Source organism: Phoenix dactylifera, chromosome 15, assembly GCF_051530095.1.
Source record: "Phoenix dactylifera cultivar Ajwa chromosome 15, Ajwa_hap1_PhDact_Kaust_v1.1, whole genome shotgun sequence".
Taxonomy (NCBI): domain Eukaryota; kingdom Viridiplantae; phylum Streptophyta; class Magnoliopsida; order Arecales; family Arecaceae; genus Phoenix; species Phoenix dactylifera.
Genome location: NC_143204.1, coordinates 9268425 through 9340513, shown reverse-complemented (window position 1 = coordinate 9340513; position 72089 = coordinate 9268425). Strand labels below are relative to the sequence as shown.

The window sequence follows — 72089 nt, the reverse complement described above, 5'->3', positions numbered from 1 at the left end:
AGAAGGCAAGAAGTAGAACAGAATATTGCGATTGCAATCCTCTGCTCCGACTCCTTCGGGCATGAGGGGATCTAATTGCTTGCCAAGAGCGTGGAGACATATCCAGTAAGGACTCCATAGGCTGTTTGAATAGCCAACCATTGGATCAGGCTCATCCACTTGGGATAGTGCGTGATGTGCCATATAAAACCCCTCATTCCTCTAAGAGCCCTGTCTCGAGACCCCTCCCCTCCCTCTTCTTGGTCTCCTCCCTCTCTTCCTACTTCTCTGGTGGCCGACATGCCACCCTAGCCAAGTTCCACCACCCCGGATCCCTAGATTTCTTTGGTTTTCTCTATTTTTTCTGTTTTGAGATCAACTTTTTATCGTCGAAAGATGCCACCAGTCACTGCGAAAGAGATCTGCCACCTCGATCGACTGCCGATAAGTTCTTTCCCTCTGCTTTCTGACTTTAGCCGAATCAAGTTGCTATTTCTTCCTCTATTTTGGCCCCAACCAAAACTATTCTTGGTTTCTCCTTCTCGCCGTCCATCGTAGAGGCCGCCGGCTGCCACTGGGGTTGGTTGGCTGTCGACCAGACGACGGCCTTCAGCCAAGCCCGACCGCCACTGAGGCTCTTTGCTTTTTCTTCTTCTTTTTCTTCTTGTTCCCCTATTTCTGAGCTTAACGAGATGAAGAATGTTTGGGCTGTGAATATCCATTATGGACCCGATTTGAGCCCAATTCAACCATTTTGGGCCCTGTTGGGTTGTACCCATTGTGGGCCTAGCCATGTTGAGTTGTATTGTGGCCGTATTGTAGGCCTAACTTGGGCCCAATTCAGCCATGTTGGGCATTATTAGGGCCACACCTATTGTGGGCCCAACTTGGGCCCAATTCAGCCATGTTGGGCCCTATTGGGGCCATACCTGTTGTGGGCCCAACTTGGGCTCAATTCAGCCATGTTGGGCCCTATTGGGGTCGTACCAATTGTGGGCCCAAATTGGGCCCAGTTCAACCATGTTGGGCCCTATTTGAGCCGTACCCATTGTGGACCAAATTTCGGCCAGTTCAACCATTTTGGGCCCTATTGGGTCGTACCCATTGTGGGACCAATTTAGCCATTTTAGGCTATTGGGCCATACCCATTATAGGCCAAGTTCGGGCCATGTCCACCTTGTTGGGCACTATTCGTCCATGTGCGCTAAGTCTGTTCATTGTGGGCCAGGTTCGGACCTATTAGACCATGCCTATTGGGGGCTGAGTTCGGGCTGATTGATCCGTGCCCATTGTGTGCCGAGTTCTGATCTTGTTGGGTCGTGCCCATTATGGGACGAGTTCGGGCCCTATTGGGCCGTGTGTATTGTGGGCCGATCTCGGGCCCTATTGAGCCGTACCCATTATGGGCCAAGTTTGAGCTATATTGGGCCGTGCCCATTATGGGCCAAGTTTGGGCCGTATTCACCTTGGGCCTGTTCATCCATTGTAAGGCTGTGTCCAATAGTATTTTTGGCTTTGTTTGGCTTCGAAATTAACAAAAAAATTAATTAAGATATTTAAACTAGTGAACCTAATCCGCTTACCTGAATTAGAATTTAAAGCGAGAAGAGGTAAGTAACCTAATACTTCAAAGTGTGTTTCAAAATTATTTGCTAAAATAATTATTAGTTGATTAAATTTTGATATATATTTTGTACTTAGTTAATCAGATCAGACATGTAAATAATCATTTTGTATTTATATTATATATTATGGAATCTGAAAAATGTGACTGGATAAATTATAAAAAATCTATTTTGTGTACATGTATGTATTCTCAGCATGGTAATGATCTATTCTGGCCTTGCCAATAGAGATTATTCGTTGGCCCTGTCGACTTATATATGTGGAAAACTGATTTTGACACCACGCCACCGATGATAAGAATAGTGGATTTGGACGTCTTTGCCACTGATGGTTAATAATAATGGATTTGAACACTATTGCCACTGGTGGTTAATAATAGTGGATTTGGGAGAAGGAAGGCGTAGGGCTCACACAAGTAAGTGCAGGACCCCCTACGGGCCTTTCTGAAGTGTGGCACAGCCAGGGAGGTAGGGGGGAGTGTGAAGCCTAGAGAGGCGGAAGCGGCAAATCACTTCTAACGAGTTCTCCAACACTTAGCTTAGTAGCTTAACTCTTTATACTGGCGTGGCGCTGCTGGATGCTTCTGATCGATCTCAGCGGACGTTTGCTATTTGAGGAGACTAGTAGAGGACAGAACGGATGGGACGAATTCTAAACTGCATTTCGGTAAATCAAATAAGGCTCTCAGGGACTTCGGGATCGGGCATCTATTTCAAATGCATATCCCATTTTTGCGCAGTAGGGTTATGAAAACCCACGAGAAGCAACTGGACGAATTGTATGTGCCAATTGCCATTTAGCTAAGAAGGCGGAGTGGACAGCCCGTGAGGGCCTCCCCTTTGTGCAACCTATGCCACTGGGTTATGTGGCCATAGCCTATTGATTTTGAAATTCTGATACCATAGTTTTTATAAAAATAATAATAACTTTTGAAAAGAAAAATATTTTATTTGTGATTTATTTCTTAGTCATTATTTTGCATTTTGATTAAATATCTGGCTTGTTTACTGGGCTAGTATAGCTCATTATCATATTTTTCTAATTTTAGATCCAGATGCAGAGACGCCTGATCGCTTGGGACTTGGAGAGTTGCTAGATTTTGAAGATGCTTCAGTTATTGGCATTTTAGATAGACTAGTTAGAGTATTTGATTTATGTTAATATATGGTATTTTGAAACTTTGGAAGATTGCTTTGAATAAATTATTGATTAAAAAAATTCAAGAATTTGTTATTTCTTTGATATGATCCACAGCCTTGCAAGCCTGTACGGTCCGCAGTGCAGGCATGCTGCGTCTGTCGCTCCGGGCTCGGGGCATGATAGCTACTATCATCACTATTGTCACCTTCACTACATTGGAGTGATAATCGGGTTAGGTCGAATCATATACAAGTTAAATCAGATGCAGATGGAGTTAGAAAATGTTAAATTTGAAACTAACTCGCATATTAAATAGGCCAAATTTTCAAAATTAAATATGATATGTTTAATAAAAAAGTAACCCAACGTGGTCTCTTAATTTGTTTAATAAACATGTAATCTGCTCAACTTTTTAACCCATTAACCTATATAAAATATTGTTAACATGTTTAGTAAATAGGTAACCTGCTTAAAAACCTGCTTAAACTACTTAACTCGATCCGACCCGACTATGAAATAGGTTAAATGGGTCAAGGGGTTGAACCTAAATCTATGATTTGATTATTAAATAGTTTAAATAGGTCAACCTATTTACAATCCAAACATGTTTAGCCTAAATCCAAATCTGCTTATTGTAAGCCGAACATAGATTAGATTAATTAATTAGGTAATATTTTGTCCGTTCTAAAACTATATTATCTTCACTACCCTTGCCACCTACACAATATTACTAATAGCCTGGTTATCAACACTACGTCGCCTCCACTATCTCTATTACTTGTGATATTGCTTCTGCCCACTATTACCGTATTTGTTTTAAAAGTAACTGTCTTTACAAAATATATTTATTTTTAAAAATAAAAATTAAAAAAAAGAGTAGAGAAAGAATTTTATTTTTGAAAACAAGGCCTAACATATTGCCTAATTTGCATCAAATTTTTACGGCATGCTGATAAAAATAATTGCGCATTTTGTATTTCATGTACTATCTTAATTTATAAACTAGGCAATCGGGTCAAGAAAAAAGGACAGGGCATCTGACTGTGAGAGGAGAACAAAAACATGGCAGCTTCCTTCGTCTTTTGTTTGATATCCGGCATGCTTCCGTCGTCTTACATGTCGCTTCAGGACTCCTCATCTTCCCCTTTGGAGCAAGTAACCGTTGGACTTTAATATCTGCCGTGACGCAGCGGTAAAGCTGTTCGACGAGGTAGGTTAGAGAGGGAAATATATCAAGGGAGAGAGAGAAAGTAAAGAAAAAAAAAAGTGTAATAGAGAAACGGGAATTCGGACCAATTCATCTACTCCCTCCGTTCTATATAGGCCAGGCTCCCAATATCTCATCTCGTGCAAACTGAGGTATCTCAGTTGATAATGTCAATATATGCGAGAGAGAGTAGAAGATTCCGCGTCGGACAAGCCAACAACCGCCGACACGCCCGCCTTTCTCTTTCCCATATAACTCCACCACCCCCTCCACTGCTGTATCCCCGCCCCATAGAGATTGCCACCTCCATCTTCTATTCTCTTGGGCTCCTCCGCTCCTCAGCTTCTTAATTGGATTCCCCTGCTTCCAAGCCCAACAAGAAGAAGAAGAAAGAAGGGCATCTTTGGTCTCAGTTTCTACCAAGGCCTATGCTTGTCTTTGGCTTATAATCCCAATCCAAATGGTTCTTCCCATGAGGCCAGCCATGCTTCTTCTCTCTTTCCTCCCTTCACTTATTCTACCTTGTTTGGCCCAGAACTGCCTCAGCGACACCTTCTCCAATAACAGGCTCTACACCCGCTGCAGCTCCCTCGGCCGCCTCAACGCCACCCTCTACTGGACCTACCACCCTTCCAACGGCACCGCCGATATCGCCTACAGGGCGCAGCAGGAATCCCCGGGGTTCGTCGCCTGGGTCATCAACCCCTCCAGCTCTGGCATGATCGGCGCCAACGCCCTCCTCGCCTTCCACGACTCCGCCGGGACAGTCACCGCGATCACCTATCTGTTCTCCAACTTCACTCCTTCGGTGCGAGACAGCAACCTCACCTTCAGGGTTTACAGCCGGGAGGCCGAGTACTCCAGCGGCAAGTACACCATCTACTCGACGGTGGCACTGCCCGGCAACCGCACGACGTTGAACACCGTGTGGCAGGCCGGGCAGGTCAGTGGAGGGGTGCCCGTCAGTCACGCATTAAGCGGCGATAACATCCGCTCGATGGCGAGCACCAATTTTCTGTCTGGGGTGTTAGAATAATTTTTAAGAATCACGTAACAATCTATGTTACTCATAATAGTTTTTTATTGGCGTGATTCTATGTTAATCTATATTAATTTTCTTTGTAAGCATAATCTTGTTAGAGTAATTTTAGAGATCACATGACAATCTGTATCACCTATAATATTTTCTATTATTAGTGAGATTCTATATCAGCCTATATTATTTTTCTATTTATTCCCGTGATATAATTTCTTTGTGCAAATCAACTTTTGGTCCGACATGTAGTATTTGTTGCAAAAAGCAAAGTAGAGCACCATATATGAGTTATGGTCATAGATAGGAATGCTAGATGAATAAAGATTCATAAAGCTACCCTCAAACAGTTGGGACAGGTTTTCATGGTTATGATGGCTGTGATAATGATAATCAAAAGTAGCAAACAATATTATGAAAATTAACGATTTAAGAATGATTAAGAATGATGTATTGTGCACTTGCCTCGAGATGCATGAAGAGGATAAAGATAACAAATGTATACCCATTTAACCCTATATATGAACAGGCCTTGTAAAATTTATATTCAGTTAGTTGTTCATCTAAAAGATCAACAAAAGTGAGGTGTAAACCTTCTAGGATGATGATGAATCTATAGCTCAGGCAAACTTGGAAAGAGAGGATACCTTGAGAAGCCTTGGACTTTCTGGTAGGGATGGACATCTTGTTCTAGAAGCAGGACTTTAACAATGGGGAAAGATTGCATGCTTGTACATTGTGCTAGCTCATGGGCACATAATGACTTGCACAATGCAACAAAGCTGAAACCAATATTCCAAACTCGAAATTTTAAGAAAAAGTGTTTTATTTTTTCAATTGAGATGTATTGCATGTTCCAAATAATAATTTAAGAAAAAATGCCATGTGTTGCTGCCTTGCTGGTTGCTAGAAAGTTTCTCTTGATGATGTAACATGAACTTGGCATTCGTGATTCAAACAATCCCAAAACTCACACTAGTCCTCTAGTAACAGGTGAGAATGATAAACTTTTTGTATGACTAAGCCAATGCCCCAAAACATCATTCTATCGAAATAATGATCCACCTTTATATAATTTGCATATTTGAAAAAAACCAATTATGCATGCATAGAACAATATATTTTGAGTCAAAGTAAACAATGAATAGACTTAAGAGCAACATGACTCTTTTCTCTTGAAAGCCGAAAGGAACTAATAGGAAACTTTTGGAAGTCTGGGTATAAAAGATGATCGATAGGACTGCAATGAAATATCTATAATTTAAATTTAATGGAAAACCATGGCTTAGGAATTCTGTAATGTGATTATTTTTTAACTCTCACTTATAGAATAATGTGGTGGAAGATAAATCCATGTTTAATAAATTTGAGCTGCATGGGTGAAATGAGGAGGTGAATTTACGATGTTATGTTATAGATGCATGCCTTTGAATGTTAGGGGAGCATTTTATAAGAGCAAGATTACCTACAACATTTTGTGATTCAAGATATTGCGCAATACAAGTAGATATGTAGTAGATTTCAGAATGCTGAAGTGGATACATGGATTGGGTGCGAAGTGGCATCATTAGGGGAAGCATGGGAGTTGCACCAATTATGGACAAAGTGATAGAAACTGGGAAACAATCTAAGATAATATAGGAATGAACATAATGATGATTTGAACGAGTCTTGAAGGGAGAGTAGTTCGAAATTGTCCTCAAGGGTTATGTAGGAGATATAATACACTATAACAAAAAAAGGTTTCCCTAACTCTCACCCGCTGATGCAAGAAAGAAGCATCGGCAAATTGGGCACCGTGCAAAAATTTGAGCAGTGTAGAGAGAGAAAGTCCAGTAGAGAGAGAAAGTTAGGTAGAGAGAAAGTTCAGTAAAGAGAGAATCTCGGTCTGAGTCAATTAGGAGTTTGGGCTTGGTTATCAATGGCATGGTCAACCTAAATTAATTAATATGTCTAGCCATGAATCAAGAGAGAGAAACAAGAGAGAATGAGAAAGAGAGAGAGGAGAGAAGAGAGAGAAGAGAGAAAGAAGAGAGAGACAATCTCTTCTTCTTCTCCAAAATAGGGAATCCATCCTATTGTTCCCCCTCGATGAGCGTGGTGGCCAGCCCCGACAGCGGCAGGAGGTAGCGAGATAGGCTTGGCCAACAATGGCGAACAAGGGCCGGCGGTGAGGGAAAATAGACTGAAATAGGGCTGCCCTATTTCAATGATTTGCCATCCCAAAATGAGGCAATCATGCTTACACATCAGGAGAGAGAGAAGGAGAAGAAAAGAGTATCATACCTTAGTCCTGTGAGGGGTTCCGACGACTCTCTCTCTCTCTCTCTCTCTCTCTCTCTCTCTCTCTCTCTCTCTCTCTCTCTCTCTCTCTCTCCGGCAACAAGTCGAGGAAGAAGAAAAACTAAAAGAGGAGTTGGGATTTGGTGGTTCGATCTTAGATGAACTCGAAGGATGAGTTATATAAATAGATGATCCCAGCCTTATCCGACTGGTCTCCAGATCGTGATGAACTTTCTATCTCATCGTGATCAGGGAGGAAGAAGACTTCCGCCGAAATCTTCTTTTTGGTGCCCTTACATGCGACGCATGTGAGGCCCAAAGCCATGTGGCTGGGCCAGTCAAGTGGACTGGGCCTAGTCTAAGAGTCTCACAATATGGTTGAAAAATTATGCTGCTTGGAGCATATTATTCCTTATAGTATGTCATGCATGTAGAAAGATGGAGAATAGAGCTTTATGAACATATATTGTACTTTGGGGCTATATAGTTAAATAGATGAAATTGGGTTAGTAACTAATGAAACTCTATCCATGCCATTTCTAATGAGATTAATGCTAATTCGCATCTCCATTATTGACTGCTGAGCATTAGCATTTTATTTAAATATTTTAACTGGTAGTCCTTCGCACATTTGATGTGTGTAGAAGGAAGATGGAGGCCTTTGATCTCACAAATATTTTATTATTAAACATTTGATGCCATTTCTTTTTCTTCTTTCGTTTATTACACAAAAAAAGGATAAAAGACTAATTTTTTACCTAAAAATTAAAAGACTAAGATTTGATGTAAGACAGGAGTGTTTAGAGAAGCACCAAGGTGAATGTGAAATAGAAATATTGATTGTTCAATCAACTATGGCATCTTTCAACTATATGACTAATTAGATGCACTATTACTTTTCTTTCTTCCCTTTTCTACGTTTTTTCTTTTCTTTTTTGATAAATGTATGTATTATCTAATGGATAGACTTGTTAGGTGAGGCCTTTTGTGGTTGAACTCTCTTTTATAGATAGAATTCTATTTTAAAAGGCAGAATTTCTACCAAAAAATAAAAAGGGCAGAATCATGTTTCTTTAGCCCATAAAAGAGAGAGGTTTCAGACATCCCGCATATTTGCGACTTTTCACACAAGCTGCATGGGATTAGAATTTTCCGTCAAGCACTCCCTCCTTTTAAATAACCAAAGGGCATGACACTTGGCTAACTTTGGTCATAAATTTTTTTTAAAATTATCATTGCCATGAATCACCTGTTGGTTTTTATGTTTGTGAGATTTCTTGGCTTGGAAGAAGAGAAGGAAAACCTCTCACCACTTTTATCTCTTGTTGCTTGGTCCAATCACCGAGGCTTTTCTAATATGTGGCAAATGTCTGCCCTGACATCAGAGATAGCGTACGGAAAAAAGAAGAAAGAGGAGAGGGGGGGGGGGGGGGGGGGACCAAGTCCTCCTTAATTTTGTTCCACTTACCATTCTTTTCTGGCATCCTGTTGCCTACTGTTTTCTATACGATGATGTTAAACAAAAACAGTTTCATATACTTGTCCTAAACAAAAAGACAAAAGGTGTTGAGAGAAATTTGAAGGTTGTGGAGAAAATTTGGTGCATGGTTGTGGAACAAAGCTACCTTGAGACTTGTATGCTATGAACTTCCTAAAGATTGACGTTAGATTGGGCTGATGACTGATGGAAGAAGAAAACGAGGTTCCCTTTGGCCTGCAGCAAAATGACCGCCATTAATATTTCGTATGGAGTTGTGCAATTCAAGTTTGAATTGAAGGATTCTTGTTTTTTGAGATAATTGAATAAAAGGATGTGACTCCATGGGGCTCAGCAAATTTCCACGCGGCCGCTTTTCTTTTCGAAACAATGACGAGAGAGCTCCAACAGTCTAAACTCCCCATTAGCCGTCCAAACTCCGTACGTGTTTGTTTGCTTTCCTATTGGTTTACTTTTTCTTGTACGATTTTGTTTTTTTAGTAAGCCAGATTATTATGGAATCGTTATATAAATGCATCCACTGGACTCCAGTGACTGGAGGCCGTATGCAAAATATTGAGAGCCATATGGAAATAAAGTTCCATAAAGTAGTCCCTGTACGGGTAGCCATCAATGGGAAAAAAAGAATCCTGGACGTCATGCACGATCACCGTTGGATTGGTATGAAATGTGTCATCGGACGACCTTAGTGGGGCTGGAGGACGCTTTAAATGGCGAGGATTTTGTCGATAAGGGGCATGCGTTTAGATGCAAAATGGAAAGTCCATACGTGCAAGCAATGCTTTCTGGGAATCGGTCGGGAAACGCTTGTGTCCACCACGTAATTTGAAAGGGCTAGGTCGCCGATACGATATGTCTTGAGAAAGATTTCTCCTCGGTGGTTAACTGGATCTATAGTATGGACACATATGGAGATGACCCCCCATTGATTGGAGAGATACGTCGACTGATCAGAGAGTTTACCTTCTTCCAGGTAGCTCATGTGTTTCGGAAGGCGAACAAAGCAGTAGACTGGGTCGTCTCATTCATAGCTCGCCACTCCAGAGAGTTCATCTGCACATCATTGGCAGTTTTACCTCCTTTTCTGTATCTTCTATTTTCGTTTGATGTGGCAGGCTATACTCACATTAGAGCAATATAAAATACCGTTTTTAACCCAAAAAAAAGAGAAGGGCTAAGTCAAATACCAATACTATTCTATTATTGTAGTTATTTATATTTGACAGACTTTTTTTCATAAATAATACAAAATATATCATCTTTAGTAATATCTCTATTTGTTTAAAATACATATATACACAAGTAAGCTATCAATTTTTTACAATAAAATGAAGCCCCGTTGAGATCACCAATAGAGGTGTACCATGAGAAGTAAAATAAGTTGTTCAAAATGTAAGCCTTTATTTTTGAATATGCAATCAAGGTAAAAGGAGCCATCGTTATGACGATCTAAAGTATGTGTTTTTATTTGCATCCTCATATTCAGATATTGTACTATAGCCATATAATATGCCAATATCTAATTTGATATTCAAATAGGAAAAGAAACCTTAAAAGCCTAATAAATATAGCTACATTATAGATGATTCAAAGTCTCATTAATTTCAAAAAGGTTGTGGGTCCGAGTGCCGTAGTTCACATGTAAAATAAGTCATTTGCATGGCATAATAGAGCGAAAAACTAAGAGCTTGTTTAACATGACCTTTATTATTACTTTATATTTTAAATATAAGTAATAAAAATTGATATAAAAAATATGTTTTTTTTTATTTTTCATGATTTCTAGAAAATAAATGTAATAAATTTTTATTTTCAATATTTGAAAAACAAAAACTCGTGTTTTTAATTACGACTACCAACAACATCTCCACTATCATTGTTTGCCATACCACCATTCTATTGCGGTCACTCCCGCTCCACCATCACCACCATTGATACCATCTACTATCATTTTTTTATTTTACAAACTACTATTCTTATTGACATCGCCTTAGTTATTACCATGTTCATCACCACTACGATCATCACTATTGTCACCTTTACTGCATTGGAGTGATAATCGGGTCGAGTCGAATCATATACAAGTCAAATTAGATGCAAATGGAGTTAGAAAATGTTAAATCTAAATCTGGTTAATTTGATATGTTTGATAAAAAAAGTAACCCAACCAAATCTGCTTAATTTGTTTTATAAAATGTAATCTGCTTAACTTTTTAACCCATTAACCTATATAACATATTGTTAACATGTTTAATAAAAATATAACCTGCTTAACTACTTAACTCAATTCGACCCAATTATTAAATAGGTTAAATGGGTCAAGGGGTTGAACTTGAACTTGATTAGATTATTAAATAGTTTAAATAGATCAACCTATTTATAATCCAAACATGTTTAGTCTAAACTCAAATCTATTTATTACAGGTCAAACATAAATTAGGTTAACGAATGAGGTTATATTTTGTCCACCCTACAAATATATTATCTTCACTACCATTGCCACCTATACAATATAACCAATAGCCTTGTTATCAACATTACGTCGTCTTCACTATCTCTATTACTTGTGGTATTGCTCCCACCCATCATTACCATTTTTGTTGTAAAAATAATAGACTTTACTAAATATATTTATTTTTAAATAAATTAAAAAAAGGGAAAGAATTTTATTTTTGAAAACGAAACCTAACATATTGCCTAATGCATCAAATTTTTACGGCATGTTGATGAAAATCATTGCGCATGCTGTATCCCATGTACCGTCTTATTTTATAAACTAAGCAATCAGGTCAAGAAAACGGAAGAAAAAAGGACAGAGCATCTGACAATGTGAAAGGAGAACAGAAACATGGCAGCTTCCTTCGTCTTTTGTTGGATGTCCGGCACGCTTCCGTCATCTTAGATGTCACTTTTTTTTTTTGGTGAAAAATCTTACATGTCGCTTCAGGACTCCTCATGTCCCACTTTATAGCACGTAATCGTTGGACTATGGCATCTGCCGTGACGCGGCGGTAAAGCTGTTCAACGAGGTAGTTTAGAGAGAGAAATAAATCGAGAGAGAGAGAGAGAGAGAGAGAGAGAGAGTAAAGAAAAAAAAAAGTATAATAGAAAAACAGGAATTCGGACCGATTCATCTACTCCCTCCGTTCTATCTAGGCCAGGCTCCCAGTATCTCTTCTCGTGGAAACTGAGGTATCTCAGTTGATAATCACAATATATGCGAGAGAGAGTAGAAGCCTCCACGTCGGACAAGCCAACAACCGCCAACACCCCACCTTTCTCTTTCCCATATAACTCCACCAACGCCTCCACTGCTGCATTCCCGCCCCACAGAGATCGCCACCTCCATCTTCTATTCTCTTGGGCTCCTCCGCTCCTCTGCTTCTTAATTGGATTCCCCTGCTTCCAAGCTCTGGTTTTTATCATCCCATCTAAGAGAAAACCTACTTTCCAATCCTCAGCTTCCCTTTCCTGGTTCTCGGATCCTAGATTCATACATCAGGACCCTTAGCTTTAGAAGAAGAAGAAAGAAGGGCATCTTTGGTCTCAGTTTCTATCAAGGCCTTAGCTTGTCTTTGGCTTATAATCGCAATGGTTCTTCCCATGAGGCCAGCCATACTTCTTCTCTCTCTCCTCCCTTCTTTTATTCTACCTTGTTTCGCCCAGAACTGCCTCAGCGACACCTTCTCCAACAACAGGCTCTACACCCACTGCAGCTCCCTCGGCCGCCTGAGCGCCACCCTCTACTGGACCTACCACCCTTCCAACGGCACCGCCGATATCGCCTACAGGGCGCAGGAGGAATCCTCGGGGTTCGTCTCCTGGGCCATCAACCCCTCCAGCTCCGGCATGATCGGCGCCAACGCCCTCCTCGCCTTCCACGACTCCGCCGGGACAGTCACCGCGATCACCTATCCGTTCTCCAACTTCACTCCTTCAGTGCGGGACAGCAACCTCAGCTTCAGGGTTTACAGCCGGGAGGCCGAGTACTCCGGCGGCCAGTACACCATCTACGCGACGGTGGAGCTGCCCGGCAACCGCACGTCGTTGGACACCGTGTGGCAGGCCGGGCAGGTCAGTGGAGGGGTGCCCGTCAGCCACGCATTAAGCGGCGATAACGTCGACTCGATAGCAACGACCAATTTCCTGTCCGGGGAGTCGTCCAGCAGTGGAGGGAGCTCAAAAGAACACCGCAAGAATGTAAGTAGCGTTACCTGTAAATACCTCTCTTACATCCGGAAGGAAACTTCAATATTTGTAATGAATTGTGCTACCTGCATGATTCATCGTCCCAGTATCGGATCCATATTGGTAGTATTTTATTATAGTATTAACATATAGTATAATATAATAAAATTTAGCCTACAAAATATCGATACGGTATGGTATGGCCAGATATATATAGTACAATATGGTACCAAATGGTACAATAAATTTTGGCTATGAGGTCTATGCTCCGAACTTATTTACCAATATTTTATTGCCTGCATAATTGATTTTGTGTTTTTGTTTATCTATGTATTACTGTAATAGCACACTTACTTCTTTTGGGGAAGCATTAAATCTTTGCTACCAAAAATTCTAAAATTTTCACAAACAATTTAGGAAACAAAAGTTCCATCATACATATTATTCAATCCCCTTTATTTTTCTTCTTCGATTTTTCAAAACAAAAACCATACCAAAAGTACCTAATCTCTAACGACTATCATGACTTAGAGGAGATTAAATCATAAATTTTGGTTGTGGTATGGATGCTGTGATGTAGGGAACTTTTATTGGATTGACTTTTCATCGTCTTACCATTCCTGGTTCATTGGCTATTTTATATTATATTTTCAATCTTTTGGTTCTTAATTATTAGTCTTGGCTCAAGTATATAGATGGATGGTGCTATTTCTATCCCTACTTGGCATGATTACCTATTTCAACTAGGCCAATTGCAATCAGTTCATTTCTAATTGATTATTATAATTATTAATGTTTTGCTCAAGCTTATACATATCATTGTGTTAGGTGTTTTGTCTAATTATTTGTTCCTTTCTTTTACACTATTGGATCCATGATTTTCATTTTAGATTTTGATTTCATCTGTATAATTTTCAATCAACAAATCAATCAACTATCTTTTCGAATTGGATTGCAGATCCATGGGGTGTTGAATGCTGTGAGCTGGGGTGTTTTGATGCCTCTTGGAGTTATCATAGCAAGGTATTTGAGGGTGTTTAAGTCAGCCGATCCTGCCTGGTTCTACCTCCATGTGGCTTGCCAGTGCTCAGCATATATAATTGGGGTCGCCGGATGGGGTCTTGGCCTTAAACTTGGCAGTGAATCTGCTGGAATTACATACGAGAGTCACCGGGATATCGGAATTGCTCTCTTCTGCTTAGCCACACTTCAGGTATTTCATTTGGATCTAAGAATGCATAAATGCTTGTCGATGTGCTCTGTTTTCTATCCTTAATGCATTTATCTTTGCGGAGCACCCATACTTTTATCTCAATGTTTGAGGCTCATTAACAGAAGCTGTTGCCGATTAGCATATAAGATCCGTAATATGAATCCACCATTTCCCTTACAAAAATCTGAAAAAAAAAACAGAAGAAAAGATCATTCAAACTCTTTTACTTTTTTTTTCTGTGTGTGTGTGAAGTATCTGACATTAGTTCTTCTTTAGTAATCCTCCCTCTCACTCAAATTATGTGGTTGAGAGGCTTATTGGTCATTGCTACGTTTATGTAACCAAACTCTTTAGAACATATCTATCCATCCAAATTCAGTTTTGCTGCTAGAAATCATATATGTATATATAACAGACAAGCTATCCACTGCCTACCAGATGTCCTCCTCTAAAATCTTTTATATATTCAATTTTGTGACACATCCACAGACACTTACCTTGTACACATGGCCGACCTCAAATAGTTGGGACAAGGATTGATGTTCGTAGTTATGTGCAGACATGTATGATGTATGCATGACCAACCTCCAATAGTTGGGATAAAGGTTGATGTTCGTAGTTATGTATACAGACATGTATATGTATACATGGTCTCACGTTACATAAGCACATTCTCTAATTGATTTATGTTATGCGATGTAGGTATTTGCATTGCTTCTGAGACCCAACAAGGACAACAAATACCGCATCTACTGGAATATCTACCACCACTCGGTCGGTTACTGTGTCATAATCTTGAGTGTTGTCGAAATCTTCAAGGGTTTCGATATCTTGGACCCTGCCAAGAAGTGGAAACGTGCTTACATTGCGGTCATCGCATCGCTGGGGGCCATTGCGCTGGTTCTTGAAGCTGTTACATGGGCTATAGTTTTGAAGAGGAGGTCGAGGAGCTCCGAGAAGTCCCACCATGGTGCAGATGGGGCAAATGGGTACGGTGGCAGGCAACATCAGGTGGCGTAGACGTAGTGTGGCTTGCGTTATGGGGCATGTTTGGAGACATCTCTTTCTATGAGGACTATGTGCCATGGACCCATTTATTGAGGAAGAGATGGTTGCTTATACAGTTATTATTCTTTCTTACTATACTAGATGGGTAGGCAAGCATTATCTTGCCACTTAGAGATACACTTTATTTGTTTTTTTTCTCTTTGGTGTGTGTATTCAGTTATAGACTGGGGATCTCCATCCCATTTTATTGGGCTTGCTTCTTGCATACACCGCTTGCTTTACACTGAGGACTTCTTGCTTTCTTGCATTCCTTTTGTTCTACACGATGGACTTCTTGTTTCCTTGCATTGCTTTTTATAGGTTGGATAACTTTAAGTAGGTAGAGCAAGAAAAAGGTGTGTTTGGTCTGCGATTGGAATTGGAATCGAAATTGAAATTATAATCAAAATGGATTGGAATGGCTGTATTTCCTGAAGTTTGGTTTGTGACGAAAGCCAGAATAGGAATTAGAATGAGATTTGAATAATAAAAGAGAGTTGAGTTTAAGTTTTGGGGATTGGAGCTGTCACGCTCTGAACCTAGAGCACAACAGATGCCATATGCATGTACGGCGAACTGTACAGGCATGCAAGATAACAGATCATATCAAAGTAATAACAAATCCTTCAAATTTATTTTAGCATTAATTTCTTCAAACAGTTCTTACAATAGTTTTAAAGTAACATGTGCTAAGTAATAACATAAATCAAATTGAATACTCTAACTAATCTAACTAAAATGCCAATAATTGAAAAAATCTTCAGGAATCTAGCATAGTCTCTAAACCCCGAGCGATCATGTATCTATGCATATAGATCTAGAAAACAAAAAAAATTATAATAATGAACTATACTAGCTCAGTAAGCAATACAATACTCTAAAGTGGGATCAAAGCATGTCAAATATTTAATTAAAGCACAAAATAATGACTAAAAAATAAATCAATAATACATATTTTTTTGAAATTTATAATTATTGAGTCCAAATGAATGAACTGGGCCCAAATGAATGCTTACAGTCCAACACGGCCCACGATGGATGTTCTTCATCTTGTTGAGCAAGGAGGAAGAAGGAAAAGAAGGAAGAGAGGGAAAAGGGAAGAGGGGAAGAAAAGCCGGCAGGGTGGTCGAGCATGGGTGGTCGTTGGCCAGCCGTTGGCAGCAGGCGGCGGCCGGCGGGAAGGAAGACTGAGAAAGCTCTCGGTTTGGGTCCGGAATAGGGGGAATAATTGCTTCAGTTTAACTAGAAATGGAAGAACACAAAAAAGGGTGGCTCACCGGCATGCCAACGGAGGGGAAAGATCTTGACCAACAGTGGCTCGGTCCGACAGTCAAGCGGCGGCAACGGCGGCACTTTCTGTGACAAAATGGATCTCGGAATAGGAGAAAACAGGAGAGAGAGATCTCGGGTGGTGGTGCTTGGCCGGCGTGCCACCCCGGCCACCGGAAAAGGAGGAGTAAGGAGTTGGAGAAAAGGAAGGAGAAGTCTCGGAGGAGGATCAAGTAATAGAGGAGGGTTTTTATAGAAAAATTTCGAATGGCTCAACACAGCGATTTCCGTGACAGTTGAGTGTGATCGGCGGCCACTCAAGCGGCTGTGGGGCTTCCATGAAATGGCCGCGGGGCTACTGCAAAACAGCTGCAGCACCTCCGCTCCCATCTTGCCTGAGGAAACCGGAGTAGAGGATCGCGATTGCGATCCTATGTTCAGGCTCTCAAAGGGACCTTAGGCTGCCAGCTTCCGCCCATTATTTTCATAGGAGAATTCCAATTCCCTCTAAAATTAGAATCGGAATGGAACTCACCTAACCAAATAATTGGAAAGAGAGTCACTCATTTCTATTTGAACTCCCCCCCATATGCCGGTAATATCTTATCTTTTTCGGGGTTTAACCTATTTTAATCCACTTGATTATATCAAGGTGCTTTAGAACAAACTCATGTGCTTCAATGTTGGCTTATTCACCACTGAATATATATTGATAATGCTTGGCTCAATTCACTGACCCCACACAAGATACAACAGGCTCATTGTCTTAATAATTTAGTTGTGAAAATTATTATCATTGATGTGATCTACTGCTAGTTTGGTGGCAAAATGATGTATTAAGAGCAATACGACCTATTTCAGATGGACACGTATGAACTAAATTGAAACAAAGAAAAACTACTAGCCACCAAAGTGGGTCCAAAATTATAAATTGAGCCATGGATGGTCGAACTCAAACGTTAAACAAATCCTCAGCCCAACCACTTCTTAACGACTTTGTGTGGGTCAACTGAACGCAATTCTTATTGAGAGGGAAGTTGGGGGTCTGCAATTAATTATATAAGGAAATGAAGAAAGCATGAGCACACTCCTGCAATAGAGAGCGGGGAAGCCCTCCTTCCGCTTGATGTTTGTGTTCTGCTTGAGACCCGACTGTCGGGATCCAGCTTGGAGCGGGCTAGGCGTGTTATCCAGAGATCATGGTGGACATATGCGGTGGAGTCTCGGGGCCTATCGGGGGGCATCATTGTATTATGGAGGTTAGAGAGAGTTGGCATCGATGTTTTCCATAAGTGCAGCCAGCAGGTGATTTTAGTGATTACTGAGGGGCCAGGGCCCCTTGGGTCCTTCTAGCTACATATGCTAGTACGGACTATCGGAAGAAGAGAGCCTTATGGGAGGAGGCCACCAATCTCATTCAGTCAAGGCACCTAGTGTTGATGGCAGGGGATTTTAATTATATCGACGGCTCGGAGGAAAAGAGGGGGGGCAAGGACTTCACCAACAAAATCGAGGTCAGAGAGTTTCAGGACTTCATACAGTCCAATGGGCTGGCTGACCTTGGTTTCACCGGCCCGCGGTTCACTTGGTGCAACAACAGGCTGGGGAGGGCCCGTGTTTGGGAGCGGATTGACCGAGCATTTACGACGACCGGATGGATCCAGAGATTTCCGGACTTCTGGGTGCGCCACTTGCCCAGGATTGCTTCTGACCATTGCCCGATTCTGGTGAGTACCTCTTATACTTTTCCAGTTCATTATCCTTTTCGTTTTAAGAAGGTGTGGTTGTCCTATCCGCGGTCGTGGGAGGTGGTGAGAGAGGCGTGGCAGATGCCGGTTAGGGGGGATGTGATGTACAGGGTTCCCTGGAAACTTGAGCTAACTAGACGCCGGCTGCAGAGGTGGAATAAGGAGGAGGTGGGGAATATCTTTAGGAGGGTGTTGGAGACGGAGGCATCCATTACCAGATTACAGGTTTTGGAGGATCGTGGGGGCAGCCTTTCAGAGGAGGATCAGGGGGAGCTTAGGGGACTATTGAACAGACATCACTCCCTTCTCTGGCAGCAGAAGGTGTTTTGGAAGCAGAATTCCAGGTTTTAGTGGATCAGGGAGGAGGATCGGAATACCAGATTTTTTCACCAATCGACTATCATCTGGAGACAGCGGAACCGGATTGGCCGGATCAGGGATAGCAGTGGGTAGGTGTCAGAGGACCAGGAGATAGTCAGGAGGACCTTGGTGTAGTTTTTTTGTGACAGATGGACCAAGTCAGGGGGTTTGGTTGGAGGAGCTTGCGGACCGGTGCCAGGGAGGCAGGTGTTAGTGGAGGAGAATGTAGTTTTGGTTAGTTAGGTGTCCGGGGAGGAGGTACGGGCGGCCCTCTGGTCATTGGGCGAGGATAGAGCCCCGAGTCCGAATGGATTCCCCCCTTTTTTCTCTAGGAGGTACTGGCACATAGTCAGATAGGAGGTGGTTGCAGCAGTCCAGCAGTTTTTTGTGTCCGCGGAGATGCCCGAGGAGTGGAGGAGGACCTTCATCACATTGATTCCGAAGAGATAGGATCCGGTTGAGCCGAGCCACTATTGACCGATTAGTTTGTGCACCACCTTGTATAAGGTGGTGGTGAGGGTCCTGGTCCAGAGGATGAGGGATATTCTACCCAGACTCATTTGCCCTGAGCAGAGGACTTTCGTTGGGGGGCAATCCATCTCCGACAACGTCCTCATTGCTCATGAGTTCATGGCTGACCTCCAGAAAGCGCCTAAGTGTCGGTGCTTGATGGGTGTCAAGCTCAATATGGAGCGGGCATATGACAAGATGAGATGGGAGTTTGTGCGGCGATGCTTGGAGGGGTTTGGTTTTCATCCACAGTGGATCAGTTGGGTGCTCGGGTGTATACTGTCCCCGTCCTTTGCCTTACTGGTCAACGGCTCACCATCGAGCTTCTTCGAGTCGTCAGTGGGGCTGAGATAGGGCTGCCCTTTGTCACCACTATTGTTCATCTTATGCGCAGATTTTCTGTCTCGAGCGCTCAGACAGGCAGCTGAGGGGCAGGAGATGGAGGTTTACGGCCCGGCAGCCGGGACACCAGGATTTCACATTTGCTATTCGTTGATGACTGTATACTTTTGGCTCGCACGACGAGTGGATCAGCTCGGGTTATTAGCAGGATCTTGGGGGCATACTGTGGTGCGTCAGGTCAGCAGGTCAACCTGACCAAATCTGCCATTTTTTTCAGCCCGAAGACTGACCAGAGGGCGAAGCATCCTATCATGAGCATTATGGGGATCGGCGAGCAGGAGGGGACCCTTACATATCTCGGGGTCCCTATTACAGGACGTCGCCTACACAGGGGGGAGTGCACATCTATGGAGCTGGGCATCAGATGCAGATTGGAGAGCTGGCAGGTGGGTGCATTGTCGATGATGGGGCGAGTCACTCTAGTACTGTTAGTATTGAGCTCCATCCCCATTTACTTGCTTTCCAATACCCTGGTTCCTCTTGCAGCGATTCACGGGTTGGAGAGGATGTTTCGCAGCTTTATTTGGGGACGGCGGGGAGGTAGAGAGGGTATTCACCTTGTGGCATGGGAGTCTATTTGCCTGCTGACTAGCAGGGGAGGGCTTGGTATCCATTCTCTGATTGAGCGGAGGGAGTTATTGGCGATCAGGATGGCAGCCAGGTTTCTACTAGAGCCTGAGAGCCTTTGGGGCTTGCTGTTGAGGGCGAAGTACGGGGATCTAGGCCTCCAGTTCACCCTATGTGCTGGCCGAGGAGCTTCTTTTATTTGGAGAGAGATCTGCGCCCGCGCCCCAGGAGTGATACCGGAGATCAAATGGAAGATTGGGGATGGTCGGACGATCAGCATGTTGGAGGACAAGTGGCTATCTGAGGTAGCATTGCAGGGCTGGCCCACCGTGATTGACCATGGCTGGTTGGAGGGGTGCAGAGTGTGTGCCCTGTTTGCCTAGGGGGAGCAGAGGTGGGACGAGGGCCTCGTCCGGCAGGTATTCGGGGAGCACCTTGCTAAGCGTGTTCTAGCTCTGCCGATCCCAAAGGGGGGGTAGCAGATAGGAGGGTGTGGAGTCGGACTGGGAGGATGACTGTGGGTGCCCGGGACCTCTCGTGGGTAGGCAGAGGGCCCTCAATGCGACAGATGGATTGCAGCTGGATATGGAGGATGCACATTCACCCCTGAGTGGCCTTGTTCCTGTGGAAGGTGGCCTGAGGGTGTTTACCTACCAGTAGAGTGTTGGTGAGGCAGGGAGTGAGGATTTCTGCCAGATGTGGAGCTTGTCAGGCGATGGAGGAGTCCATTTACCATGTTCTTTTTGGGTGCCCGAGAACCAGTCAAATATGGAGATGTGCCTCAGCTCAGCCTGACTAGGGGCAGATGTGGGTGTCCACCGAGGAGTTCCTACGGCATTTGGAGGCCTCAGCTCGGGGGTTCGAATGAAAGGAGAGGAGGACTCGTGATGCCTATCTGGCCTATTATTGCTGGCTGAATAGGAATACACAAGTTTTCGACGGCGATAGCTCCCACCCGAGGGTGGTGGCGGACCGAGCTCTACGGCATGCGGCGGAGATCACCGGCACCATTGAGACTTTACCTACTAGGTTAGTCAGGGACATCTGGGGCTCCCATTCTGCTCTTACAGCATCCAGGACGATATTGGTATCCTGGGTGCCCCCACCCCCTGGCTATCTCAAGGTGAACATTCGATGGGAGCGTCGCAGAGGACGGAAGTTGCGGAGGTGTGGAATTTGTCATCAGGGATCACGATGCGAGGTTTGTGGCGGCAGGTGGGCGGAGGATTTTTGACTCGTCAGTAGTGACCGCTGAGCTTCGGGCGGCCTAGGAGGGTGTCTCCTATGCGGGGCGGGTACTAGGTGCGGGTCGCATCCTCCTTGAGGAGGATTCGACTACGGTGATTGAGTGGATTCGGGGATGGAGGTGCTCAGTCGAGGACCGGCCGCTGGTCCATGATATTCGCAGAGCACTGGAGGAGACTGATTCTCATCAGAACACGCACGTATATCGAAAGACAAACGGTGCTGCAAACTGGGTTGCTTCCTTCGCAGCTCATCACTCGGGAGGTTTTTTCTGGCTAGACCACGGGGCTGTGCCCATGCCTTTGCACAGTATTTTGCTTTTTGATTTTGTTGGCTCTTTTCACACTCGCCAAGTGTGAGCCGCCGATTTACCAAAAAAAAAAAAACCCAGCATCATCTCATTGGAAACTATGGTTAGATAATAGCATGATGACTAAAGAGTAACTGAATTTTGATGTACACCACCTTTGCTATATATACACATACGCATACATAAACATATATATACATACATATATATAAATATATATACATATATATATACACACATATATATATACATGCATATACATATACATGCATATACATATACATAAGGCTGCAAATGGGTCGGGTCGACCCGGGACCCGACCCGACCCGACCCGCTTTAGACCCGACCCGACCCGAATTTTAGGACCCGCGGGGCCGGGTCGGGTCCTAAATTTAGACCCGATCTATTTTTCGGGTCGGGTCGGGTTCATCCAATCTTGATCCGGGACCCGACCCGACCCGTTACTATATAAAGCTAAATGCCTAAATCCTGCCTTCTCGCCTTCGGCCGCCCACGTGGTCCTACTCAGGCGCCGTACTGCATTCTCCAGTCCACTGTCCATTCTCCATCAGTCCGTCGTTGTCCGTCTCCATTCTCTCGATCTCTTCTCTAGAGACTTCTTCCCTGGACGCTGGTTCTCTTCCCCTGTTCCACTTACCATCCGATCTTTCATCCTTGAGGGTTTTGAGGTTCTTCGGTTCTTCCATCCACCGATCACTATAGGTACTCCATGAGTCTGTCCATCTCTATTCTCTTCTCTAGCAACTTCTTCTCTGGTTCTCCGCCACATTCCATCTAGTCTTTGAGGGTTTTGAGGTTCTTCAGTTCTTCCATCCACCGACCCCCGTTCCTTAGGGTTTCCAGGTTTTCTTCTATTGACTAAACTACTAGCCTACCCATTCACACCTTTGCCGCTTCCATCAACTGATCAACCAACTCCGAGCGGTGAGAGCCTGAAATCTTGCTGCATGGGAAAGATTGACCTCTAAGGCTCTAAATCCCTCTAGATCGACAGACTCCGAGCTTCTTTCCTCAACGATCTAGTCTTCCTCAAACCCTAACTCCCTCAAAAGTTAAAACCTCCATCAGCTTCTTCAAGATACCTCATCTCAAAGACTAAAACCCTTTCTATTCCGATTTCTCTCCTCTGTCTCTTGATTTTCCATCCTTTCAGCAAGAACTAGAGAATCTCCAAGGAAGAGAAGAAGAAGATGCACGGTAAGATCAACTTCTTTTTTATTTTTCATCTTTTTATATTTTTTCTCTCTCTTTTTTTTTTCTCAATATAGTTTTGATTTGCTCGATCTACTGCAGTGTGGTGTGGATCCCTCTGCGAAGAAAGACTGGTAAGACCGTAAGAGTGGTGCTGCAGCAGCCACTGTGGCTCCTTCCATTTCCACTGCCCTGCAGCCCAAAAAACCAAAAGAAAAAGCTAAGCCACTATCTCTTTTTTTTTTTAGTTCGTTTTCTCTTAAAAAAATAATCTTACTATTTATGAAAATGTTAATTAATTAATTTGAGTTTTTTACCCGATTTCGGATGGGAAAGGGGAGGGGGGCCGCCCATATCTTTAGCCGTCCCATCATCATTAAGGGCGACATGATATTCACCACGTGTCATAGATGCCATTTACCCGGACCCGACCAGATCCGGACCCGACCCGACCCGAATGACCCATCGGGGTAGGTATGGACCCGACCCGACCCGATCCGTTTTTCAACCGGGTCGGGTCTGGGTCCAAAATTAGGACCCGAACATGCAACCGGGTCGGATCGGGGTCACCTAGGACCCGACCCAACCCGACCCATTTGCAGCCCTACATATACATATATCAAATCCACTTTTGCATAGCTTTGGATCTTTCATTTATTTTTAACCCGGCCTTGAGCCGACCCCTACTTGGTTAATATATGAAAGAAAACGGATTAAGTAATTCCGGGACCCAACCCATATATATAATTGCCATATAATAAAGTTAAATATATATTCATGATTAGCTGGCAATTTTTTCTCAATTTGTGGTTGAGCTTGGACTGAAGGAAACGATTAAAAAAAAAGAGAGAAAAAACATGGAGTTGGACTTGGATCAGAGTTGCGCAGTCCAAATTTTTCCTTACTGGACCCCAACCGGACCTGACGAAACCCAACATTTATGCGGATTAGTTTTGGTCTAGAAATTGGTCCCAAATTTGAATGGCATTGGATCTAGATCAAGAAAATACCTGACCTACCAACCAACTCGCAGCTCTACTTATTAGGGGGATAGCCATGACTGTATAACCTCAAAGTTGCAAGCATTTCTGAGCCCAGTGGTGCTTTGACAAATATTTTTTTCATCAAGCATCTATTTGTACTTCAATTTATACTAATTAGTATAATTAAACCATTTATAATTTCAGTTTAAGTGCTTGGAAGACATGTAAACCATTTATTTAGTATTGAATAGCAAGAATTCCATCCTTGACTTCCATTGTACATGGCACCATTCAACCTATCCCCAATACTGAGTGTGGCCACTGAGACTTTCTACAGCAAACCTTTTTGTTCACACATGATACATTGCTTCTCTTCTTGGCAGTCTGTTTCTTACGTCAATCTTCTTTCAACTTTCTATGACTAGATCCACAATGGAAACTTCTAAACTTCAAATGAAAAACTTCTAAAATAGAAATACTTCGTCATCAGATTCACCACAGAACCTTCTTATCAGAATCTAGCATGAAAAGGGAGAAGAAGAGGCTAAGCTACTCTTACCCTCGGGACGAACTGGGCTCAGACCAAGATTCACTAAAGCCTCTTCGCTGAGCAGGTCAAGGAGCCGAGGAGTTCCTTTCAGTCTGAGCAAACTATCTAAGACCTCCTGCTCGGACTGCGATAACTATGGGAGCCTGTTATTCGCCGAAGCCAGCGGAATGCTCCAGGTCGGATTAAATCCCCACGACCGCTTGGAGAAAACAAAGAAAAAGTTATCCTTCCATCCATGGATGGAAGTAGGCATGCCCCTAAAAAGCTTGCGGCCTCCTCGGGGGGAGAAATACCATCACCCTTTGTCCACGGAGTTGCCTTTTAAAATGAAGCAACTCCTAAAGACGTTTACTGAGGGGGATAGACTATGTGTGAGGCAAAGAGCGAGAAAACCGATGATTATTCTCCACGAATTCGGGGTGAGCTATGCAGGCACCAGACTATAGGCCATCAAAAGCTCTTCCACAAACCCATGCAGAGGGAACCTCAGCCCTGCTCGGAGCGTCTCTACGTACACTCCGACCCAACCACTAGGCGGGTTAGTGACTCGCCCTCCGAGGTCCGGGAGCTCGAGGACGAACTCCGGAGGAATGAAAAATCGAGCTCGGACCGAGCCCAGATCCTCATCACTCATGAGCAAGCCAGTCCCATACGGGCTCGGGCCCGCCTCAAGTTCGGCCTCCCCCACATTGAAAGAGGCCTGAGCTTGGGATGGACCTACATCGAACATCGAGGCCCTTGTCGGCAATTCCATTGCCTTGGTCACAAGATTACAAAGAGAGAGAAGATAAAAGACTCTCCGAGCGATCAAGAAAAGGGATAAAATGCCTACCCAAAAGCTCGCCGAAGAAGATGATCGGGAAAAGAAGGAGAATGACCGCCGAGGGGTGAAAGTAGTGCCCGACGCAGAGGTCAACGAAAACTCCCGGAGCGCCCAAAGGAAAGCTCGAACGCCACGACAATGGCGGCTGAGAGAAAAGGACCAAGAGCAGAAGAAGATCAAATAACGATCCTAGGGCCCTCCTCAGGTCTTATATAACCCACTGCAATGGCTCCGATCGGATAGCCCGAGCGATTAAGCAAGCCGGGAACCGCCACGTGGCGGGCCTCAAAATGGCCTTAGCAAATCTTCCCGAATCACGACACTAAATGCTGGTCATTATGGAGAGCGCTCCAGAGATCGAAACGTTGAAAGCTGGCCTCATGCATTCCATCAAGCGAGACGCTTCGAAGAAGGGAGCATTAATGACCGGTTTCTCGCATTCTGTTAGGCGAGATGCTTCAGGGGACGGGGTATTAATAGTCGACCCCTTCTCGTTCTTTTCCAGTAACCCCTCAGAAAAGAATGCCCACATGGAACACCAAAAAGTTCCCACGATGGATTCAGCTCAAGAAAACATGGCGGCTTAAGCCACCTAAGCCCGACTCAGAGCTCCCAGCTATGAAATGCGCCGAGGTATATCCAGCTCGGTACGCACCTCCTCTTGAGCACTTGACTGAAGCGCTGGACAATCAACAGTCCAGCTACTTTCTTCGCCCGAGCTGAAGGGCAACTCGACCTCGGAAGTGGGGGGGCAAATAATGGGGGCGAAATGGATCGTCCAGCCCATAGCTAAAAGGCCGCCTAGTTTTGGCCCAATAAATGCCAACAACGATCGGTTGAATCCTCAGTCAAGCCCAGAATCAGCTCGGCCTCAGACTTCGCTAAAAGCTCCTTCGACCTCGGATATTCGCCGATCTGCCCCTACTGAGTTCGAGGCGTCCACTACAGTAGTACGCCTCGACCCTCGAGCTCAGGGCGCTCCACCGAGCACACCTCAGAATCCGGAGAGCCAAGCTACCCTCAACACTCGTCTAGCCGACCTCGCCAAATGCATGATGCGACCTCTCAACGGGTTCGGCCTCACCAACAACCACACCCATGTGTGCGCCTACGCCCTCTTACGTGGCCGTACATTACAACGCCACCACGTCACGCTTCAATAGCTGGCCCTCAACAGTCAAAGGGCAACACCACGACTACTCTGGCCATACCCTACTATGACTGTCAACACCTTACCGTTCTCGAGAACGGACAGCACCGCACACCACCGGCCAGCCTTAGCTGCGCGCCATTCGGTAAGGCATTGACGGTCACAGCAGGGTATGGCCGGAGTAGTCATGGTGCCGTCCTTTAGCTGTTGAGGGCCAGTTATGGAGGCGTGGCATGGTGGTGTTATAACGTACAGCCATATAGGAGGGCGTAGGTGCGCACATGGGTGCAGTTATTGGCGAGGCCGAGCTCATTGAGAAGTCGCATCATACGTTTGACGAGGTCGGCTAAACGGGTGCTGGGGGTAGCTTGGCTCTCCGGGTTCCAAGGTGTGCTCGGTGGAGCGCTCCGAGTTCGAGAGTCGAGGCGTACTACTGAAGTAAGCACTCCGAACTTGGTCGAGGTGGGTCGGCGAACATTGGAGGCATCCCGAATTTGGTCGGAGGAGTCGGCAAATATTAGAGGCACCCCGAACTTGGTCGGGGAAGTCGGCGAATATTTGAAGCTATGGAGCTTTTGGCGAAGTCCGAAGCCGAGCTAGTTCTGAGCCGGACTGAGAATTCAACCGAATGGTGTTGGCATTTATTGAGCCAAAACTGGGCAGCCTTTTAGCTGTGAGCTAGACGGTCCATTTCGCGCCCCCCCCCCCCCCCCCCCCCCCCCCCCCAAAAAAAAAAAAAATCACTTTGATTAAGGACTTATTGTAATGTTATATAAATTATTTTATATGTTGTACACTCATCATGGTTTTATTCAATATACTTGCTTGATTCCCTTTGATTATAGTTTTGGTTACTGGGTTATTGGCTAAAGATTGCTGCATAGAGCCCGAGGCATAGGAAGATAATAGGAAAAGAATTGGTAAAGATTGAACTATAAGAACAAAGTGACACTTTAGATTCAGTTTTACCAAACCAACCTTTATAAATTTATTTGGAAACTCTGAAATGGTTATATTAGTGGAGAAACTGTTTGCCCTGAAAATGCAAAATTAATAATATTTTAGAAATTGCCTTGGTAAGCTTTTGGAAATTATTGAATTTTAGAGATTTCAATTATTAATTATTCATTTGACAGGTTATCGCCTTGCAAATTCGGCAAAGTCAACCCTACAAGCGTGTGGTGGATTATCAAAATGGATTAGCTACTTACCACTAGCTTGGCCGTGATTGGCCAAGTGGCTTATTCAAAATTGTTGGATTATCAAATTTATCCCATGCCCAAGTCCAAGCGCAAGCCACATTTTAAGGCCCTTCTAACAAAACTAAGCCTGAGTAGAAACCTACTCACAAAAATAAGCACACGCAATACAGTGATACCCTACAATATAATCAATGACCAAACTGATAAAGCACAGGTTGCCTCCTCTGCCTTTTTTTATAACTCGTACCCACTCAGCCTTAGAAGTCTATACTCCATACCTAGCACAGCAAGCCAAGTGCGTCCATGATATTTGTACCGACTACTGAATACCAACATAACCAGCAGTTTTTTTATTTTTGGTTGTGAAAATCCAGAACACTTTAACAAGTATATAATTAACACAATTGTATACAAGTTGTTACAAGACAAGAAGCATGATCTTCTTACAGATTGATGTTTCAGGCAAGTATTTTTTTCCCCCCTGTAGATACAATACAATGGTCCGTGGATGCCATGCCAGAGACCAGAGAACAGGGTGATTCCAACTAATCTTCTAAATTTACAATAACATAATAAAAAATAATTAACAGACATGGCAAACTCCATCAGGGGCATTCCTTCGTTACAGGGCCGCTATTTCTTTGATAACTTGAGCTTTGTCTGCCTCAAACTGTTCATCCTCTGCAAAATATGAGACATAGCGCCATAAGTAAAGCTCCAACAAAATGATTTCAAGTATCAAGAAAGTTAGCCAGTGAGTTTTCCAGAGGGCTGCAATATAGAATGGATTCAACAAGAAATAGCATAAATATTTAACTTGAGAAGGTTTACGATCATAAAAAACCCACAAGTGCTGATATGAAAATGTGCTGTAAATGTTGAGGACAGAGCACATGGGTTGCACACATAATCTGAGATAATACCACAAAAAGACTTAACAGTGCTCAAAGTGGATATTTTTAAGGCAAAATGTCACCTTTGTCTGTCTTAAAGTCACTTAGAAGACGAAGAAGCTTGTTTCTGTTTGTGACAAGTATGCTTACTATCTCCTGTGGCTTATTCTGATTAGCAGCAAATAACTGAAATTTGAAACAAAAAGTTATTCATGATTCAGAAAATTAAACAAACAATGGCAAGTGTAAAAAACAAGCAAAGGCACTAGAACTGTACCTTGAATACATGGAACGCTTCTATTTGGATGTTCTTACTTGTTTCCTGTGAATAAAAATCAATTTAAATGGTTGAGAGTTGAGAATATACTAAAACTCATGTAATGCATACATAAACAAGCTCAAGCATAACACATTAATATACATCGGTCATTATTAATGATTTAGCATTGCCACAACGACATGTAGATTTTCATCAACGTTTAAAGCATTGGCCTCATTGTGTGAATGAGAATTTGGATCTTCCGCAGTCTATTACATCTCCGTAAGGTTTAACATGTTCTGATGGATTGACATTCATTGACATCAAACAGGTGCAGTCTCTAAGCAATTCTTCTACTATATATTCAAAAAAAAAAAAAAAAACAACTTAGTATGGATATATGTGTATACAGAAATACAAATTTGTGTCCCGATAGATTAAAATAACACAATGGCGGAACTAATATTTTTCATTTGGGGATGAGGGAGGGGGGCATTAATGTACCTCAATGAAATAAAAATCTTATTATTAAAGAAATAAACTTTATTTTTTTGACATTTGAGAGTAATTAACTATTGATAAGTCGCATATGCTAACCAAAGAATTTGATATTCATAAGATGAACAATATAAGAGTATCAATAACTAGGATTTCAAATAAAAAATATCTATTGGATATTAAAAAATGCTTCATTTACAAGTTTTAAAACATCTGATTATAAATTTCGGCAAACATACAAATGGTTTAAAATCATCATTCTTGTACTAAATGAGTTAAATATATATATATATATGCATAAATAATTAAATAAATAAATAATAAGTAGAAAAAAGAAATGCAAATGGCATGACATCAAAGTAAAGCATGTTACACGTGCTGAAAAATAGATAAAATAACTATAAAGAACATCTTGTAACTCTATAACATCATACAATAGAATAAGTAATTAAATTGGTATGCAATACCAAGATATTATGCTTTTAACTAGAAACAGAACAGGGCGTGAATAAAATAGTTACATTTGATTCCTTGCAGTGAGAATAATTTAGCAAGAGTAAGAATCTGACTACTTATTACTTAAAATTTTGCTTGCCTTTGGCATTGGACAATAAAGAATAAGCAGGATACAATATTGTAGTGTTAATAAAAGGAAGAGAAATAGGAAATGAAAAATAGAAGTTATGTTCAAACCATTGCAATAGAAGAAGAGTTGAGACCTTTCTGACCGCCATGATCAGAGATTGGCAATTTTTTACTTCTTATGTGTGTGGTTTTTTTTTTTTGGGGGGGGGGGGGGGGGGGGGGGTGGATGGTTAATGGAATTGGGAATCACATAAGAGAAAGAATGGATGGCTAAGGTATAAAATGCATGCTATCTGATTAAAATATCTTTTTCTTTTCTCGTTTTTGGAAAAATCTTTACTCATAGAATTTGTTGCTTTCAATCTTTTTATGTTCAAAACAATTATTTTCATGCATGTTCCTTCCAATAATTAAACAAGGTCTGGATGGGTCTATTAATAAAACAAGTAATTATATATATAGTTGAAGAGAGCAGGATCAAGCAAACAATTTTTTGTGAGGAAGAGGAGGGATGCCACTTCTAAAAGAATTTTACATAGTAGATAGGCCATGAGAGGGAATATTTGATAAATTTGAACAAGGAGATGATCTCACTCTTTCTCTATTTGCACTAATTTAGATTAATTTTCCAGAATATATTAGGGAGGAGCCAGAATTTAATGGAAATTGAGAGGATCCATAGTTCATAGAGAGAAATCTTTCTTTTTTGGGGTTTTTGCATACATATTCTCCTACATATTAAAATTTGCATAAATACGCTCATAAAATTGACTTTTCCATGTATACCCTTATAAAATACTTGTTTTGCGTATATATCATTTTCTTTTCCTTATATATGTGCCCACACTATCTAACGCTATCAAAAAATTAGCAGTTTAAAATTTAAAAAGACTAAAATATCCTTAGTAGGTAAATATGCAAAAAGAAACATTTATATAGATATATATACAAATAATACTTTGCGAGGGTAATCATGCAATTTCACATCTTTAGGAGGGTTTACACAAAATTCTAATTTCATTTTTTTTTATTCAGCCTGTTTTACACTCAAATTTATCTAGTGCCTATTCCTCAATGTTTTCCATAAAAATATTGCTTAAAAATATCATAAATCTCTCACAACACTTTTCTTTAAATAATTCATAAAGCTAAAGGTAGAACCTAACCATCTTCATGTAGAAAAAGATATAATGAATAGTTGTCTATGGTGAAGAATAGAGTCAAGAGAATGGTTTTGATTCTGGACAAAGAAGTGAAAGAGGGTCGAAAGAGAATGAAAAATTTCTCAAAAGAGATAGAGATATTAGTTTCTAATGAAACCTATTAACCTATTATTCATTTCAGAAATAAAAAAATACTTTCATAATTTTATTTAATTTTTAATTTAAATAAATATAATTTTGGCTAATTACATTAGCTGAATCGCTATGTCAAAAATATTCAAACAAAAATAGTGTTTTATGAAGGCATGCACGTAAATATTAATTTGGAGGCCATTCTTGCAAATTCTAATATTTAGAAAGGGATCTATGCAAAAATTCAAGATTTTTTTTGTGTGTATACCCTTTTAAATATATGAAATTGCATGAATACCCTCCAAAATTGCTATTTGCATATATACCCTTATAAACGTTTCTTTTTTCATATTTACCCGCTTAGGGTATTTTTGTCATTTTAATTTTAAACTGCTAATTTTTTAATGGCATTAGATGCCATGAGAAGATATGCAAAAAAAAAAAAGAAAAAAAAAAGGGATACAAAACAAGTGTTTGATGAGGATATATAAAGAAATATCAATTTTAGAAGGGTATTCATACAAAATCCAATATTTAGGAGGGTACGTACGCAAAAAATCCACTAAGCAAAAATATTGAGCAACAAGTCAAAGAAGGTTGCGAGAATCTTTATGCTGAAAGCGAAAATCCACTGAGCAAAAATGCCAATGTTCATGTTGAAAATCTGCTTGCATCATACAGATGGGAATGGTGAGAGGAGCTTTGAAGACAAAATATCTCATTGTTTCTGGTATCTCCAGACTCACCAATGCTCAAGGCATTTCGAGAGGTTGGTCTTCAAATTCTTAAATTCTACAATGCCTCTGAAATATCCATAAAAAATGTTGGAGGTGCACCAAAGATCTTAAAGACAGAAAACCCTTGGACTAAGCAAACTGGAAGCATTCAGATGTAGTTAATGGTAAATTAACAAAATGCACATTAATAAATATATGGGAAGACAAGATATATAATACCCTCAGAAGATTCATTAGAATCATAAGATTGTCCTTGGAGCTAACATAGCGCACCATAACTGCAGAATTTGATCGGTCCAGTAACATGTCTCCCAAAAGCTGAAAGGGGTTTAACAAGGATATTGCTTAGAGATGCTCCAATACATTAGGGGAAAAAAACCATCAGACACCCTAGCCAAACTATATAATTATCCTTTTGAAGCATTATTGACAAAATACATTATTATTGCATTATAACAAATGGAAATAACTACATCAACCAAGAATTAGTTAAACAACTATTGCAAGTATTGCAGGACTCATCTAATTCTTGATAATAAAATACATATTGTATACAAAGTGTAAAAGAAATCGTAAGGTGCATTACTACTGATAATGAGATTTGAAAATACTTAGTCCTATTTCTTAATATAAATCATCAGTTAGTTTTTACAATAATCAACACCAAAATAATTTTACCTTGATAGCTTGCCTTCTTGTTATGTAATTGGGAGACTCCAGCAGCTTTGAGTTAAATTCCTTGAAAAACTGAACATACAAGAAATGATCAAAATAAATAAATAAATAAATTCTAGAAATCTGACAAAAAAATGAGAGCGAAAAAAGAGCACAAGAATATAACGGTAAGCCAAAGTTAAAAACAAAGTGCAAATACTGACAAACCTAGAAGCTAATCAGTTTCATGAACGATCACATGATGTAAGTATTAATACATATTGGATCAGTTTTGATATCTTATCCTAGAAGACTTTAACTTAATATTCAAATGAAAACACACATTCTCAACCAGCTTCAGGTCAGGTCAGATCTAAAGCCTGGACCAAGATCCGCTGAACCAGTACTGAGACCCATACCGGTCGATGAGCAAATCGGTACAGTACACCATACCGACACACGGTATGCTCCAAACAGGCATGCCCAAATTTTTTTTTAAGTTTTTCTGATTTGATTGATTAGTAATTAATTTGTTTAACTTTTTAAATGATTTTAAGTATAATTTGATTTTTTTTATGTTTTTTGTTGTTTCTATGATTCCAATATAATCTAAATAATGCATCTTATAATTTTAAAGTGATACAAAATATAAAATGATTAGTTAGATATTGCATGCTATAAAAACCAATATAAAATATTCTAAAATCAACTAGTCAGATAAAAAATATAAAATAATATAATTAGTTACATATATTTAAAATACAATATATATCAATATCTAAAATCTCGTCGAGTGGCGATGACTCGTAGATATCCGGATCATTAGCATAGCCAGGACGCACATCAGCCCACCCTCTAACCAAATAATATTGTAGTCTTGTATGTTTATCCCATAAGAAATGTGCTCTAGGTTATAGTACTCTCGAATCTCTCGCTGAAGCTCTAGCTCTAAGAGGTGTCCTCTGACTGATACTCTAACTGATAATATGGCTATGAAGAAGTCCATTCGAATATGTTGGCATCAAAATTCGATCCATAAAATGCTCCAAGCGGTATAGGATAGTAGCCATCAGAAGACGATGCCTCAGATGCACCATTTCCATATTCATATGGATCATAGAATGCCTGTGGCTGCAGATAGTAAAATTTAGTATATGACTCGAAACTTGATACGTCTATAGATCCTACTCTACGTTCGATATTATTTGCAGCTGCATCGTGTCCCGAATGACCTCGAGGAGCCCGTCTCCAATATGCAATCGGATCCTCGTGGGCTCTAAATTGTGCACCATTGTCCCTATCCTATGTAGCACGTGTGAACTGGGACTCACCGGTGAATCGAAGACCATCCTGCAACTCTCCTAAATGGTGGTCTCATACCCTCCACTCTCTCCCTAGCCAGTAGATCCAAAACCACCAGAACTGTCACGCTGTTGCTCAGTCTTTGAATATAAGTAAATTGGCTCTCCCACATTCTCCATGGGGGCTGCAGCTGCCTTTTCTTTTTTATTTTTGATGTGTTGAGTAGTTGTCTGCTTACCCTTCGTGCCCCTCTTTGTCTGGCTATATTGGAAGAATGATGTCGCCCTCCTGACCGAGTTGACTGGATAGTGTAGTGGCCTCATCTAATCATCTCTCGATCATATATCTGATAGGATGTCTCGAAAAGAAGTCATGTGACGACCGGCTCTCTAGTGACACGTGATTGTAGCTAATTAGCTGGAAGGATGCGTAGAATGTTGTGATCTGCCCATTGTCCTACATCGATCCTAACTTCGCTGGCTTCGAAACAGGCCAATCGTAAAGGCGATTCTCGCTCATCAAGCTCCGACTCCGACTTCTGCTGCTGGCCCATAAGCCATCCAATCATAGGATCATCCTCATCGTCAACAAAAGCATTATGAATAGAATCTGTATACTTTAGCTCCATTTTTTTCTGAATACACTTTAACTTCAACCTCAGATTGTAGTGAGCATATACAAGGTCGTTGAGGCGCTACTGTGTCAGATGGTTTCACTGCTTGTTGTGGATGAGGAAGAAAGTAGACCAGCTACGCTCACCACTCGAGAAAACAGTCTGAAAAAGAATCCAAATAGCTAGCCGCTTTAAATTTTTCACAGATATAAGTACAGGAGCAGTCTAATTTTCAATATTCTTGCTTACCTATTGTCTCCACTGTCTGCTACATCCTATGAATCTTCGCAATGTCCATCAACATGAAGTTGATACAATATGTAGCATATGGGGTCCAAAAAATATAGTCGTCGCCCCATCAAGATCTCTCTGGTGGCCTTATATTGTAGCCTATTATCAGTGATGACCTGCACGACTTCTCTCCTGCTTGATCAATCACCTTCTCCATCAATTTGAGGATGTACATAGCATCATGCACCTAATTGAAAGCATCAACTGACTTATGAATCAAATTTCAATATATCAGAAAGTTGATAATGATTTGTCTAGTAGAACCGGTCTAACCATCACACATCACCATCAGTCCATATGTGGACCACTTGCTCTTGTATAAGGCAATCCACTTCTCTAACTCCATATTATTGTCAATAAGCTTACCGTAAATGTTCTTCAATCTTGAAGGATCTACAACGAGACCAACAGCCTGTATGAAGAAAATAGCAAACCTATAATACATATTATTTTCCACATTCGTTGAAATATAGCTGAAGTGAAACTAGAATCCAATAGCTCGCCATATATCTTTCTTCTTATTCTTCTTTAGCATTGTGACAACCCTCTGCTATTTTGATTCCTTGCTGAAGAAATCATGTGTATCTAAATCATGGATGGTGGCTCCTAGTGAAAACTCCCTGAAGGACTTCATTCTACTACCACAAGCCTCTAACATAGATGCAATACGACACCACCTCTGCTGACAGCCTCCATAAGGAGATCCTCCTGAACTCTAGATCTACCCTGCTACTCGTAGAATCGGAGCCCAGCTCATATTATAAAGGTCTTATGCCTGGCCACCTCATCTTGCTGCCACTGATCATCCAGGCTCGCCTGAATGGCAGCCTAAATCTATGCCTCCTCATCATGTAGAGTCGACTCCTTTGACTTCCTAAAGTGCTAGAAAGGTGGCTCTATCACTCGACAGTTCACCTCTGCCTTCCTTTTGGCAACCCTCTCCTTCACTACTTTAAAATTAGCAAAGTACTTATTCATCAACTGTCAGATCTCCTGTGGGCATTTTCAGCATATAGATATATCGGAATAACCACCAGCTAAGTACTGCTTCAACTAAGTTATCCCTCCTTTGAAATCTGTGTTGCACCAGTTGCACTTTATGGTGCCAATCCGAGAATATTTGCTCACGATCCCAACCAATATCACACTCTCGCTCCTTTTTTCTTGATAATTTCATTCTTGCAGGTTTATCAAGTATGTCAGTTTATCAATTATTTAAAAATAAAAAAAATTACGATTAAAATAATATTTTTTTAACTTCAAAAAATACATCTAATTTATCTAATACATAGTATTTTTCATATATTTTTATTTATTTATATGATTCGAATAATTTTTAAATTAAAAATTGGTCCAAATACCATAACTTTAGAAAAATATTTTTTTACTTCAAAAAATACTTCTGAAATATGTATTACGTACTACTTATTTTTCATATTTTTAGTTTTAATTTAGACCATATAAAACCATACCATGGATACTACATATATTTTTCTAGGTCCGTGGACATACGTCAAAGATTACTTATTTCTTATTCTTTTTAAATTTAGACCTAGGCTACTATACGCATGGCCGTCTCAAAACTTAAATAAATGGACACCAAATTTAGCTGAAGAGTAGCTTACATGCCCCTAAATATGCTTCTAATTTTACATTCAATTTTATTTTTTATTTTTTATTTTTTAATCCAAAAATATTTTTTTAATTTTAAAAAAAATGATATATATTCTAAAAATTAAAAAATTTTATGTGATTATGTAGATCTATAGATTTACAACATATCAAAAAAATAAGCTAAAATAAAAAATTTTGGCATAATCTTTTCTTATTTTGTAAATTGCAAAGTATCTTTTGGCGTCCAAAAAAATAGGTTAGGAAGGCTTAAAAAAACTTGTCGAGCCTTCCCAACTTACCTTTAAAACAAACAAAAGAGATGACGCGGGCCGGTTCAGAACCAGTCCAACTCGGTGCGAACCAATTCCACACAGAACCGACGGACCGAGTCCATGCGGTTCGCAACCGGTTCCGATTGGTTCCTATCGGTTCGGACCGGTTTCGGCCAGTTCCAAAAAAATTGGTGAACCGATTTGATCTCCTATCAAGTTAGCCCGGTACGGGCAGAACCAAACCTTTGCTTAGACCAACGATTGGTCCCAAAAAACAAAGAAAAGGTGAGGCACCTCAACCAAATGACAATAGTATGTCATTCAAAGATCCTACATCATGCATCCTTGGAAAACATAAGTATTGCCGAGAAAAATAAAAGGCTAGTTCATGAGTAGGGGTGTGAAGCAGTTTAAGCTTTATGAACATCCAACCAAGTTTCCCCTATACTTGCGAGTCTAGGGAAGGAGATAAGGGTACACAAAAAGAGCAAAATAAGCCTACCTGATTAAGTTGGTACAGACAAGTGTCTCATACCGAGAACAGCAAAAGACTTATGTACACTCAAGCCTTTACAATGTCATATACAAGTTGAAATTTAATTGCAAGCTACTTTCTCTGGAACAAAGAAAATAATTATAATATTCAAGTAATTAACTTCATAACCAGCATTTTGAACAGCAAGTTAACTATTACAAGAAAATAGTGTTTAGTGATGGCTTTTATAGCAGAAAAATAATATCTGCCTCAAAATGTTTGCATATATAGCAGCAAAAATAATTGCCTTTTAAAAATATATGTAGACCTATAGCGACAAAAATTGTGGCTGCTAAAAAAATTCCAATTTTAGAGAGATTTTTTTGCCACAATGACTATCTTTCTAGAGAAATATAAATATCGCATTAAACTTTTTGCAACAGTATAAGATTTTTTTTTTTTTTTTGGGAGAGGTGGGCACTAGTTTGTTGCAATAATTCTTAGCGGCAATTTTGTGACTTCTAGCAGCTCTTCTTTCACCTGCTAAAAGCCTATATTGTTGTAGTGATAACTCCTGAAGTGCCACCTTGAACAGCTTTAAACACCAAACAATCAAAAGGAAACCCTTTAAACATCTAAAGCCCATGTAGTATGTAAAGTCACTTAGATGTCCATTTTTATACGCTTCATAGGCTGCTTGATGCAACCTATAATCAACTACTACAGGTGTAGACTGATTTCATAATAATTAATTATGGTGCGATAGATTAGACACTTCAGCAAATGCTCATCATCCCAAAAGATCATCATAAAGATAATGTGAACACAAAACAGAACATAATAGATACCTTATCAATGAAACCTAATTAATGAAACATAACAAGTGCAGCAAACTGAAAATAAGTACAACAGAACAAAAAAAAATATTGCCACTAAACTCGAGTTCCAAGGATGTGATAGATGGCAACGATGGTAATGATGATGGGTAGAGATAATGATTGATGGATGAAGAAACAAAGGCTGAAAAAGATGGTTATAGAGCTAGTCGGATAATTACCTCTGCGAGTTTGGTCCTTCCAATCCAATAAGAATCTTCAGGTCGCGCTCCACCAAGGCATCGAGACGAAGGATGACGAGGTCGAGAAGGTGGCTCCAAGAAGAAATAGGTCAAGAAGCAGAGTAAAAGTAGAAGAAAAAGAATTTCTCAAAGCTTCGCCCACGGTGGCACTCACCTTTCTAGGTTTTTTTTTTTAATGGTTGTCCCTTCTTTTTATAGGCGCCAAAACAGTTGAACAATCTTTCTAAAATTCTCTAAAATGATTTCTATAACTTCTCCACTAATCCTTATCCAATAACTTCTCCAATAGCCCTTATCTTTCCCCCACTCGTCCTTATCTTCCGTCCAACCGCCTATTACTGTTCCATGAACAATAACTCGGGTCAGATTACTATTTCGTGAATAGAAACTCGGGTCGGATTACTGTTTTGTAAACAGTAACTCGGATCGAGTTACTATTCACGTGAACAGTAACTTTTTTTTCTTTGTTCTCTTTCCTAACTTCCTTCCCCCCTTCTTCCATACATTCAACATGCATAATTCTATCTCCAAGACTTTCACCCATCCTCCGTTCCTAGAGATGAGTGATAGCCGTGGACATTGAAGAAAAGCTAAGGCTCAAACAATTAAGTGTAGTGCTTTGTGGTTGGGTTAGGCTTCCTATCACACCTAGGTGACCCTTTTTGCTTAGCAGTCCTAGTACATGACTCGACCAAAAATCCAAGCCTAAACATAGCTTTCGATGGAAAACACAGAAACAACCAAAAATAAACTATGCACAAGATGGAGTTCTGAGACTATATCAGTTTCCTCCAGCTGGAAAGAACTCGACTCCTGACGAGTAGGCCTCCTGTATGCGCTGCAACAAATCGGATCTCTGGTGCCTCAACTCGTGCTCGCTGATCCATGAACTATCTGATATACGTCTCTTGTGCCAACGCCCAAGAAATCTGCGATACTACCTACGCCTAATGTCTACTGCTCGCACGTCAAGAATATCCTCAATACCCTCATGAAAACTGGACTCTAAGCTGGTGCTAGGTAGATCTAGAACTGCAACCGCCTCTGGTGGATCTCCATGAAACTGGTACAGGTCGGCGATGTTGAAAATTGGAAAAGTCTGGACGTTGTTTGGAAGCTCCAATAAATAGGCATTCTCCTCCAGCTTTCGACGTATGCGGAATGGACCATACTTTCGCGGGCTGCACTTATTGTAACTACCCAATGGAAATCTCTCGCTCCTGAAATAGGCTATCACTACATCGTCCTTTGCAAAGTGAACCTTCCTGCGATAATGGTCAGCATCATCCTTATACCTGGCACTGGAGTCAAGCAAGCACTAATGGACTTCCCGTTGGATTTGACCAATATTGTCCTCTGCTCCGGCACTTTTCCGACCATGATAGAGAATGGAAGCACGCTCACTAACCAAACATCTAAGCATGTTACTGAGTGTACGGTTCACTACCTCTGTCTGACTATCTATTTAGGGGTGATAAGCACTGCTGAAGTTTAGTTTTGTTCCTCATTTGCTTCAAAGAGTTTTCCAAAAATAACTAGTGAATTTTGTGTCCCTATCAGATGTGAATGATCTTGGAATATCATGCAGTCTAACAATTTTTTTAAAAAATAAATTTGCTATATGAGATGCATCAGATTTTTATTGGGCAGTTACAGCAAGCTCAGCCCGCGAAAGTATGGTCTATTCCGCATACGTCGAAAGCTGAGAGATAACGCCTATTTATTGAAGCTTCCAGACAACATCCAAACCTTCCCAATTTTCAACGTCGCCGACCTATACCAGTTCCATGGAGATCCACCAGAGACGGTTACAGTTCCAGATCTACCCAGCACCAGTTCAGAGTCCAGTTTTCATAACGGTATTGAGGATATTCTTGACATGCGATCAGTAGACACTAGGCGTGGGTAATATCGCAGATTCCTTATGCATTGGCAAGAGAGACCTATTTCAAACAATTCATGAATCAGCGAGGACGAGTTAATACAAGAGGCCTACTCGTCAGGAGTCGATTTCTTCCTAGTTGTGGGGAATTGATGTAGTCTCAGGGCTCCATCTTGTACTTAGTTTACGTTTTTTTGTTGTTTCTGTGTTTTCCATCCAAAGCCATGTTTAGGCTTAGATTTTCAGTCGAATCATGTACTAGGACTGCCAAGCAAAAAAGGTCCACCTAGGTGTGATAGGAAGCCTAACACAACCACAAACCACCACACTTAATTACTTGAGCCTTGGCCTTTCTTCAATGCCCATGGCCATCACGCAACTCTAGGAACGAAGGAGGATGGGTGATAGTCCTAGAGATAGAATTGTTCACATGAACAGTAACCCGACCCGAGTTATTGTTCACGAACGGAAGATAAGGACGAGTGGGAGAAAGATAAGGGCGGTTTGAAAAGTTGGATAAAAATTAGTAGAGAAGTTATCTAGAAACCGTTTTGGAGGATTTTTAGGAAGATTGTTGCAGCTGTTTTTGGGCCTATAAAAAGAAAGGACTACAGCCATTAAAACAAGAAGAAAAAGAAAAAAATCTAGAAAGATGAGTGCCGCCGTGGGCAAAGCCTGAAAAATCCTTTTTCTTCCACTTTCATCCTACTTCTTGATCTATTTCTTCTTGAAGCCACCTTCTCGACTTTGTCATCCTTCATCTTGATGCCTTGGTGGAGCGCGACCTGAAGATTCTCATTGGATTGGAGGGACCAAACTCGCAAAAGTAATTATCCGACTAGTTTTATCATCTTTTACCCAATCCTCGTTTATTCATCCATCAATCATTATCTCTACCCATCATCATTACCATCATTGCCATCTATCACATCCTTAGAACTCAAGTTTACTGGCAGTATTTTTTTTATTATTCTATTATAGTTATTTTCAGTTTGTTGCACTAATTATATTTCATTGATTAGGCTTCATTAATAAGATATCTATCATGTTCTATTTTATGTTCACATATCCCTATGATGATCTTTTGAGATGAAGAGCATTTGCTGAAGTGTCTAATCAATCGCACCATAATTGACTATTATGAAATCAGTCTACACCTGTTTTAGCTGATTATAGGTTGCACCAAACATGAATGAGATAAAACTAAAACAATAATTTAAAGGATATGGAGGCTACACTAAGGTTTGAGAAGGTTCATAACAAATAGCATTAAGAAAGGTTCAAAGAAATAATGAAAGCAATCATGGCTCCTATAAATGCCCAAATGTATCCATGAAGAGCTAAAATGGCCATATAAGGTCAAACTAGCTGCCAAAAGCATCAAAACAATTTTCCAAATAAAGAGAAGAGAAAGGAGTCATGGGCAGACAATAAGCACTGCTAGATGAATAAAGACCAAATTTAAATCAGGTCGATCTTGGCTTAGCCTAGAAGGCTATATTCAACCAAAGGTGAACCAATGTATAAAGAAACATTATGTCTCAAGGACCACCACAAGATGGGGGGAAGGCGGCTTCAAGGCAGACCTTCAGATGGCGATCAGAGGACAAAAGATGCCTAGAGAATAAAGAATAGCTCAAAAAAATATAAATAAATAAATAAAGACTGGACTTCTGCTAACTGCCAAGGTCCATACTCCAATAGCAATATGCAGACTAGAATATTTACCTCCCCTAAAACAGTGCCTCAAAGCAAGCAAAGGGTGTTTTGATGCTCACTTTCATGAGATTGTCCCATATAACAAAATCCCACATGGAACCAACCTTATGTTGGATGGTTGGTAAGATAATGCAGTAGAAGGTGAAGTCCTAACCAGACTCATATATGAGACTGTGACTCATAATCTCCCAAAAATCACATATTGCAAGCTTGTTGCCTCTTCAGACCCACACATCTCTTCCTCCACCTCCTCACCTCAGTTGAATAGATGCCTTCAAGTTATATATGTCCTACCACATGCAGCGCATCACATGAAGAGGGTGGTTGGAAACAAAATGACCCTCCAAGAAATTTTCCTAATCCATAACAATATTTTGCAAGCGACCAACAGCCAACTATGAGATTGCAGCAACCATACCATGGATGTTGGCATCAAGGACATAATAGCACTCTTTGGCATCACAAGAATTCATCCAACATTCATGTTCACTTGAATATTATCAACTTTTAGAATTGCTTAACAGTTTTTTTTGTGAATTTGATATCAAATACAGTTGCTGGCATTTCCTCTAGACAGAAACATTGAGTAAAAATTTGTTAGAAAAAATAATAAAGATCCACAAAGTATTTGGCTACTTGATTATCAAAACTATGCATCTATTTTTTCTTCTTCTTTTTGAGAAATAAGTTATGCATCAATTAGACAGCCTGAAAGGCATAATCATATCTTGCCCAAGACAACTTTCGGGATCACCTCAAAATAAAACATAATGTCCAAATGTCATCCAACCAAGGAACCAGAAACTGATACTGATAAGAAAATGTATTCTTAAACCGAGGTAACTGAGTTTTAGCCTTGATGTTTCAGCCCTGGACATATCCAAAATATAAATAAATTCAGAATGAAAATTATTAAAAGAAACTTGAGGTAATATAGTCAAACATCATTCACATATACAAGAAAGTACAAAAGTTGTAAAAGGTGGTGGCACAAAAAGCAAATCATTTAATGCTTAACGAGGTAAAGCTTAAATCTCGTGGATTTTCTTTCAACACTTAGAAATGTAAGAAATTTGTGAAAAAGAACATGGTAATTGATGTGGTTTGTGTTTTGGCCTTAATTTTCAGTAAGGACATGCCTTCCAAAAGCCAAGTGTATCAGATCTTGATAGTTAGAATCAAAGTACGCCATACCGATACTGGTACCGGTTCGGACCGGTTTGAACTGCTACCGAATAGAGCCAACAGAGTGCAATGCGAGCGTGAAAAAAAGCTCGCGGAAGCGCGCGTGGGCGCGCGCGACGTTAAATGCTACAGTCGCGGGGGCGTGCGCCACGGTTCCTAGCTCGCACCCATGCGGGCGTGCTGCCCAGCGCACAGACGCGCTACCCAAGGCGCACGTGCCGGTGCTAACCGGTCTGGTATGCACCAGTACCGGACTTGTACCGCTCGATTCCGGCCCCTTTGGGGCCGGAACCGTTTTCCACGCTTGAATCGGACCAGTTAGGTACGGGCTGAACCAGCCAGTACAGATCGGTTTAGTATACCATGGTTAGAATAAACTTATATCCTATAATACTTAGGCTTCGAATTGAATAGCACATAATTCAAGCACGAATAAGAAAAGAGGATCTATTTGTTGCAGAAATTTTCAAATCCATATGCATATACCTCCCACATAAGGTATAATTTAGGTGTTGTGTCCAGCTTACATTCACCCCTATATGCAATACATATGACTCAGGTCATAAATTATGAAGCTCCAAGTGTGAGATTGATAGCATCTTGAAATGACAAGTCCAAAGAAAGTCATCTTAGATAGTGAAACACATGCAACCACCCCTGCAATATGCATGATACATCCAACAAACATTTATATACATAGATGTACAGATAAATGTGCGAACATACATGTATTCATGCACGGATACATGCATGTATCCAACCATCCATACATATATACATTAATACATACAAGAATACAAGCATATGAGAGTATTCATATGAATTGTTATCATTTGGCATTAATTTCATATGAGTCTACAAAGAAAAGGTGCCGTCCCCTGGAATGATACTGACATATATCAAAATTTTGTTGGTCAATTATTGTTCTCTTTTTTAAATAATATTTATAGTTTCAACAATATAAAGAAAACATCTAATAACATCTTTCATCTCTCTTTTATATATTTAAACTTACTTGTACAATTAACATTGTGTTCAGTTACACTGGCTTATGCAGAAGATCTACCCATGACAATTTCAGAAGAAAGGGGAAAAGTTTGCATTCATGCATGCAAGAGCATACACACACAAAGTTCAGTGAGCCTTATCTTCAAACTTTAGCAGAACTACAGCGTTTCAAACTCTTCCAATAATGCATGTTTAAAGCTTGCTAGAAAAGAACAAAGATAGAGGTATATATGGTCAAAAATAACAACCATGACTATTTTTTGCCCTGATTCATTTAACTTAAATTGTGTCCAATAAATTAATGAATTGCAACAAACAAAAAAACAAAAAGAGTGAGTTCAGTAAACCCACCAAAAAGACTACTTACCCAGTCATAATTTTTAGAAAGAAATTCAGCAACAGTTGATTTATGCCTTGTTAAAAGCTCCTGCAATGCAGCTAGCACAATATATTAGCACTGATGTTGACAATATATAAAAAGGGAGAGGCATGGTGAGAATTTTGGAAATATATCCTTATTAGACATGTGAAAATGAATTAGAAATCGAAATGCTGCGAACATCACAAAAAGAGCATAACTAGACTCAAGAATGCCTGCCAGGAAAGGATAATTGAAAGGGCCATTTAACACCTCACAAGTCAGAGCTCCAAAAACATTATCTTTGCAATATCTAGAAAAAAAATACAAATATTACATACAAAATTTGTGAAAGATGTAGCCTGATTCAAACAAGAGGCCTTCACCAAAATCAGTAATATGCAAAAAATAGTCCAAAGAAATCAAGTTCAGAAATAGAAGATGCAAAGAGAGCAGAAGCCATAGAAAACACATGCATACATACCACATGCATAGATTCTTGCATATGCATAGATTCTTGCATATCTGCTGTCGGACATAGATTCTCTGCTGTCAGACATAGTTAAAGATGATGATGATGGTCATCGTCATCATCATCCTGTAAGAGTCTGTAGTTTAAGCAAAAGGTGCTCTTTAAAACCCTACGTTTGGGTGTTGCAAAGACTTAAAACCTTAAATTGCTAAACTGGAAAGCAGATAAGGGAAAACAAGATTCATAATAGGGTGTGAGGGAACCCTGGGATCACAGATGGGGAAGAAGGTGGGAGTGGGAGGAGCAAGACAAAAGGATGATGTGCTAATTCACAAGAAAATCGGGTCGATGAGGGGGATTTTGTTTTGTTTTTAACTCATTATTTCCAGTTTCCTATATCAACCCATGCAGGTCATGGCTACTGACTGGCAACAGGTTGATTGAAATTTTTGGGTTTTATACAACCAGAACCAGGTTTCAACAGGTCAAGACAGTTGATAAACATCTAAGAATCAGTACACTTGTTCGCTACAAATAACTGAATTTAGTGCTATACTTTATTTATTTTTTGAATTTTGAAAATTTTTACCAAGAGCAAATTTAGGCAAGAAAGTGGCTTGTCATGAAACCTAAAAGACCAACTAGTAGGTAATGAGACTGATGTAAGGCCCGGATCATGCAACACAATCCATATCATGGTGATCCAAGTATATATCCAGCCGAAAGGAGCATTAATGGAGCATATTGAAGCATCAAGAGTATTGAACAACTCAAGTTAAGTGCAATAGTAGAGAAACCTGGACCAAGCCTAAGTAGTTTATTTCAAAAAATTTATTTTATATAGCATCCTTCTTTAGGTCGTTCTTTGATTTGGTTTTAGACACAATTCAAACAAGATTACTATGTGCAGGTCCTATTTTAGGTATTTACTTGGAGGGCATCCTTGAAGCCCTTAGTATTTATTTTAGAAAAATGCAAGTGTCATTCTATATGGGATTCTATGGGAATCCTAACATTGTTATATAAGAAAGGGTTTAGGCAACAATGATGGAGTGATTTTATATTTTTCATAGGGTCCTGACAGGAAAGAGGAAAGGCAGCAGGCTAGTTAATTTTCAGGGGCTACTTGCTTCTTGTGAGTACAGCTTTAGTGCAAAAAACCTCTTGGCGAAAGCCTGGTTTGGTTCTTGCCCATCAGTGGGTCAATTTCTCTAAATTTTCTATCTTCAATCTGATACATTCATCCGTAACAAATTTAGCGCAGATCGAAATTTTATATTGATCTATTCACTGCCATTACACAATTTACTTGATTCAGATCAAATCTAAATTCAAACCTGATAAAATCTGTGCATATAATCTATTTATTCTTCTCAATGCTAAAGTTTTAAGATCAACAGTACACTTGCAGCCCAAAATAAACCCTGTAGAACCTCTATAGTCATGCTCAACAACCCTCTGTTCCACCCTCTACTACTCTGGTTTCAGGTCACCAAGAAACTCTACAAAAACTAAACCTTCTTCCGCACCTTCTAAACCTTATGGGACGTATATTAACTCTTCCAATATTTTGCATTTATTAATCTCACTTTGTTCTCTCATCTCTTCCAATATTTTGCATTAATTGATCTCACTTCGTTCTCTCATCTTCACAAAAATATGGATATCAACCTTGCAAGTTTACTTAAGCCCTACAATTTTCCTTCTTTATGACATACGAGTGCCAATACATAACCTTAATCCCTAAACTGTTAGGCCAATCACCAGTTTAAGCTAGCGTTGCCAGGAAGCAATCCCCCAACAACCCCATAGACTTGGAAAGAATGTAGAGGATAAGGGAAGATGGCAAGGTTCAAATATAGACAATTGTATTTTTCATCTATATGGCACAATTTTTGTTTCAGAATATTATATTGAAACAAAGTACACTTATGTACATAGGCATGCACACATTTGATCCAACAACAAATGTATTTGTGTACATGTATACAAACAATGTCAGTTCTTATATACAGTGCCCATCATGCATTTGAGCACATTAATCGCTACTACTACAGGTAGGATGGATGAAATGGAGAGTGCTTCTAGTGTATGAAGTGACTTTCATGCCCTAGCAAGTAAAGAAAAAAGTTTATAAAACAGCAATAAGACCAACGATGCTGTATAGGTTAACACAATCGATTAGTAGCAATCAGCACAACTGGCAAAAAAAAAAGAACCAAAAGGATTGTTCTTTTTCATAATGTCATCCACTAACATAGGCTGACCTCCCAGCCCCTTTCCACCCCACCCTAGAATCTTCTGTGGTGATCATGTGGATCACAACTTAATTTTCAATTGGGACTCATTCAGTATTTGCATGCAGTTATTTAAAAGGTAATATGTGAATGTGTGAAATTACTAATATCAATGCATTAATGCTAGCCAAAAAAAAAGGTACAAAAATCTACTACAAAAAGGAAGCGCAAAAAAATAACTAGTGACAACATCAAAACGTGTAGCAGAGGAAAAAAGTGACCCAAAAAAGCAATAACTTGACCTTAAAAGTTGCAGAGGCATCCGAAGCTATGTCAAAATTTGGAAGCTGTATATAATTAAAGAACTTCCTCATGTTTTCAGACTCTAAAACATACCTGCAAATGAACAGCTTAAGAATCTGACAAAGCAAACCATTATAATATAAGTTTATAAGCATCAACGAATGTAAAATTTATGCTTGAATAGGAAATGATACCTCTCTATGAGATACATTGAACTAAGCAAATACTAACCAATATGAAAATAGATCCTTGGAGTATAGTGGCAAACGTCAACATGCAAACAGTGACCTAGAGACATCATTGCTCAAACTGTAGATATGAAATTACTTACTGCTCCAGTCATGGATAAATTTTTCCACATTTTTTATACATGATGGCCAAGCAACAAACCTTACAAATTAAAAAGAAATAAAAAAAGATTATCAAATAAGCCCTTTCCAGAGCTAATTCCAAGGAAAAGTAAAAGAAAAACTAACATAACAAATGGAAGAAAAAACATGGATAAAATCCATATTTGATAATATATCCATATATAATAACCATAATCATAATTAACAAACATTTCAACCATTTGTCTCCATATGATTTCCGAAATCCTTCTTCTTTCTATACAACTATGGACTTCTTATAAATTGTCAAAGCAAAACTTACCTGAATACTTTTCTCATTCTCCTCTTCTTAGTTCTATGAAGACTCTCCATAGCACATATGCAAAAGAAATACAATCTCAATATTTTCATTTCACTTTTATTGCCATGACTCCTACTAATCTTCCAACAATGTAATTTTTTATAATATCCTCTATAATTGTAAACATCAATGGTCATTGATAAAAATGGTCAAATCCCATACGATAACAAAAACCAGAAACCAAGTCACATCATTTCGGTCAAAATCTGCTTGAAACAGAATCCATTAGTAGATATTAGATTCTACCAAGGTTTGTCATGCTACCTCGAGCCGCCTAGTTGGAGCCCTCTCTCTCCCTCCCTCCCTCTCTCTCACTTCCTTTGCCCTCATCTCATCTGTCATCTGCCGTCTGCAGGGGATCACCCCTATTTCATTCACTATAGCAGCCATTTGCCAACTTCGATTGTGAAGTTGCAAAAAAATGTAGGGCACAGCCCCTGTTTTGAACAAAACAGGGGAAGCCCCTACGAAAAGCGGACGACAGACGAGATGAAGGCTTTTTTGATCCCTCTCTCTCTCTCTCCATAATACAACTCAGAATAGAATCCAGTATACAACTCAGACCTGATACGTCTACGGATTCTGCTCCATGTGCGAGGCCATTTGTAGCTATAACATGTCCTCTTGAACGACCTTAAGGAGCTAGTCTCCCGTATGTAATAGTATCTCCGCGGGCTCTATCAGCTCGTGCACTGTAGTCCCTATCTTATGTGACATGCATAAACTAGAACTCACAGGTGAGAATCAAAGACCACCCTATGGCTATGTCTCATAAATGGTGGTCTTATATCCTCCACTCTCTTCCTAGCCACTAGATCCATGATCACCAAAACTATCACTGCTACTCTTCTTGATCTCTGAATCTGAGTGAACTGACTCCACTCTCTCCATCAAGGCTACAACTGCATATTCTTTTCCTTTCAAGCTACGTTGAGCAGCTACCTGCTTTTACTTCGTATCCCTCTCTGTCTGGCTATGCTAGGAGAAGAGATGCTGCCCTCCTAACTAAATCAACTGAATAGCATGGTAGCCTCGTCTAAGCAACTTTCGGTCATATCTCTGGAAGGATGCCTTAAACAAAGTCATTTAATGATCGACTCCTAGTGATACCTATGGTTGTGATTGTGGCTGATCAGTTGGAAGCATACGTGGAATGTTATGATCCGTCGATAGCTTTGCATCCATCCTAGACTCGCTGGCTACAAAACTAGCTAGTTGTTGAGATGATCCTGGATCATCAAGCTTTAGCACCTGGCCCACAAGCCATCCAATTATGAAATTTCTCAATATGAACAGAAGTATTGTGGATTGGATCTGTGTACTTCAGCTCCACTTCCTTCTGAATGCACTTAACATCAACCACATATTGTAATGATTAGTGAACATATACAAGATCATTGAGACGCCTCTGTGTCAAAACGGTTTCTGTGCTTACTGTGGATAAGGGCAAAAGTGGACCAGTTCCTCTGTTTGCTTCTATAACGTCAAGTTATAGTTATCGCTGATATCTAATAAATATGGATTCATACTTTTTTTACTTACAATAGCTGACAAACTCTACCAACACTCTAATAAACATAGATTCTTTAGAACAATCGAAGACAATTGGAGTGACGTCATTCAATCGTCTGTTCACGAGGCTACCAAGTGGCCTTAAGAATTAGTGATCCTTGACCTCAGCTGCATTAAAGCCGAGTAAGCAGCTTGAAAGCCCACGATTGGCCAAAAGCGTCAATAAGCAAAGCTAACCAAAAGGTTTAAAAGAACGAACTCTCAGAAGCCTATGCATGAGCCACCAATATTGGTCCGAGCCCAAAGCGAAGACAAAAAGGGACAATATTCTGCAGAAGCTATTCTTTATATTTTAAAAAAAACTATGAGGATGATGAATGGTGGGAGCAAAAAAAGGAAAATACAAAAAGAAGCATGCTTCACTACCTAGCCGGAAAAAAAGAAACCTATTCTACTGCTTTCCTGCTAGTTTCCCTTCGGAGGAAGGTCCCTCCTCTTCAGCGACAGCAGATCCTCCATGGATGATGCGGTTGAGGTCGATTTGGGGATGTAGCTCGCCGACCATCATCCAGCACGCCTCGAACCCCTTCTTGACGGAGTCCGTGGTAGCCTCCAACATCATGTTGCAAAAGTCCTAAAGCCTTTAAAGTCCTCGACTACCTGCTAAACCTTCTTCTCGGCCTCCATAGCCTCCTCCTCAGCTCGAACGGCCCTCTCTTCAGCCCCAACAATCCGCTCCTCAGCTCAAACTGCTCGACCCTCGGCCCAGGCAAATTTCTCAACTCGGCAAATTCTGCCCTCCACCTCGGCTGCTACCTCCTTGAACCAAGCAATGTTCTCGAGCTGAATTGTTATCTTTTTTAACTTCAGCCTCGCCTCCCCGACCCTTCTCTACGCCTCGGCGAGCCAAAACTGAAGCAGTGCTTCTCTCAAGCAAAGCGAGCTTGCTCCTAGGCATGCTCCCTCGCCTCCTGAGCTATCACTAGCTTTGACTCCGCCAAAGACCTTCCCCAATCAGCCTTGCAGGTTTCGCGCTTAGTTGCCACTACCCTAAAAAGGTAGGCCGCGAGGATGGCTCTAATGGAGCATAGGTGCACTGCGATTACAAAGATAAAATCAAGACGACAAGAAGAATCAAACATACTAAGTGAAGACCTCGAAACCTCGATGCCCACCTCGACCGTCCCGATATAAGCAGCATTGACGAGCTCTATTGTCGTCATCACCTAGAGACGCTTCTCATCTTCCCAAAGTATCATCCTCCTAACCAACTCGCCAAGGAGCTCAGAGGAATCAATGAGTCAAGTCAGTGTCCTCAATCGACCATGCGGGCTAGTAAAATATATGTTTCGGGCCCCCAAGATGAAGACGGGGCAGTTGGGAGGTCAGCGCTCCCAGAGCCTCAATGGCAGGAGCTGGAGCATATGCCGGTCCAAAACCCAGCTCAAGTGCGGAAGTAGCTACGTCAACTACTGCTAGTGTCCAAGCAAGCTCGGCAACAACCTAGGATCCAAGGTCGGATCAAAAGGAGTCTCGCACACAGCGGTTAATGCTTCCTCAGGGAACTTTTTGGCACCACCCTCGAAGGAGCCTCCAAGATAGGTGGACGAGCAGAGACTAAGGCAATCACCTCCACCTCAGGAAGCTCAGCATCAAGGACTAGGGCAGCAGCAAGTGCCTTCGTCTTCCTCGACAAGTAGCCTCATTCCCGCTGAGCTTCCTTTTGCAGAGCGTATCCTTGGAAGCCTCAGACATTAGCTTTTTGAGATCGAACTTCATCCCTATGAAGATAAAAAAAAGGGTCAAAAAAGTCGAGCATCAACACTTAGAAGAAATAAATTCAATCAAAGCAGGAAATTACCCTCGGCAGAGGTCGCCAAAATGGCCTCGGAAAGTAGTTTAGCCAAGGACGGCGCCCGCATACCATGACGGGTATTAACCATCGCCTGCTCCTCATTAGACAAGATCGGCAACAGATTCATTGCCTTCTTCGGCGTGGACCATTGCGTTGGGAAGGCCCAGCCCCTCTCCAAGGATTCGAAAAAGAATTGGTCCTTCCAGTTGTGAATGGCGGAAGGACTAGACGGAAGGTGGAAACCTTTCCAGCTAGAGATGTACCCCCAACCCTTTTCCAAGAATTCTTCTTTAACTAGAAAAAAGCTTGGAAAAGCCCCAAAGGAGAGAAACCATGAAGAATGACAAAAGAAAAGAACCCGACAATCATTCTCCAAGCATTGAGGACGAGCTGAGTTAGGACAAACTGAGTCAGGACGAGCTAGTACCCATACAAAAGCTCGGCAAAAAGAACTGAAATGGGAAAACTTGGTCCCACCTTCAAAGTTTCCTGTAAAAAGTGAGCTAATTCTTCCCGGGCAACGTCACCCGACCAAATAGGCCAAGTAACTCCAGAGTAAAGTTTTAAGGGATGTGGTACTCGAACGAATCCTCTCCAAGTCGGCCTCCCCCAGTATGCATTTCTCAGCAGATGGGGCAAAATCGACCATCAAAGATGGTCCCTTGGAGCCCTCGGAGGCTCGATCAGATGAATGCAAAGCCACAAGCTCGTCATCTTCTCCCAACCAAATGAGAAGAAAAAGGAATGGAGGAAAGAGCAGAACATAAGGGAAGAACCAAGATAAGGAATCGATGAGGCCTACTGGAAGATTAAGGCGAAGAAACTCCGATAAAAAGACAACAAAACAAATGCCACGAGGAAGACCTTGGTTTGGAATGGAAAAAGGAAAGGATTTCGAAGATGGAGCACGAGTTCACCCTCGACCACTCTCTTTAGACGATTGGTTGCAGAAATATTGAAACAACGACGAAGCACAGGTCGCTAGCATTATATAAAGCCTCAGGTGGCTCAAATCGACATGACTGTTCAAGCAATCAATTCGATCTCCACCACATGTCAAGTGTTCGATTCTGAACCATCGCCAGGATCGCTACCGACAAAGCGTCCAACCGCCGCCTTGGAAATCCCACCACTAATAGTACCACTTCTGAAAGGGCAGGCGCCAGCATGCAATCAAAATGCAGTCTGTAGAAGAATTTCCAAGCTGATAAGACAGCTTGGTTGATTGGCTTTGTAGCTCGCCTCAACTAGTTGATTTCGCCCGAGGAAAGCTACGTCCTTCACCCGAGCCGATCAAGTCAGCTCGACCTCGGAAGTAGGGAGCAATTGATACACCTCAAAACCAACCTAAGCAGATAAGACAGAACGACTAACAAAAGCTCGCCATCTAGCCACAAGCTGACCATTCAATGCTTGCCATGTGGTTGATCCAGAAGACATGCAAAGAATTCTTCGTATTTCATACTCTCTGAGTCTCTGTCGAGCTGGCAACAACTTGGCCATGATCGCGAACTGTTTCCTAACAAAAGCAATACACGTGCAGATTCCCATGGCTGAGAAGCGCAGACATGATTCCGAGCAAAATATACACGTTACCAAATCAACCAGCATAGAGGCCCAAACTACTCAACGACGAGCTCCAACCCTCACCTATATGTTGCAATCCTGAGGCCCACCAGGTAAGTTCTCCTCTGACTGTCTTACGCTATCTCTACCCCTCTTAGACCTCCTATTTCTTCAGAGTCGTGTTTGACTTAGGCATTGGAGGGTCCCTCACCGGATATGCTCTGACAAGTAGACTTTCTTGTCTTTGTTGTTTTAGGTCGGAGTCAACGTCGAATCACTAGTCAGAGCAGCACCTCTGCCAACACCAACTCGGAGGCAATTGGCACTAGAACTACCATCGACCAAGTGCAACGGCCACCGAATCATCGCCACAGAGGCATGTTGACCCCCATCCAATCCACCTAATCTGGAAGGTCGATAAGTTGAGACCTCCAGCGACCCGTCAGCTCGGCGTCTTGGCCGAGCGGATCCTAGTGGCAACAATTGGCATATTATTTAATAATATATGAACCGACGTGTCCTCTAAAGTTAAGATTCTAACCTTTCAATGTATGGAGACATATTTAAAGGCTTCCCAGTTCCAACAAATATAAGCCTTGTTTTATGGAAGAGATAAATACTTATAATATAATATGGCTCACCCATATATCTTAAAAGCACATCACTTAGCAAAGATTTGAACATATGACTTGTAAACTTTATTGTCGTGATAACAACTGAAGCTTAATCTCTACAAAGCTTGTTTTACTTATATACATTTAAAATTCAGATGCTTGTGCTAGAATTAGAAATACTAAGGGATCATACTATGTTAAGGGCATATAAAGAAAGTTATTTTCATCTTCTCCAATTCCAGTCCTAGTAATTCTGAAAAATGAAATTATTAATTTTATCTTGAAAAGATACTAGTAAGTCATGATCAACCCAATAAAAAAATATCAGCAAATGATTCAAATAATTTTTTAGAAAAAAATAAGCATGTACAGAATCTTCTTGACAAAAGTAATGGAAGAGATGTTACATAAATGTAATGCAACACAAATTTCTATGCTCCTGTTCCTCCAACTCTCTTAATGTCTCATTTAGATCATAATCGAAGACATAAGAAAACCATATGCTGATCAGCCAAAGATGTACAGAACATACAACCATTAAAAGAGAATAGCTGCCATGCATAACATTCGAAAACAACATATATGATGTCTTTTTCCCTTCTTTATAAATATCATCTCAACGGACGGATACAATAAACTTTCTGGCACGCAGTTTTTAGGTATAAAGATTTTGGCTTACAAAAGAGGGGGAAAAACTAATAAACCAATAATATTCACAATTACCTTGCTATACTTTGATGACGAATGCATTCCCTTAACATAGCACCATAATGTAAAGCAATGTCCACATTGTCATACCTGGATAACCAATATGTTAGTACGTGACAAGTTAAGCTAAAACCAACTTGATATATGGCAGAAAATCCCACGACTTCTCCCAATGCAGAAGAACACATGGAATTGTTGGCATATAGCTGTTCGTAGCAAATAGAATCTGAAACTCATAAAGTATACTGCTACAAAAAATCGAAAATGCTATGCTCCTTTCCCTGATTTCATGAATGCTTCCACTCACTCGACTCAATCTTTTCCCAAAAATCTTTTCCCTGATTTCATGAATGCTAAAATAGAACTAGGTCTCCAGCATGCCACTTTATATTTCTAGCAAATTTGAACCACAGATCCTAGACCAAGACCTCGAATGACTATATATCCAGGCACCAAAAAGATTGGCAATAAGTTTAAAGAAGGCCTTCTTTTCCTAGTCACCATTGATTTGCATGCATTCAGACAAGATAATATTAGAGACCTCAAATGCCTGACTTTTAGAATTTTTGTTCACTTAAATGTAACATCTTGGAAGAGGTAGCATCTTAACGTTGCTTTGTATGGCACATTTTATCATGAGGCTCATTTTATCATGATACCACATAATGCACAACCCAAGTTCATGATCAAATGAAATTTTATTGATTTAAGTGTTCAATAATCCAAAATCACCATCATCGCCTAAAAGATAACTTTCTTCACAGCAAAGAATCCAAAACCACATCAGCTGCAGGAAAAAAATTTAGGAGAACTAATTGCCAATATTCAAACGTAACATTTAGATGGAAAATTTTCATCAAAAAAAACATTTAGATGGAAAAAAAATGGTAATGACATTTTTTTTTTCAGAAAAAAATGGCAAGAATGGTATCAAAAGAAATGAAAAAATTGTTCAAAATTACTGAATTCTTTTTGGCTGTAAGCTTTAAAATCTAAATCTCACCCAGAGACTAAAAGATCCAAAAGATCTTTGTTTGCTTCCAAATAATCAGAAGCAATCAACCGTGAATGAACTTGCTGCCTTTGTAAATTTGCAACAACTTGAGTAGCATCTTTCCGTGCCTGCAGAAGTTATCAAGAACCAGATTTTGGCAACAAGTTGACAACTGAATACATATCAATTGGAATAGGATAGGGCACAAGCTTTGCTAGAGTTGACCAGATGAATGCATATCAATAGGATTAGCCTAGACTATATAATATCCAAAGTTCAAGATACATAAACCTAGATAAGCTTGTTGTATTAAAATTATGACATTATATGTGTAATACATAGTCATTAACGTAAGATAAAATCTGTACATCTACCTCCAGGTTCAATTTTGGGAGACAAATAATTAGCAGGCGTAAGGTGTTTCCTTTAAAAAACTCCTGTGTCAACTGGGCACATGCTTCAGAGACTGGCTCTGCTTCACTGTTGCCATACAGAATAGATTTCAACTCCCGGATATTTTTGCTTAGTTCCGCCATCTGCATAGTTAGAGTTGAATATAAAAATCAATGACAATTAAATATACATTAGCAGTTAGCCAATAAGGAAAAATACAGGCCTTCCACATAATCTATGTATATTAGCAGTTACCCAATAAGGAAAAATACATGCCTCCCACATAATCTTTCATTTTTTCCTTTTTTATCCTTTATATGAAGAAGAATAGCAAAGAAGAAAAGGCAGATAAAACTTGGAGAAATTATAGGGTTGAAGCCACATATCCTGATGGGGATCAACAAGCCTTAGAAATACATTCTTGGTGCCAGGATAAGAATCAAAGCTTCTGGATGCACTTGGAGGATGATGTTTTATGAATTGTAGGCTTTAATTCAAGTCTAGGGCCCATTTTGCATGATCAGGGACTTATTTGTTATGAGTTTATAACTTTATTCTCAGAAGGATGGGCCCCTTTTTCTTATATGTGAGGGGTCCTCTAATTATTCACCAATTTTGTAGGGAATTATCTGCAGGAAAGTAAGCAACCAGACCTAAGTGACGGTCAGCCCCCTCTACGATTTTATGACAATGTTTATTAAATGAAATATTCTTTTTTTTATAAGAGTTATATTGAACACCCTAAGGAATGTTATTCTTTAACACCAGGGGGAGTAGTATTTTACTCTTCTTTTATCTTCTTTTTTTTTTTTGCTCTGCTTTTTCCCAATCTTGCTATTTTTCCACTATTCTCTTCACTCTTTGCATCAAACCCAGTCTTCAACCAGTCCCAACAGCCATAGCCCAGCATTCCCAGAGAACAGCCATTGGCCAACTTTAAGAGGACTTCCTAAACATGACCAACAAGCAGATAATCAGGCCAGCTGTTCAGAGCAATCAAAGACAACTCTCATAAACAGCCTAATCACAAAGCAGCATTATGCAGCAAATTAAAACCTAGAATTCCCTGAATTCAACCAAGAAACCAGGTTCTTATTTTTCTCCTAGAAAGCTAGTTAAAGAAGGCTTGACCGGGTTTCAGTTGGGGCCCAAGTTATCTTGATTTCAATCCCTTTAAGACACCATAAGACCAGTCAGCCTTATTTTTACCAATTTCCTCTCTCTACTTCTAATCTCTTCCTTAAACCTCCTTTCTCCCTTCTGTTTATTCCTCTCACTACATATCTGTTTCAAGTTGTTATTCTCTATGTCCACAGAACATGGTCTGAAGATAACAAAAATGAAATAGTCCCCTCACTTTCACTCTTTCTTATCCCCTTTTTCTTTTCTATTCTACAATGTATGTTGCAGATACAAATGATCCAGCAAGATCACTAGACTTGATGTAGACCACTTTGGCCACTACAGGTACAGCTAAACAGGATTCAAGAGCGAGATCTGCCATATCAAGAAGCCGAATCACATGCCATATTTGTGAAAGCCATAACTTGGTCATATGACATCGGCTTGAAATGATCTTTTTTTTTTCAAAATCATGTAACTTTATGAGATATACGACATGGCACTACCTTCTAAAGGAGACCACACAAATAGTAATCTAGCCCAAATTCCATTGTTTGGACCCTGAAATGGCCTGGTCAAAAAGAAATTTTCTTTTCGAAAAAAACTTTGACTAGGCATATCTCCTAAGCTAGGAAGAATTAGGCCGAGAGACAAAAGGCAAAGTTGATGTAGAAGTCGAGATCTACCTCCTATAAGAATTTAGCTTTTTCGTATTTATTTCTACTAATTATGTTTATTTTTGAAAAGCTAGTCCTATTCGAACTAGGAGACAAATCCAACTTGAATTGTGCAAGGGCAAAGCTCACTATTATAAATAAGAGCTATGTACCTCAGTTTTGAATCATCAATAAAAGAACAAAGAACCTAAACCCTACTTTCGCTAATTTTTTTTTTATTTTTTTCTAAATTTCTTTCGAGAGATTCGAGTTAAACGAGTTGAGTTCTTCCTTCTCTCCGACCGGATGAAATTGGTATCAAAGCTTCAATCCTTTACATCTGTGGAGGCCTTAGTGTATAGTCCAGATACGAAAGCAATACAAGCAAACAGGAAAAGGGCTATCCATGCTTGAAGCACATCGAAAAACAAAAATGAGTACAGCTGTTAATTCTACCTCAATAGATGATGAGATGAAGAGACGTCTCATGCAATTAGAATAGAAAATTGCCAACTCACCAAAATTATGTTTCGATCGGTGATGATGCCTTCAACACAAACACCAGCAACCCCTATAGCAAAGCATCTCCCATGTCTAGAGATAAGGATCTACCATCTACTGAAGAGGGAGTAATATGCGTGCACTCAGAATCCCTCTCTTCAGCTTTTCAAATTCGAAGCTCAAATCAAGATCCCTATATATGGTGGAACTGTCAATGCAAAGAGGCTAGATAACCGGCTAGACCAGATAAGTCCTTCCATTGGTTTAATTTCCACCTCTTAGTGAATATCTCAACTCATTTGCTTCCAAACATTCTATGATTTTAAATTTCTGCATTTACATAATAGTTGTCCTTACACTTCATATGCATGGCTTTATTTTTTTGGGCGTTAATTATCATATTTGTATAGGCATTGCACCAAGATTCGCCGTCTCGGTACTGGACCCCATACCGGTGCCACATTATCATTGTGTTGGTAGATACAGTGCAAGGTCTTTTCGGCGTACCAAAGGTCAGTATGCCTCCCGTACCAGATATTGATGCCCCATGCTGTCCGGTTCGGGCCAATACAGCAAACCATGCATTGCACACTAAATTCTTCTCAAGGGTTGTCTTGAATGGCTAAAACTATAGTCTGTTACTATTTTCCATACTATTAACAACAGAAACCCAGATTTATCTAACTGATGAATGAGGTCAGTATGCATGATGATGCCCACAATTATTCCATGACATCAAAAAAAAGGTACAATATATTGAAAATAATATAAGCTTTAATAGGATCAAGTACTTCATATGTTCAATCATGATTCTTAATAAATCATTACAATACGAATGATTGGAGAATAAGGAATTTACTAAGAAATTGCTTGCTATGCCTGTAAAAATATATGCTTCATAAAAGAACATGATTCCAATTGCCAAAAACAAACACACATACTAGAAGAGGCCTCTTTTCCGTATGAAAAATTCATGGACTCATCAGACTGCTTAATCGTGAAGTATAAACTCATGAAGGGCAAACCACTACTTTGCAGAATGAAAGTCCATATGAATGTTCCAACTCTAAGGTACTTAGCTAACTACCCATATCACTTTGGTGTCTAGGGCCTCTCCTCGATATCTCTGTTAAGAGTTCAAGGATTGGCATGCTCTCCTACTTCTAAACTTGCAAATACAGACGTACAAATCACCAAGTAATCCAAGAACAATAGCTTTAGTTATAAAAAAAATGGAGACAATCAAACAACCCAAAAACAATGACTTTAGCAGTTGGACAGTTGAACATCATTTTCTGGCAATGATTTGTCACCTTTTTGCTTAGGTTGCTCTGGCTTCTGGTGGAGGCAACCATGGTAGCAGTGGTTGATTCATTATGACACAAATCATTCCCTTTTGGGAATTTTCATCCTAAAATTTGCAATGGTAGAACACTTAAATTGAATATAATTCAAACATCGTTGGTGTGCATTCCTTGAACAGTGAATGAGTAGCGCATGCATAATAACACAATCTTTTAATCTTGACAAATCTGTTCTAATGCACTGTAAAAAGTAAAGAACTTTTTGCAGGTATCGGACCTCTAAAGAGTTCTGAAAATATGCTTACGTGCATGTTTCATAAAGGACCTATAGGAGCGAGCCACTTGAAACTCTGCATCCCAAGCATTTATAAATTTCACAGAACACTGCAAATGATTACAGTTTTGGGGAAAAATTTACATCTGAAAAGTACATACATGGTCTAATTCATGGATATCTAGCTCTCCAATGACATGCCAGTTGCTCTATTTGTCTTTTGCTCTATTTGTCTCTTTAGCCTCTAAACTTTCCCTGTCTCAGATCTGGAACTATATCATATGTCGCCCTTTAGTAACTTGCAATGGAATTATGCAAGTCCACCATACCACTTTCAAATTATTTTATTTTACTCATTTAAGTCTCATTCAAAACAAGACTACAAGATTATACATCTATACAAAAAACAAAAGCCAATAACAGATCTTTCTAGCAGAAATTGTCTGTATTTCCAGAATGGAATTGTTAATATTGCAAATGATTAGTCAAACTTGAAGAAACACAGAGCAAATTTCGAAACCAAAGCTCTGGACCATTTATCAGAAATTTATTTAATAGGACAGCATTTAAGAAATTATATAATAAAATTGTCATTTTCTTTAGCTTCCATCCTGTCCACTTCAGAGTAACCAAAACAAATTACTGGACTAACTTTCAAAATTCTGATTCAACTTCAGTTGAACAAACATTAATATACTAACATAAATGTGGACACATGAAATTCATAGCGATAAACTAACTGGATTAAAGTAGCATTTTCATTCACTATACCATCTCTAAATGAAACACTATATCATGTTAACATACTGGTGGTAGACTGGTAGCCCTAAAAGAAAAGATTGGCAAGTGACGATTCATACAACCAAGTCCAAATAGTTGGTAGGAGGCTTGAACTTTATGCTTATGAAAGTAACTCTTCAATCAATAGAAATCATAACTAATGTTAAGGTTCTGAAACTCTACTTTATGGCTAGAGTGCATCGAGTTCATGGTCAAGAGAAAGTGGGACATACTCTCACTTGAAATGAGAAAGTGAGAATGCTCAGAATGATCCATAAATCCCAGAAACTAACATATGGAAGCAACCCAATCATCTGATTTTTTATTATACTTCTTCAAAAGATCCTCAACATTAAACTCAATTTCTATAGTTATTTGGCAATCTTGCATCATACATTGCTAATAATGATGTAGACAGCCACCTTACCAACTTGCATTGGCAAGTTTATCCACTATGATGCCGTGTAATTGTAGAAGGAAATGAAAAGCTCACAAAAAATGACATCATATGGGAACAACTAAAATTTCTCAAGAAAGTCAACATGTATCTAGCACACGGGGAAAAGAAGAGCGTGATGGAAAAGACAGTAATGACAGGACAAACCAGAAACAGATCATGCAATTTCTATGACAAATAAGGTGATAACAATATAACAATACATAACCAAAGATCAATGACTATATTTGACATGGCTGACCACTAAGTAGATAAGCTCGGCCATAATCAACTGTCATTTTTCTAATGTTTAATAACCCATTTTGTCATTCCAAATAGTCCCTGGAACTAATCTTTTAGGAGCTCACTTCTAGTACTTCTCATACCTATATGCAACCAACTTAACCCTAGTTGTAAGAGTCTAACTAGGAAGAATTACTTGTTCTACACAATGCAAACCCGTTCCATTATATAGAGTTGGTCTATCTAGATTTTAATTGAAAAACATAGTCAGATTCTTCCGTCACATTTTTCCTTCTTTCCTCTTCTTGTTACTAGTATCAACAACAGAATGGTTGGAGCAGATCAAGAGCACTGATGTACCTGCAAAAACCAGCCAGATACACTATACAATCTAAATCTAAAAATATAAGAAAATTCACATACATCCTACTATAGACATTAAAATAAACAGATTTTATGCCTTCTCTTACCACAGTTCTGATATGACATGGATGTAAATAGTCCTAGTTATCTCAGTGAACAAACTCAAAGCATTCAAAAATTCATCCTTTACATTTAAGTTCATTAGAAACCCTAACAAACATAAACTTCATCCAAATTCCCTTGGCTGATATGATATTAATCATTTCCCTGACCTCATTTTATTCTCAGAATTTTTAAGAAGATACCAGGAGTCCAGCCCTATAAGTGCAGCAAAACCTCCTTTTTTTACACCTAACTCGTTCCATTAAACCATTCCCATAACTAAAAACTAGGAAACCCGAACTCCAAAATTGCTTTCAAATTCTTTATCTTTTCGATATAAAAATCTGTCCTACAGTCTGAGCCTATAAATTTTTTTTGTTCAATATGAAGCAGTGAACAGCTATTTCCTGAGAGCTAATAGGGCTTCCTAGCTAGAGCCCACACCCAGTGAATCATTCTGAAACCCTCTGCTGAGAATATCACAAGAGAAAAGATTCTCTGCCTCTCAAGGAGTAGAGACGATGTTTCCATTCCTTTAGGGTCCTTTTTCGCATGGAAAGGCCTGGAAACTTTCAGATTAAAACAACCCTGCTTCGTTAAGCTTATTAGCTTCGGCCAGAAAGGAGTTATCTACATTCACCCTAAATGAGCAATATAAGTAATATGAACTTACTGCGACACCACCATCAGAAAACAAACCAAGAGTTTCAAACTTCATATATAGGAAGAAACCACTATTGCAATAAAATAAAGAATTGGCATGTCTTTTCATCTTATAAATCTACCACCAAACCATCTATGAGAAAAACACAAGTAATACAGTACGTGACCTATTTAAATGCCAAATGTACAGGATGGAGAAAGAAAATTGACCAAACATAAACTCTATCTACTTCTGAAGGAAAGGCCTTACAAGATGTATATACTTGATAATGCATTTACCTTTTCCTATTGTATTTTTCACAAAATTATTTATCTTCATATATTATTTATTGATTTTATATCAGCTAGAGCAACATTATATACATTTTGATGATTACTGCTTTTTAAGATGTATAAAAACATTATGTAACTAAAAGCCATAACTAAAATGGTATCCTTAGAAAAATAATAATAAAGCACTTATTAATGCTTATCATTTTTTTAAATTCAATTAGATAAAAATAAAGAGTAATTATTTTGGAGTGTAAAAAAATTGTGGCTCTGAATAATATTTCATCCAAGAAATCTATACTATACCTAAAGAAAAAAAAAGGCGAAGGATACAATATAGTTGTATTTTAAAATAATTTTAAAAACAATTCTAAGACTCTACATTGTTTTTTTGTTAAATTCATTAATAATTGCAACTGAATTTACATTTCAAAAGCCCTTTTAACAGTTCAAACATTTTGCTTGGAGGAATGATGATAAAGAATATAGAATAACTTATATAATAAAACCTAGTTGCATAAACTATCTTATAAACGAAAGGACCATTAAAGAGGATTATTTCATACAAGTGATAGTACAAGCATACTTACTCTACAAATTTGGAAAGTGCCATCTCTCTAATAGAAGTATAAATCCCTATCAAGGCATCAACTCTCTCTCTCTCTAAGTCATTCATGGATCCATTCAATCATTTATATATTTCTCTCTTTTTGGTATGTAGTACACAATTAGAAAGCTCTCCCTAGCAAATAAAGAGAATCTTTTTGCATTTCCATGTCTATCATTTCCTCTAACTTAGATGATGACTTGGATTTAGAAGCCATTAAAGGGGGTCCCATTATTAAATGCCCATGGGGCATTTGATAAAAAGAATGACATGAAGAACCTGATTGCAGGTCAACCTATTGTTAAGGTATTGTACATTCTAGGTTGTCAAGAACAACTAATATTTCCTAATATGAATTGTGATAATCTTATATTGTAATAAAAGCAAGCTCAAGTCTACCATTTGTGCTTAATTAAATTAACTCTTGATGACTAATATTGTGACAAAAAGGGAATAAGTGCAATACCGGGGGAGGTTGGTAATTGAGATGGAGAGATTTTAGGAAATTACAGTGAGAAAATTTAGAAAGATAACTGATGACATCAGTAAGTTTAACTGTAGTTAAATAACCAACAAGAATAAAGAACATCAATAGTGACTGACTAATACTTTGGGGCTCCCATTATGTGCACATGAAAAGTTCTCTAGGCCCATAAAGATGGCATGGCAACTCAGCATTCAACTAAACCCCAAAATTAAAGCAATGTCTGGTCTTCCACAAGTCCCCTCCTGCTGCATGGTAGTCAGAACGTTTTGTGGTTAATGGGACAATCACCTCACTGGATGTCCAAGTTAACATCTCATTAAGAGGATATTGGGGGCCTATAATATGTTATTTTCCTTTCATAGTGATTTCCTGGCAGTCAATTACGTGTCGATATTGTGGAGCAAGACTATACAATCTGTAGTGGAAAATTCTTAGAACTTGAAGGGGCTGTGGCCCCCGCCAGCACCCATGTGTCTGCCCATGCGCATGCATTTTAAATTTAAAATTATGATTTATGTACTTTGACCTCCCAGATATCATTCGTTTTCTTTGCTTTTCAATGAAATATTTATTATTGGACTCTTCTGCTAGTCCAGGGTAATGGCATAATTTTTTTATTATGGAAAGCATAAACAACACTCCATCTACAGAAAATCAATCAGCAAGCTGAATCCCAACTTATGCACGCACACCTTGAGAGAGATATTATACCCCTCACAAACGGAGCAACATATTGGAGATAGGTTTGCAATTGCTTCCACATATATAATTAAGATTAACCTATTTATTGGGAGGGGCAACGAAATTTTGTGTCCACTGTCTCAAACTCTCAATACCTGAAATTTATCTTCCTGGGTAAGCAATACATCGCATCTACATAAGAACAACATAATGCTATATATTCTTCCTATCCATTGGTGCACCTAATACCATAGCTAGGACATCAGGTTATCACACTGATACGATGGCAAAGTATATGCCAATGTTGCCTCTAATAGAAAATTTATGCATATGATTCTAGACTACAACTATGAACGAGTAAGTAAATGAAAGTGCTGGCACCAAAGCTCATACATTTCCCTTGAACCAACGGAACAAAGGAAAAGGAAAAAGAAATTTCTCTAGCCTGACACCAAAGTGACCCAAAGAACAGTGTATCGTGAAACAATTTGAGATTTTCGAACAAAAGATATATTACTCCAAAGCTTCCTGCCTAAAAGTTTCAGTGCCCCTTCTCAAAACTCTATATTACATCCATCTAATCTACACCAATTACGAAAATCAGTGGAATCCAAAGAATTACTGCCTACCCTTCCTCAGAAGAGAAAGGAAAATGAGCACATTGAGCTTCTTTTAGAAAAGAAACTAAGAAAACTACATTTAGCTTATCAGTTCATCAACTCTATTGATTCATTACAAGAAAAAGGCTCCATTACCCACAAGTGAAAATCTCCAATATCAGCCTCCACTCTCCACAACCACAAAATTCTTCAATCTTATTGCAAACAGTGTAATAGCTAAACAAATCCAAAACACGAATACAACGTGGAAACAGCAGAGATATATAATTCGTTATATATTTTCAAAAACTAATCCTAGTCATCTTTGACTTTCTCCCTTGTACATGCTGTGAGTTTCTCCATATTATATGCAGGACCGACAATCAAGGTCAGAAGAACCGGTACCGGGGACCATACCGGTTCTCCAGTGGAACGAGCCCGTACGGGCCGTGCCGAGCCCGTACCGAGAGAGAAAACCTGCCGAAGCCGGAGAAGAAGAGAAAGAGAGAGTGAGCAGGGAAGGGAGGAAAAAGGAGCGACGGCAGACGCCGGTAGAGCGCCTTGGGAGGCCGGCAGAGGCCGATGCTGCGGCCACGTTTCCTGTTTCTTTCGAAATAGGAAAATAGGCTGTGGCTAAAAACATTGAAAATTTTAAAGTGAAGTCGGCAAATGCTTACCGATTTCACTTAAAAATCCCAAAAAATTTTAAATTAAAATTTTTTAAGTCAAATCAGCAAGCGATTTGCCGACTTCACTTAAAAATTTTCTAATTTTTTAGCCGCGGCCTACTCTCCTGTTTCGAAAGAAATAGGGGACGCAGCTGCAGCCTCGGCCTCTATCGCCCCCTGCAGCCTTCACCGGCCTCCCGCAGCCCTCCATCGGCCTCCACCACCGCTCCTTCTCCCTCCCTCCCCCACTCACTCTCTCTTTCTCTCCTTCTTCTCTGGGTCTGGCAGCAAGCCGATTTTAAAGCCGACACCATACCAATAAGCCACCGGTACGGCTCAGAACGGACGGAACCATCCGGTTCAGGACCGTTCCGCATTCCATTCCGACAACCAATTAGAGCGAAATTGCTTACAATTATTCATTCTTGTTCATCAGAAGCAAAGAATTAGCTACCATGTCAAGAAAGGGACCAAAATGGAAATAAGAAGCTTCACTATAAGAAGATTTAATATAATTACTTAGTAGTCCCTTCATTCATGCATATTAGAAAATAAAAATCCTGATCATAGAATCCAAGTAACGATCCTAACTCCATAAATGTCTCTCATTTACCAAAGGAATCAAAGAAAATACACCCAAACAAAATTTTAAGAAAAAATTGCCAACCAAAGTTTAAATTTTTGCATGCGAAAAGGACAAACTAAACCCAGTGTAAGCAAGAAAAGTTATAATTACGGATCAAAAATCCATCAAATTTATGCTTACAAAAGCAATCCAACCCAAAAAATAGAAAGAAAAACGAAAGAAAATATGCATAGCAATAAGGTATCAAAGGATAGAAGAGGAAGAAAGAGGATCGGGGATCGGCACCTTCTCCTCCCTTTTAGACTCCCAGGAGTTCCAATTAAGGTTGATGTAAATAGGAGTTACTGTGTTTGGCGCACAATGTCAGCCGTTGTCCATGGCTTTAACTTAAAGAGACCCTTTATCTTCCTCTTCCTTACTGGTGGGAGGCTTTGGGAGGGGCTAGGCCTCCATACAGCGAAGCACCTCCACGCCACAGCATTAGTGTTATGAAGTAGAGCTAGGAGTAGTGTTCATGGGGGGCAGAAGAAGCGATTGGGGGCCATTAGGGGCACAAGTAGAGGCGCAAATGGGTCGGGTCGGGTCGGGTCCTGAGTGACCCCAACCTGACCCGATTTTTTTTTGGGTCCTAATTTTGGACCTAGACCCGACCCGATCTACCCGACCCGATTGAAGATCGGGTCGGGTCGGATCGGGTCCGAGTCGGGTCCGAGTTTGGGTCTGAATCGGATCTACTTTTTTTGTGCTTTTGGGAAAAAATTTGGGCAAATCTAATTTGGTCATATTATGAGGTGCTGGGTGACCCATGACTTGAAAGACTTGCAATTGACCTCCAGTCAGAACAGATGACCCATGACTTCCAAACTAAGTCGGTCTACAAGCCAAATTTCATATCACACTATTTTTTATCTACATGACTGATTGGACGGAACTTGGTGTCTCCCAGCTCCCTTCTCATGAGGACAAAAAAAATCTCAGACCTTCCAAAATCCAATTCCATTGCAGAAAACTGGCACATGACCCATATTCAGTTCAGTGTTCCCTCACTTTCTCCCTTCAAAAGTTAAAAGAAACAAAAACCAAAAAACAGAAGGAAAAAAAAGCTAGCTACCGAGACACTAGAGGTATCAACAGTGTAATAGATCGAGAGAGAATCCTAACGGGCCAAGGTTCCTTTGGATTCTGTGAATCTATGCTTGTTGCTACCCTTCCACGCTTGAACCCTACTCCCCTTAGGGCTTTTCCTCTCCCCCGCACACAAAAAAAAAAGAAAAGACCCTCTTTTGCTTTTTCCTTTCTCTCTCCCTCTTCGGGTCCATTCGGGTCGGGTTGGATCCATTCGGTAAACCCAGACCCGACCCAAAAAATGATTTGGGTCCAATTTTAGGACCCGATACGGACCCGTGGGTCCTCAAATTCGGGTCGGGACGGGTCTACGCGGGTTGGATCGGTCTACGCGGGTCGGGTCGGGTTACGGGTTGACCCGACCCATTTGCAGCCTTAGGCACAAGGGGAGCAAGTTCGACTTTACAACTTTCTCCCCACACCAATTTTAGTAATTAATAAAATCCTAGTGTTACTTCCTCTCTTTTCTCAAGAAAAAAAGGAAATAAAATCCTAGCATTACTGCCTCTCTTTTCTCAAGAAAAAAAAGGAAATAAAAAGAAGGAAAGAAAGAAAGAAAAGAAAATGAGGGCATTGAACCACTTCTAAAAAGAAACTAACAAAACTTTAATTAGTTTAGTGGTTCATCAACTCTATGGATGCATTACAAGAAAAAGGCCCCATTGCTTCAATGTGCAACAACCTCCACAAGCAAAAAACTCCTTTAGCAACAGCCTCCACACTCAGCAAGCACAAAATACTACACTCTAATCTTATTGCAAGAAATGTAAAAACTAAACAAGTTGACAAAAGGAATAGCTGTGGAAATAATAGATATTTATAATTTCTCATAAATTCGTGAACCCTACTCTCCATCATCCTTGAATTTCGCCATTTTATGAGCAGAACCAACAACCAGTTAGTGAGCTCTTGCTTAGAATCATTCATTTTTATTCATCAAAAACAAAGAATTAGTTTTTTAATACAAGCAATAAACGGGAGAGTGTGGAAATAAGCAGATTTACTATAAGAAAATAGCAAAATTATTACTCAACAGTCCCCTCATTCATGCACATTACGATACAGAAATCCTGATCACAGATTAAACTTAGCGATTCTAACTCCATGAAATTCTCCATTTTACCAAAGGAATGGCCTAAAATTATAAGGAAAATAAAATCCCACATCAGAACAGCTCAAGTTTCAATGTTTCCGGCGAAAAGGGACAAATTAAGCCTATAAAAACAATTCAAACCCAGAAATCAGAGGAACAAAAAAAAATCAAAATCCATGGAACCCAGATGGGATCAGATGACAGAAGAGGGGGAAACGAGATCAGAGATCAGCACCTTCTCCTCCCGCTTAGCATCTCGGGAGTTCCAATTGACGTCGACGTATATGAGGAGTTCCCGCGTCTGCCGCACAACATCGGCCGGCGTCCGCGGCTTCGACTTGAACAGCCCCTTCATCTTCCTCTTCCCCGCCGGCGGGAGGCTACGGGAAGAAGAGCCGGGACCGCAGATCGCGAGGCAACCCGCACCACGGCGCTAGGGTTAGGGTTTCGCGCGGCAGCCGGGGGCGCCGGAAGAAGAAGCCAGCGCGCGAGAGAGAGGCGCTAGGGCTTGAAGCGTAGAGGCACCGAGTTCGACCGGCGGTTCTTTCCCGTTGGCGAGGCCGAGGAACGGGAAGAAACGCTCATCCTAAACTTACGTCCGATTCTTGACGTTTCGTTCTCTGCTTTCCTTCGGATGAACGGCCGAGATTTAAAGACCACAGAGGATGATTGATGGTCGATCCCAAAATTTAAAACATGGGATTTATTTACCGGATAACAATAGGGATTATAATCAGTTAATTACGAGAAAACATAACCTGTTATAAATTAACATGGAGATCAACAAAGGGGGACATGGTTTCGGTTGGCTTCCATGCTGTCTCTATCCGTTTGGGCGGTGGTCGTCGCTATCTAATGTGGCAGTTTGTGGTGGTGCCCGCCCACATGGAAAGAGGTGTTGGTGTGTCGGATTGGATTGCCGTAGAGCCATTCAATTCCAGGCATCTGTTTTAGCTTTTTACGTTCCAAATGGACGAGGGGCGGGGGCAAATGTTTTTTCTGGCCCTTTGATTTTAATCACAAGTTGGTTTCATAGTTTTAAAATTAGCTACTGCTAAATGAGGTTATAAGATGTTGTCCAATCTGCTGAATTGGAAAATGATTTGGATTGTAAGGTGGATTCAATGGTTTCCGTTGGGTAGAATGTTCCAGCTATGAGAACATATTGTGTGGGATCTATAGACGTTTTGACAAGTCCCATGTATGGGAAAGTTGTCAAGGTAGATGTTGACATCGATGGCCTTGGAAGGCTGTCTAAACGATCGGGAAGCTAGTAGAAAACATCAAGAAAGATCAGCGAGTGTCCGCGAGAAAGAAAAAGCTATACTGATTATTGATAATTGTATGTCACAAACCTTATTGGTTTGGTACTAGCATATTCTATATATGGTGACCGATAAACTGTGAAATGGCTTATGTTAGTCTATTCATTTATGGAACAAATATTATATGGGCAGGTCGTAGAGAAAAGAAAAAAATATAGAGTAGGCTTCTTATTTTGTCATGTTTTCTCTTATGCCCATCTTAAAGAACAAACCTAAAAGTTGAAGACTCTTACTAACGGAGTCATTAGTTTCGTGACTAAAAAAAAGTATGGCATTCATTTTCTTCCTCATTTTTAGAACACATTTTTTATCGGTACATATTACATGACCAAGTAATACTTATCAAGCAAATTAATCATCTAGAAAGTCAATACTCACCTCTAGGAAAGCTTGAAATATTTCTTTGAAGCTTTTCTTGCTTGGATTCTCAAGTTAATGCTCTTTGTATTAGTGGTTCCTCTTGTATTAATTGCTATTCAATGTTCAACACTTAAGAGTTATTTGCTTACTGATTTTTGATGCCTCTATAGCAAGAGGAAGGGCTAGAGTCTTTTGACTATTAGAGTTCTTTTGAGAGTTGTTGGAGGCCATTTAATGCATTGTGCACATGCTGAAAAATTAGTCATTATAGCCTAGTCACCTCAAGTCGACTCTTACTATTGAACCAATGGATTGATTTTTGATGAGTACAAAATGTTTGAGTATAATACTAATGATTTTGTATTTTTGGAGTGGTTAATTTGTTATTTAGGAAGCTTAATTAATTTGAAAGGTTAGAAAAGTATGAAGAAACCTAGAAGAACATATCACAAATTTGGAGACGTATTTGAAGTATTTTGGAATCTTTTGTAGTGGAGGAGTCGACTCCAAGTGAAAAAGAGATGACCTTAGAACGCAAAAGTCGACCTCAAACTTGCAGGAGTCAGCCCTAGAAAGCCACATATCAAAAATAGAAGACAATCATTTTTATATACTTTAGGAGTCAAACCCATGACCTCAAGAGACAATCCCCAAGACTTCGGGAATCACCTCCAAGATTTTAGGAGTCAACTCCAAGATCTCAAGAGTCGACCCTAGGATTCAAGAGTCGACCCCAACACTTTAGGAGTCGACCCCTCTACGCATGATAACTAACAACTAGTTTTTCTGCAAGCATAGAATGTACAAAACAGCTTCCAACGACTATTTTTTCCTCTCCAATGGCTAGAAATGACTCTCTAATAACTTTTTAAGTTATAAATGCTTCCAAATAGAATTGGAGAAGTGAGGGATCAAGAAGACTGAGTGGATGTGATTAAAAAAAACAAGTTAACCACTACTCTAAGAGCTTCAAGTTCCATCACAACACTAAAGCAAGTAAGAAAGAAAAAGGGAAAGAGCTCACTTCTATTCTTTAAGATCACAACATTTAGAGCAAATCAAGCACGAGCTACAATGAGAAAAATTCAATATTTGTAAAGATTATTTTATATGTATTTTCTATCTTTCTTTTGTGCACGATATTAGGGAATCTCGTGTGGGATTTTCGTATAACTAAAACCATAACAAATCAGCAACCTTGAAAGGTTTGGTTGTACCCATAAAATAGCTCGATTGTAGTTGATTATCTTAAAAAATTGGCTAAGTTTTGCGGTTTGGAAATCAGCAAGGAGTTCCTAAGTGTTAGAACTCGGAGTTGGTTTAGCTATACAAACAAAAAAGCTTGATTTTGGTTGATTGCCAAAGAAAATCAACTAGATTTTATTGTGAGTTCGAAAAACTACTAAGCTATAATCTTGCTTATAGATCATAGTGAATTTTCCAAAGACGAAACCTTCGAGAGTAAATGTAGGAGCCGAGTTTGGCTCCAAACCGCTATAAAATCTTGGTGTTTGATTTGTTTGTGCTTGTTCTTATTTTTTGCACTTATTTATCATTCATTTTGCTGTGCATATTTATGTTTAAATTAGTTTTACTTAATCATTATTTAAGTTTGTAAAAAGTTTTGGAAAACTCAATTCATCCCCCACCTCTTGGGTTGTCATCTTGGGCAACAATTGGTATCAAAGTAGGATGCTTCAGATCCTATGACGATTCATTGTGATAGTACGGCAGCAATTGCCTATGCTAAGGATCTCAAGTATCATGGAAGAACCAAACATATAGACATTCGATATCACTATGTGAGGAATATGATTGTGCATAAGGAGGTGGTCCTGAAGTATATTTCTACAAATCACATGGTTGCAGACCCCTTGACTAAGCCTATAGCAAGAGATGCTTTTAAGGCTTATGTTAAAAGTCTAAGGTTGCATAGATTGTAATTTTTCTTCAGTTGACTATGATTTGTACACCTATTTAGGATATTAATGCTATTCATTGTTTGGTATATAGCATGATTGATGATGATCACACACATGAACATACTACGTGATTATAGTATATAAAGGTATGTCAACAGGCAAAGATTGGCTTATTCATACAAGCAATTGCCTCTGGTGTATGAATAGCAAGTTGAGATGAGACAATATTTTTGGGCTTGTGGAACAAGGTAGGATGATAAACAAAAATATGTTGCCTTAGTTGGAGCTAAGAAGAAGTCCTTTTTCAGTGTATGG

General features: G+C 40.0%; 3 protein-coding genes, 1 long non-coding RNA gene and 1 pseudogene across 4 annotated transcripts; 4 read left to right on the top strand and 1 right to left on the bottom strand.

Moving 5' to 3' along the window:
• Positions 1-4278: 4278 nt before the first annotated feature.
• Positions 4279-5127, top strand: LOC120107085 (cytochrome b561 and DOMON domain-containing protein At5g47530 pseudogene; annotated as a pseudogene).
• Positions 5128-12084: 6957 nt separating this feature from the next.
• LOC103722513 (cytochrome b561 and DOMON domain-containing protein At5g47530-like) lies at positions 12085-15482 on the top strand. The gene is made up of 3 exons (XM_008813103.6): positions 12085-12966; positions 13913-14167; positions 14870-15482. The coding sequence occupies exons 1-3, from the start codon at positions 12358-12360 to the stop codon at positions 15185-15187; spliced, it is 1182 nt and encodes a 393-aa protein (XP_008811325.4). The 5' UTR covers positions 12085-12357; the 3' UTR covers positions 15188-15482.
• Positions 15483-17922: 2440 nt separating this feature from the next.
• LOC148699850 (uncharacterized) lies at positions 17923-18582 on the top strand. Its single transcript, XM_088711944.2, has one exon. The coding sequence runs from the start codon at positions 17923-17925 to the stop codon at positions 18580-18582; it is 660 nt and encodes a 219-aa protein (XP_088568070.1).
• A 3206-nt stretch (positions 18583-21788) lies between these two features.
• Positions 21789-23056, top strand: LOC149751210 (uncharacterized). The gene is made up of 2 exons (XR_016398572.1): positions 21789-22843; positions 22940-23056. It is a non-coding gene; the product is annotated as an uncharacterized LOC149751210 (long non-coding RNA).
• Positions 23057-27868: 4812 nt separating this feature from the next.
• LOC103722512 (putative MO25-like protein At5g47540) lies at positions 27869-68932 on the bottom strand. The gene is made up of 11 exons (XM_008813102.5): positions 68403-68932; positions 55589-55750; positions 55224-55342; positions 54236-54310; positions 47275-47368; positions 44273-44332; positions 32491-32559; positions 32032-32130; positions 28716-28760; positions 28522-28624; positions 27869-28226 (listed from the first exon to the last, which is right to left on the bottom strand). The coding sequence occupies exons 1-11, from the start codon at positions 68520-68522 to the stop codon at positions 28168-28170; spliced, it is 1005 nt and encodes a 334-aa protein (XP_008811324.1). The 5' UTR covers positions 68523-68932; the 3' UTR covers positions 27869-28167.
• Positions 68933-72089: the final 3157 nt, after the last annotated feature.

Coding starts and splice junctions, on each gene's coding strand:
- LOC103722513 (XM_008813103.6), top strand. CDS start 12,358: ATGGTTCTTCCCATGAGGCCAGCCATACTTCTTCTCTCTCTCCTCCCT. Junction 12,967..13,912: donor CAAAAGAACACCGCAAGAAT/GTAAGTAGCGTT, acceptor ATTGGATTGCAG/ATCCATGGGGTGTTGAATGC. Junction 14,168..14,869: donor TCTGCTTAGCCACACTTCAG/GTATTTCATTTG, acceptor TATGCGATGTAG/GTATTTGCATTGCTTCTGAG.
- LOC148699850 (XM_088711944.2), top strand. CDS start 17,923: ATGGCAGGGGATTTTAATTATATCGACGGCTCGGAGGAAAAGAGGGGG.
- LOC103722512 (XM_008813102.5), bottom strand. CDS start 68,522: ATGAAGGGGCTGTTCAAGTCGAAGCCGCGGACGCCGGCCGATGTTGTG. Junction 44,333..47,274: donor ATGCCTCTGCAACTTTTAAG/GTCAAGTTATTG, acceptor GCTGCATTGCAG/GAGCTTTTAACAAGGCATAA. Junction 28,625..28,715: donor AAGCGTTCCATGTATTCAAG/GTACAGTTCTAG, acceptor TTCAAATTTCAG/TTATTTGCTGCTAATCAGAA.